General features: G+C 43.4%; 1 protein-coding gene and 2 long non-coding RNA genes across 5 annotated transcripts in view; 2 read left to right on the top strand and 1 right to left on the bottom strand.

Moving 5' to 3' along the window:
* The first annotated feature begins 17,226 nt into the window (after window positions 1-17,226).
* On the top strand, window positions 17,227-22,811 carry LOC135982158 (uncharacterized). Its single transcript, XR_010599351.1, has 2 exons — window positions 17,227-18,067; window positions 20,574-22,811. It is a non-coding gene; the product is annotated as an uncharacterized LOC135982158 (long non-coding RNA).
* A 12,588-nt stretch (window positions 22,812-35,399) lies between these two features.
* On the top strand, window positions 35,400-54,929 carry LOC101931253 (beta-defensin 1-like). 3 transcript variants are annotated; one of them, XM_024101105.3, is made up of 6 exons: window positions 49,567-49,629; window positions 50,634-50,660; window positions 51,689-51,776; window positions 53,154-53,277; window positions 54,336-54,384; window positions 54,706-54,929. In XM_024101105.3, the coding sequence occupies exons 3-6, from the start codon at window positions 51,719-51,721 to the stop codon at window positions 54,715-54,717; spliced, it is 243 nt and encodes an 80-aa protein (XP_023956873.1). In that variant the 5' UTR covers window positions 49,567-49,629; window positions 50,634-50,660; window positions 51,689-51,718; the 3' UTR covers window positions 54,718-54,929. The 3 variants fall into 3 exon arrangements, with proteins under 3 accessions (XP_023956872.1, XP_005308390.1, XP_023956873.1); XM_024101104.3 differs by lacking the exons at window positions 49,567-49,629; window positions 50,634-50,660 and adding an exon at window positions 35,400-35,500; XM_005308333.4 differs by lacking the exon at window positions 50,634-50,660 and having other exon boundaries at window positions 49,475-49,629.
* A 6,948-nt stretch (window positions 54,930-61,877) lies between these two features.
* Window positions 61,878-62,135, bottom strand: part of LOC101931065 (uncharacterized) — a 3,939-nt gene continuing 3,681 nt past the window's right edge. The window contains exon 4 of the long non-coding RNA XR_256929.3: window positions 61,878-62,095. This is a non-coding gene — a long non-coding RNA (uncharacterized LOC101931065). The remainder of the gene's footprint in view (window positions 62,096-62,135) is intronic.

Below are 62,135 nucleotides of genomic sequence, written 5' to 3'. Positions count from 1 at the left end.
TTCTGCCATATATTTCATGTTATAGCAGTCTCGGATGATGACACAGCACATGTTGTTTGATTTACGAACACTGTCACTGCAGATTTGACAAAATGCAAAGAAGGTAGCAATGTGAGATTTCTAAAAAATAGCTACGGCATTCGTTCCAAGGTTTAAGAATCTGAAGTGCCGTCCAAAATCTGAGAGGGATGAGGTGTGGAACATGCTATCAGAAGTCTTAAAAGAGCAACACGCAGATGCGAATCTATAGAACCTGAACCACCAAAAAATAAAATCAAAACCTTCTGCTGGCGGCATCTGACTCAGAAGATGAAAATGAACATGCATCGGTCCGATCTGCTTTGATTCATTTGAGCAGAACCCGTCATCAGCATGGATGCATATCCTCTGGAATGGTGGTTAAAGCATGACGGGACATATGAATCATTAGCCCATCGGGCATGTAAATATCTTATGACGCTGGCTACAACAGCGCCAAGTGAATGCCTGTTCTCATTTTCAGGTGACATTGTAAACAAGAAGTGGACAGCACTGTCTCCTGCAAATGTAACCAAACTTGTTTGTCTGAGCGATTGGCTGAAGTAGGACTGAATGGACTTGTAAGCTCTAAAATTTTACATTGTTTTATTTTTGAATGCAGGTTTTTTTTGTATATAATTCGACATTTGTAAGTTCAACTTTCATGATAAAGAGATTGCACTACAGTACTTATATTAGGTGAATTAAAAATACTAATTCTTTTGATTTTTACAGTGCAAATATTTATAATAAAAATAAATATAAAGTGAGCATTGTACACTTTAACAGATTTATTTGGGCATAAGTTTTCGTGGGTTAAAAAACCTCACTTCTTCAGATGCATGACTCCATGTATCTGAAGAAGTGAGTTTTTTATCCACGAAAGCTTATGCCCAAATAAATCTGTTAGTCTTTAAGGTGACACCAGACTCCTCGTTGTTTTTGAATAACGTGGTGACCTCTCTGATACTGTACACTTTGTATTCTGTGTTGTAACTGAAATCAATATATTTGAAAATGTAGAAAAGATCCTAAAATATTTAAATAAATGGTATTCTATTATTAACATTGCGATTAATTGTACGATTAATCATGATTAATTTTTTAATCGCTTGACTGCCCTAATAGAAACCGAAACCCTAAATGATTCATTGTCATGTCTGCAAACACTGTCCCACCCCCAGATGACATCATTTCTAGAAACAAAGCCAAGCACATAATTCAGGTAAGAGAGAAGAGAAGTAGTTGAGCTGATTCTCTGTCAAGGAAAATTAACATTGAGGTGAAACTTTATTGAAGTTTGAGGAAGATTCACCTACCCTCCTAATGCTCTAATGTCCCATAGATATTTAACCCAGGTTATTATAGGTTAATTGAAAAGGAGAAAATTACATTGGGCCTGTGCTCCATTTTCCCTCTGTATAAGGCATCAGTGAACCTGAAGGGTTTTTTTTTTTTTGGAGTATTTTTTTCTGCATGTGATTTGCCATAGAAATATCAGGAAAGCCCAGTCTGGTCGTCCCTCTTTTGCTAGAGGTCTCTTTGGAAACCATAAAGAAATGTCTGCTAAAGTCTTCAGCCCTGAACTGAAAGAGTCTGTTTTTGGAATCTTTAACCAAGATTTTCTCCTAACTACTCTAAAACCATTTGAAGGAAATAGTTGTTAACAATAACTACCATAAACAAAGAATTTTAAACACTTCCTTGGTACCTGTGGTGTCCTAACCTTACCAGTTTTTTTTCTCTGTACCTGTGTTTGTCTATCAGGTCCCACAGTATAAGCCTAGCCATTTATCTGAAGCTATCAGAAAGGCTAGAAGCCCAGTGGAGTATATCACAGCAGAAAGTATTTGGAAGAAAGTGAAGCCATTTGTGGGAATGACTCTCGTCTATCCTGCATTGATGAACTGTGGGAACAGACCTCCTGAGCAGACCTTATTTGCATAGACACACCTACTTTGCCAAGGTGATCAATTTTGGCAGGTTTTGATTAAAATTCACTTACATCTTGGATGCAGGGGTGATGAAATCACAATGGTCCCTTCTGGCCTAGGTATCTATGAAATGTTATTGTTATTGTGTGATTGAAAGGCAGGAGAATAATATTTAATATGACCTAATGTAGGGATCACCAAAAGTGTGAACTCAATCTCTATGCATGGTGTAGCGAGCCAATGCCAAGAAAAGGAGTGTGTGTGGTGGATCGGAGTTTGTGTTTGGTTAGGAGTCTGTGTTTTGCAGTGTTTAAAGATAGAACTAACCACACCAAGTTGAAAGTCACTGTCACTTCTTAATAAAAAGTAGTAGTGCAATTCTTGGTAAACTAATCTAGGGGCTCTGCTATTACACATGTGAAAACCCTTTTTCAAAATACACAAATGTTTTCTGGCAAACTGCTGGCGCTCTGGGGTCCACAGCTCTGGGGCAGGGAGTTCTTTTTGCTGCTGTCTCCCCACCTGATAGCAGGACCTCTAGCTAAAACGTGGCCTTTTGGGGCTGCGAGGCTCTGTGCTCTGCAACAGGCATGAAAATAGTTCTGGAAGACCCGGCTGCAGTCAGGGATCGCAAGGCTAACTAGGTTCCTCGCTCTGTGATAGTTTAGTGCAGGGATTGGCAACCTTTGGAATGCAGCCCATCAGGGAAATCCACTGGTGGGCCGGGACGGTTTGTTTACCTGCAGCGTTTGCAGGTTCGGCTGATCCCAGCTCCCACTGGCCGCGGTTCGCCATCCCTCGGCCCTGCTGCTGGCCTGTGTGTAGTTTTTGTAGATTCCAAGGTCATCTCGTCTGAGCTCCTGTATAGGACAGGCCATAGAATCTACCAAAAATGATTCCCAGAACAGATCTTTTATAAAAACATCCAGTCTTGATCAGTGTTCCCTCAAATTTTTGATATTCCTGTGCGGAATGAAGTTTGTTATGTGCACCAATAGGGAGGTGATGTGTCACACATCACTTCCCTATTGGTGCACATAACAAAATTCATGTGTGGGGTTGGGGCCGAGAGGTTCGGAGTGTGGGAGGGGGCTCAGGGCTGGGGCAGAGGGTTGGGGTGTGTGTGGGAGTGAGGGCTCTGGCTGGGGGTGCAGGCTCTGGGATGGGGTTGGGGACAAGGGGTTCGGGGTGTGGGAGGAGGCTCAGGGCTGGGGCATAGGGTTGGGTGCAGGAGGTGAGGGCTCCGGCTAGGGGTGAAGGCTCTGGGGTGGGGCTGGAGATGAGGGGTTTGGGGTGCAGGCTGCCCAGGGGCTGCAGTGGGGAGAGAGGACTCCCCCCAGCCCTCTCTCACTGCAGCAGCTTGGGGCCGAGGGAGGGGCGCTTTTCCCCACCACAGCAGCTCCACACTGGGGCCAGTGGGGAGGGGTACCTCTCCACGCTGTGACAGCTCCGGGAGTCCTGGGTCGGGCTGAGGGAGGGGGGGGTCCTCTCCCCAGCCGCGGCAAGTCCAGGGCAGGTCCATACTGGGCCTGGCAGGAAGAGGCGCCTCTCCCCGGCCGCAGTAGCCCCACGCTGGAGCCGGGCTTAATAGGCACCTGCACGGGTCACACAGCTTAGAGGGAACTTAGGTCTTGTTTTAAAAAATTGTCCATGATGGAGAATCCACCACAACCCTCTGTCAGTTGTTCCAATGGTTAATTACTCTCACTGTTAAGAATTTATGCCTGTTTCCAGTCTGAATGTGTCTAGCTTTAACTTTCAGCCATTGGATCATGTTACACCTTTCTCTGTTAGATTGAAGAGCCCATTAATAAATATTTGTTCCTGATGTAGGTCCTTATGGACTGTAATCTAGTCACCCCTTAACCTCTTCTTTATTAAAATAGATTAAGCTCTTTGAATTTATCATTATAAGACAGGTTTTCTAACCCTTTAATCGTTCTTGTGGCTCTATTCTCAACCCTTTCCAATTTATCAACATCCTTCTTGAATTGTGGACACCAGAGCTGGACACAGTATTTCTGCAGCAGTCACACCAGTGCCAAACACAGAGGAAAAATATTCTCTCTGCTCCTATTTAGGATTCCCTTGGTTATGCATCCAGGGACTGTAATAGCCCTTTTGGCCACAGCGTGGCACTGAAAGCTCATGATCAATTGATGATCCCCCATTACCTCCTAATCTTTTTCAAAGTCACCGCTTCCAGGATAGAGCCACCTACTTCCCACGATAGCTCCACCGACTGTGGTGAGGGCTACCCTACCCATGTGATGGGGAAATCTCCTGTCACAAGCAAATCTGACCAGTGTGAATAAGTGAGACTAACCCTGAGCACTGCTTGTCACCTGCAGGCACCATTGGTCCCACGTGTCTGATCCAGCAGCATTTGCACTTTTACTCTCTTTGCTAAGGTTCGGAGTTGGTCATGACAAAGACTGTCAAAATCATTTTAGAGGGACCTGTTCTGCCTTTGATCTGCAGGGCCGACGAGGCGGGGGGGAGAAGCGGTACAAATTACTGGGGCCCGGCGGTCCGGAAGGGGGCCCGGGGCCCGGCTTCCCCCCCCCTCGTCTCTTTACTGGGACCCAGCTTCCCACCCCCTCTCGTCGGCCCTATTTAGCCGGTCCACCCTTGCTGGGAGGCCCGAAATTTTTTTTTCACCAGGGCCCGAACCCGCTCTCGGCGGCCCTGTTGATCTGTACACACCATTAAAAATATGGGAAAACCACAAAAGCTTTGCTGAATTGGCCAAGGACCATGCCACAGGGAGGTCTATTGGAAGAGGCCTGCAGAAGCACGCTGCAGATCAGAGCTAAATCAGCAGGTGTTCAGTGTATGTCACAATTTGTTTCAGAGAAATGCTGTGGCCTAATGCGTCTTACAGAAACGGGGATGGCTGGGGGCCTGGATCTGCATTCACGACACATTCCCCATCAGTATCCGGCCCAACCTGGGGAAGCTAATGACCAAATTCCGTGATGAATCCTGGTCACTCGTCACCTGAGGCACATATGCTAACAAGAAGACTGGGATGGCACAAGATGTTTTGCATAAAGATCATGGAATTTTGCAGAGAGAAAGCTGGAAGAACTCATACGAGATGCCTCATTTGTCATTCGATGATAAGAAGGGACAACTCGTTGGAGCAGCCAGAGGCGGCAGCAAGCTCCGGGGTTCCCGGGCTGCTGTTGCTGACGCTCTGCCAGACTGCCAGACCAGCAGGGTGCAGCAGCGCTCTGGCAAACTGTTCCTGGCACAATGAGGGACGGCGCTCTGTACAGAGCAGCTGCAGTAGGAAACTGAATTCTCTTTTTCATCTTAATTTTTATTAAAAGAAATATGTATCTATTTCATCCGCCTGGACCGTTTTAAATCACTGAGCCCCTAGGCAATTGACCCGTTTCCTCCCACCCCGGTCAGTGGGCCTTCCTGAAGTTTTCTAGGGGTCAAGTATCAGAGGGGTAGCTGTGTTAGTCTGAATCTGTAAAAAGCAACAGAGGGTCCTGTGGCACCTTTAAGATTAACAGAAGTAGTGGGAGCATAAGCTTTTGTGGGTAAGAACCTCACTTCTTGCATCTGAAGAAGTGAGGTTCTTACCCACGAAAGCTTATGCTCCCAATACTTCTGTTAGTCTTAAAGGTGCCACAGGACTCTCTGTTGCTTTTTTCTAGGGGTGGCAGCCTTATGTCTTCCTAAATGGTAGGACACTTTCCCAGTCCACTTGGCAATAACTTTGGCAGGGACCATTGGACATCAACTCAAGCATCCCTGGGGAGAACGCGCAGTGCTGATGCAAGGAGCCGGATATACATGCACAATCGATATACTAACTGTGGTGGCTATATGTTGACCTATCTTTGCTTGGCAAAAGTTTGTAGTGTAGACAAGGCGATGGTGTGACTGAATGTCTGAGCAGGATTGCTGAGAATCTGAGTTGTCCCTTGCTTCTAAAATTGACAGAAATGTGTAGGAATGTTCATTTGGGAACCTCGTGAGCTGGAGATAATCCAGAAGGAAGCTGATGCCTCTGTGTGGCAAAAACATTTAATTGCCACACAGCCATCACACTGACCTGAGTTTGCAATGCAATATGGCAGCAAAAAAGGCCACTGTAGTGTTTCGGCTCCCTACAAAGGGGCATAACATCATGGACCAGGAGATTATAGTCCCTCTCCACATGGCTCTGGTGTCTCTCCTTCTACAATACTGAGTTCAGTTCTGAAGTGTGCCTTAGCTGACAGATATGTGGAAACTGGCAGGAGGTTAGAGATGAATGAGAAATGAGCAGGGTTCAGGGAAGGGGCTGAACTGGGCTTTAAATAAGACACATGTATGCCTGGGCAAGTGAACTACCAAAGCAGAGTAGGACAATGAGGAGGGCCTACAGATATTTAGAGGATGTGAACACCAAGTAGGGAGAGGAATTATGGAGCCTGATACAAGGGGATGTGATGAGGACTGTGGATGTGAAGTGAGACTGAGCGAAGTTGTCAACTTTAGATCCCCCAACTCTGAAAAGTTTTCACAAAAAACCATTGGCCTGAAATTTCTGTTTTGTGGTCCAGTGGCAGAGGCTAGTTCCAGGGAACACTTGGGGTGGGATCAGATAAGGCTTTTGGGAGATGTGACCAATTGAAATAGCTGAAGCATTTCCCTTTGGTAAACTTGTTCTAGTCTTTCTATGGAAAATCTTGGATCTGATTCTGATCTCCTTTTCACCAGTTTTACACCACTGTAACTATGACGGTTTCAGTGGCGTTACTCCTGATTTGCACTTGTCAGTGTCACAGAGAGCCGAATCAGGCCTTACACCACCCCCAGTTGCCCAAACACTGTTAACCCCACCATGTCAATCTCCTCCTAATGCCCAGTGTTCCTAAAGTTATGTCTACACTGGAGGAAGAGGTGAAAGTTCGGCTTGCCACTCTTAAATATGTGTCCACGGTTTCAGATGGGATCCTAGTCGGGGCGGCTAGCCAATTCCACCACTAGAGCAGCCATGGCTGCACTTCTATTTTTAATACACGAGCTCACTCAGAACTTGTGCGGGTATGTCTCCCCGAGCCGGAAATGACACCTCCACCTTCAGTGTAGACACAGCCTTAGAGGCTGTGAAAGCTGATAAACTGTGTACAGCTGGGAAAGAGAGAAGTCGAGTAGGTCTGAGCATTATTGAAGTTTTGCACTGCTCCAGGCTGTGGATTTCCCCGTCGGCAGCCTGGGTAAAGCTGTTGTTAAGGAAGAGCAACCACTTGGGTGGTTGACATATATGCTGGGGCTACTCCAGCCCCCAGGGGGCCCAGAATCTCAGAAGCACCGAAGTAGCTAAAAGCCTTTTTTCCTGCCTGTTCCTGGGCTGGGCCATGTGCACTAAACCTCCAAGAGCATTAAACAACAGCTTGGATGTAAGAAGGAGAGGAACAAATATTTCTGTTCAGGCGTCAGTCTCTCCCTTCTGGAATGCTGAGTTTACCTGAAACAGCCAACATCCTCTAGAAAGTATCTTCCAGATTTTGTATAATTCAGGAAACAGCCTAGTATAGCAGATACCTCCAAGGTACATATATTGTGCTCTGTTACCCTGAGCCTGGGAGAATCCTGCACAGAGAAAATCGTAGTTAGCATTTAGCTGGGCAGGGTAAAGAAAAGTTGTTATTCCATCATGACGGGGATTTCCCATGTGCTGAGACTCAGTTAAGTCAGCTCAGTTACCTTACATGGCTGTAGTTCTGTGTATGCTCAGTGGCTGCCTCTAAGAAGAAAACAGAGTTCTTTGGATCTCTGTTCCTCAGTGAAAGAACAGACCAGAGAATTATTGGACAATTATGACTTTTATTAGCCAAAATAGAACTGAAAGCAATTAAGAGATTACAGAAAGGAACACAAAGGTGGCTTGATGCTCAAGTATTTGAAATTGATAAGAACAAATTCATCTGACAAAGTTACAGTTTCCCAAGAAGTAATAAATCAGATCGGTTCATTCAAGGTGTTATCGCACTCTTGTTACATCAGTATAGCATACAGATAATGATTTAAACTAGTCCAGTTTCTCTGGAATTTTAACAGTATTATCTGCTTTTAGGCAACTTTAACTATATAATCAAATGGTGGTAAAGATTGTTAGCTTACAAGCCAATTGAGAGTTTCTTCCTTTTCTTGTGTCAAAAGCTGTCAATTTCTCTTGAGCACAATATCTGTACGATTTCTAGGCTAAACTCTGAAACATGCAGGTTTTTTCTCAGCTCTCTTTTGTTGTTGATTAATGAAGTTTCCTGTTACAGTTATTTCTAGACTTCAGCAATCTTAACCACATACTGGGTTACTGCAATTTCTAAATAAATAAGATTCAATTTCTTTGAAAAAGACAAGTACATATCACAGATTTTAGTCATTTACATGGTTGTAATTCAGGTACATAGTTTCAGAAAAGTATTTAGCTTTAAACTAACCAAGTTTTAATTTGGGAAACAAAATACATATTTTTTTGCTACTTATCCATTGGAAATGGCGTGAATGCAAATTCTCCAGTTCAGCCTCACAGGAGTTACACCTCTACCTCGATATAACGCTGTCCTCGGGAGCCAAAAAATCTTACCACGTTATAGGTGAAACCACATTATATTGAACTTGCTTTGATCCACTGGAGTGTGCAGCCCCGCCCACCCGAAGCACTGCTTTACCGCATTATTTCCGAATTCGTGTTATATCGGGTCGCGTGATATTGAGGTAGAGGTGTACTAAGATGCTTGTCGGGGATGAGAGTTGAGCTGTTACCAGATTGGAGAGGGCGTGCTTTCAGCAGCCAAGTGACATCAGGTGCGCTGTCTTTTTCATGCAGATATTTTAGTTTTAAGAAGCAACATTTTCAGCCAAACAGCCTGTCTATACAGTTTCTGAGAGGCGGCATGGCTTGGCTTTTCTTCTTGACAAAGTTGCTCTGGGCTAATCAAAAAGTGACCGGTGCTTCTGGCAAAGATTGGAAATGTCCAGCCAGCATACAAGTTGTCCCTTCTCATCGTCCAATGACAAAATGAGTTGTTCCAACTTTGTCTCCGCAAAATTCCAGGATCATGTGCCATTCCCATTGTGTAAGACACATTAGGACACAGAGGTTTGTGCAAAACTTGCTGTGACACACACTAAACAGCAGCCCTGTACTTCTGCAGGCCTCTTCCCATAGCATCTTTTCAAATATTTCTATGTGATACACACAGCATGGTCTAAAATGCTGATAATATTCTTTTTAGTAAAATCACCTTGGCAATGAAATGTCCTCAGTCTGATGGGCTCTGTCTCAGAATGCTCAAGATAGATTTAAATTTTCTATATAGTTTCTAAAGTTATCCATTATACTGCCATATCAGGTAAGTGTTTGACCTACAGTGTCTCTATTATGATTTTCTAGCCCTGAAGTACATATATATATATATAAAACTTGATTAAAAGCTGAAGTTACTTCACAATTTAGTATGAATTTGTAGTTAGCTTAGTCAGCAACTGTTGCTTGCACAGTCTAACTCCTCTATGAACTACAGATGAAGCATCTGCTATTTGAGATGTTTTAAGGGGTTACACCTAAGTTATGACAAGGATTCTGGCCTATGCCTGCATAATTATCAATTATAAATTCCATATTTTCTGTCATCGTTACAGTTGACAAATCCTTGTATGGAGGAAATTACCATCTAGGGTGATATGTTGGCCCCATCGAAGTCAATGGGAGTTTTATCAGTGACTTCTGTGGAGCCAGGATTACACCTTTAATATCTACACCCATTAAACATCATCAATCTGGCACAAAACTGACTGAAGTGAAGGGAAAGAGTCCCATTGTCTCCAGTGGGCTTTGGAAAAGGCCCGTGGTGCACAGAGGAATTCAGAAAACAGCTCCCTGGAAAAGTGGCTTCTCATCAGACTGTGTGTGTGCAGGTTGTGTATCTTTTATACACCATTAACCAATATCTAGTGTATTTAGTTTATTTTCCGATTTTATGCACCCACCCTATACAGAAAGGTTACAAATGGTGGCAAAATAGCAAAATAACCCTAATAACTGTTCATATGTTGTTGAAGGGCAGCGTGGATGGAGCCACTCTACAGAGAACGACTCCTTCAGAGCCGTACAGGTACCTGTGTGGAAGCAAAGGGGGAGGGCCACATGGTGGAGGAGCTGACAGTGAAGCAGCTGGCAGCATGGAGAGGGGTAGTCTGGGCTGCACTGAGCAGGGGCTGTCATATAGCACGAGGACCCAGCACAGACGCCCCGTGGTGTTTTCCTGTAGTTGTTCATGAAAATAATAAGACTGGAAATCTGGGTGCTATGTGTGGTGCATTGAAAACTGGATTAAAATGACAAGCTATCACTTGAAGTTTGCATGGGGAATCCTGGTCCTGCTTGCAGGTTAGAGGGCTCGGAGGGAAGCTTGAAATCTGTGTCCTCAGCCATCAGTCTGAGCTTTCAGAGAGCCAGCCTGGACCGAGGTGAGGTGAGCTGAGACCCTCTGTTTTAGGGAGCAGCCTGCTTTCTCTCTCTGTGTTTTGGGGCTCTTGTGTGTGCACTATATCCACTGGATCACCTGTGTCCACATACTTGTTGATGCTCTCAAAAAAACCATGTTGACTCTTCCCCAACAAATCATGGTCATCTATGTGTCTGATAATTCGATTCTTTACCATAGTTTCAACTAGTTTGCCTGGTACTAAAGTTAGGCTTACCGGCCTGTAATTGCTGGGATCACCTCTGGAGCCTTTTTAAAAAATTCACGTCACATTAGGTATCCTCCAGTCATCTGGTTCAGAAGCTAATTTAAATGATAGGTTACATACCAGAGTTAGTAGCTCTGCAATTTCACATTTGAGTTCCTTCAGAACTCTTGGGTGAATACCATCTGGTCCTGGTGACTTATTACTGTTTAGTTTATCAATTTGTTCCAAAAACCTCCTCTAATGACACTTCAATCTGGGACAGTTCCTCAGATATGTCACCTAAAAAGAATGGCTCAGGTTTGGGAATCTCCCTCACATCCTCAGCCATGAAGACCGATGCAAATAATTCATTTAGCTTCTTCCCAATGGCCTTATCGTCCTTGAGTGCTCCATTAGCATCTCGACCATCCAGTGGTCCTGTCGATTGTTTAGCAGGCTTCCTGCTTTTGATGTACTTAATTTTTTTTTTGCTATTACTTTTTGAGTCTTTGGCTCGCTGTTCTTCAAATTCTTTTTTGGCCTTCCTAATTGGATTTTTACACTTGACTTGCCAGAGTTTATGCTCCTTTACACTTTCCTCAATAAGATTTAACTTCCACTTTTTAAAGAATGCCTTTTTGCCTCTTGCTGCTTCTTTTACTTTGTTGGTTAGCCACGGTGGTACTTTTTTGGTTCTCTTACTATATTTTTAAATTTGGGGTATACATTTATGTTGAGCCTCTATTATGGCGTCTTTAAAAAGTTTCAGTGCAGCTTGCAGGGATTTCACTTTTGGCGCTGTATCTTTTAATTTCTGTTGAACTAACTTCCTTATTTTTACATAGTTCCCCTTTCTGAAATTAAATGCTACCATGGTGGGCTGCTGTGGTGTTTTCCCTGCCACAGGGATGTTAAACTTAATTATATTATGGTCACTATTACCAAGCGGTCCAGCTATATTCACCTCTTGGAGCAAATCCTATGCTCCATTTAGGACTAAATCAAGGATTACCTCTCCTCTGGTGGGCTCCAGGACTAGCTGCTCCAAGAAACAGTCATTTAAGGTATCAAGAAAATTTATCTCTGCATCCCGCCCTGAGGTGACATGTACCCAGTCAATACGGGGATAGTTGAAATTCCCCATTATTATTGAGTTTTTTATTTTAATAGCCTCTCTAATCTCCCTGACCAATTCACAGTCACTATCAACATCCTGGTCAGGTGGTTGCTAATATATCCCTACTGCTATATTATTATTATTCAAGCATGGAATTACTATCCATAGAGATTCTATGGAACAGTTTGGTTCATTTAAGATTTTTATTTCATTTGACTCTACGTTTTCTTTCACATATAGTGCCAGTCTCCCGCCAGCACGACCTGTTCCGTCCTTCCGATATATTTTGTACCTTGGTATTACTGTGTCCCATTGATTATACTCATTCTACCACATTTCTGTGATGCCTATTATATCAATATCCTCATTTAATATGAGGCACTCTAGTTCAACCTTCTTATAATTTAGATTTCTAGCATTTGTATATAAGCACTTAAAAAAATTGTCACTTTTTAGCTGTCTGCCATTACATGATGTAATTGAATGGGACTCTTTTTCATTTGATTGTTTCTCAACAGATCCGACCCATATTTTATCTTCCATCCTCTCATCCTTACAAGGATATAGATAATTTCCATTAATAGATCCTCCCCTAAGGGATGTCTCTATCCCAATCACGTGCGCTTCCGTACCTATCAGCTTTCCTCTGGCCCTTAGTTTAAAAACTACTCTATGAGACCAAAACTATGATCTCTCTCTCAATGCGTGGGGCAGTGAGCCAATGCCAATGGAATAAGAGACTTTGGGGGAATGGGTGTTGTGTTTGTTGAGGAGTCTAAGACCTGGTCTACACTGGGGTGTGTGTGTGTGTGGAATCGCTTTAAGTTACACAACTTCAGCTATGTGAATAATGGAGCTGAAGTCGACATTCTTAGACCTATTCACCATGGTGTCTTCATTGCGGTGAGTTGACTGCTGCCACTTCCCTGTCGACTCTGCCTGCGCCTCTAGTAGTGGTGGAGTACAGGAGTTGATGGGAAAGCGCTCAGGGAACGATTTATCGTGTCTAGACTAGAAGCGATAAATTGACCCCCGCTGGATGGATCACTGCCCGCCGATCTGGCTGGTAGTGTAGACATACCCTAAGAGTTCTAGAGGCTATTTGACTTTTCTTTTCCAGTGTTCAAAGGCAGACTTCAATGCAGTCCATTAAAAGTCATTGTCACTTCTAATCAGTGGTAATGAAATTGTTGATAAACTAGTTTAGGGTCTCAGCTATTAAACATTAAAGATTTTCTGCAAACTGTTGGTGTTCCTAGGTCCACAGCTCTGAGACAGGGGGTCTGCAAGAGCATTGGCTTGAACTAGGGTCCTTTTTATAGCTTGGTTCCCCACCCCATGTCAGCAGCCTTGGAGCCCTGGCTAAAACTTGGACTTTTGGGGTTGCTAGGCTCTCTGCTCTGCAACAGGCATGAAAGCTGCCCTGGAAGACCTGACTGTAGCTGGGGCTCTCAGGGCTGGCCGGGCTCTTCACTCTGTGAAATTTCACTGAGACATTTGGCAAATTCAGTTTTGCAGCATGATCCCAAATTCCAAAGACCCCAAATTTCCAACTAACCAAAAATCCTGAGTGGGTTTGGCCACCTCCAGTGTGACTTAAGAGTGAAGCCATTTAATGTAACATACAGCGAAGCATAAGGTTAAAGACCATAAACAGGTGTGTTGGCTCTTTGTTATCTTAAAATAATTTTCTCTAATGCTTTGTTCCATTAGTTAAATAAACCAATGTGTTCTCAGAAGGTTGTTTGTCACTGTATAGCTCTTGTCACAAGCTACCAAAGGCAAGAGGCACAAGCCAGACTAACCTGCATGGGTGTTGTACCCAAATCCTGGACATAGCATATGTCTTCATTGCTGGCAGACATGTGTCTGCAGCCTGTTTAGACATACCTGAGTTAGCTTTATCTAGCTATCTGGAATAACAATAGCAGTGAAGACCCAGCAGCTTGAACAGAAGCAAGAGCTGTAAAAGTTCACCCAGGACCCTGCAGACATATTTGAGTTGCTAGCCTGTGTCTCCATGACACCACTACTATTGGTACCTCAGCTAGCTAGATCAAAGCTAATTCTGGTGTGTGTCCATGTGCTGTAGTGACACTTCTGATTGCAGAGTAGACATATCCTGAGAGTGGGAGACCTGTGAAATTCCAGCCCAGGACAGGTTAGTACCCAACACCTAGTGCCTAAGGGGGACATCCAAAAACCAGTGGGAGGACAGAGGTCTTGACATCCATCATAGAACCCTTTCTTGCATTTTTCTTACATTTTCTTAGGCAGAGTGTAAGCCCAACCACTTCTCCTTCTCTCCTACCTGAATCATGTGAATGAGACGAATTCTGAGAGAGCACCAGCAGGCACCACTATCTTCACCAGGCTTGATATCACATCAGCAATTTGTGTCTATACTTTTGACTATTATTGTTAAGACTGGGGGTTTGACATGGAGTCATGTCAAGTTGGCCAAGCACCACACTGCAGGGTGGCCCCAGGGAAGGGGGCAGGGAATAGCTCAGTGGTTTGAACATTGGCCTGCTAAACCCAGGGTTATGAGCTTAATCCTTGAGGTGGCCATTTAGGTATCTGGGGCAAAATCAGTACTTGGTCCTGCTAGCAAAGGTAGGGGGCTGGACTCAATGACCTTTCAGGGTCCCTTCCAGTTCTATGAGATAGGTATATCTCCATATATTATTAATAAAAATAAGTTGCTGATCAGAGTTAAACCATCTGGTGTTCATTATATGTCCCAAGATGTTTTGTGCAAACCTTGGTGGCCTAACGTGTCTTACACAATCTGGGATGGCACAAGATATTTTGTACAAAGACCATGGAATTTTCCAGAGACAGAGTTGCAAGAATTCTAACGTCCAGAATGTGGCTGGATATTTCAAATCTTCCCCAGAAGCAGAGGTGACTTTCTGATTGGCTGACAGCAGCTTTACCAAAATGTATAAAGCTAGGAGTTTTGGTCAAAGCATCACTCCCTGAAGCTAAAATATCAGGACGAGCGAGACGGTGAGCAGGACTGTCATCACCTGGCTACTGGGAGCGTGCCCTGTCTGGTAACTACTATAGTCACTTCTCTGATAATAACTCTCTTAATTCTTCCTTTAAAGTCCTGTCTAGGGAGATGGCTGTGAGATCCAGAAATAGAAGAACACAGCTGTCATAAACCCTTGAGTGAATGAACTACCTGAATGAACTTTCTAGGTATCTTGAAAAACCTCTTGGGTTTCTGTGAGGCTAAGCTGGAGAACACGCCTTCTTGCTAGTTTGAATGGAGAAGTGGCAAAACTACAATCATTATGTTTATCCCAGTGAAAAGTTGGTTATTTTAAAGCTACCTGAGTTAAAACCATCTACAGGATAATTCCAGTTATCTAAATTCCTTTTATCCGGAAATCCTAGTTATTCGAATGTTCAGTGTGTGTCCCCCTGCAGTCCTGTGGCAGTTAATCACCCATTGATGAACTAACTTTAAGGCTGTAGGAAGTACAGTTTGGGAGGATTTCCAGAGGAAGGGATGAGGACAGCGAGAAAGGGGGCTGTAAATGAGGGAGAAGGTAGGGGAGGTGAGGAAAGGTGGGGAGAGAGAAAAGAGAGACAGCAGGCAAGAAAGAGACAGATGTAGGGGTTAAGGTGACGACTGAAAGAGGAAGAGTTCAAGGAGAGAGGGACAAGGGAGACAGAGGAGGAGTTAAGGGAAAGATAATGGGACGGATGGAGAAGAATGAAAAGACACAGAAATAAGAGTGACATAGAGAAAAGGGGAAGGAAAGAAGGAGAGATGCAGGAACAGGGGATGTAGTCGCATGGGACAGGAGCCTCCTTAGTGCTGATTAAGTGCTTCAAAGAACTGTCAGCCCTCGGCTCTGCCAACACCAGTACAAATAACGAGGGGCGGGCTTGGCTCCCTCCTCCAGCTCTATGAGTGGAGGAAATATCATAAACAGAATAATCTAACCACATTTCTTCTTCTTTCTGTACTTTCTTAATTGCTTAATTGTTAATATGTAAATGTGCGATAATTCCCCACCCTGCACTTGGACAGAAAGAGGAAGAAGCTTTGAATTGGCTGGTAAGTGAAACACTGTATCCATTATTTCAGTATTTAGTGAACTTTGAATATTTAGTGAAAGTGGCCTAAGATCAAAGGTTACTGGTAAAATTCCAGAGAGATTGGAACGGTTTCAATGAGAGGTTCTCAGCCAGGGGGAAGGGCAGCATTGAGCCTTCTAGTAATTCAGTAATTACACAGTGTCACAACGCCGCTCATACCACTTTGGACCGGCTGCCCTTTCCCATCAGGATGGAGGGGCATCGGGCCAAATTTGAGTGACATTGAGGGTGGCCAGGCCAAATTTTAGTGCATGGTGTTGCGCACCCATGTGCCAGGTAACAAGGCCATTCACTTAAATATGGCCCTCCATCAGGACTACACATTTGTAGCCCCATGAGTGAGTGACGTTGTGACTTGGCACATGGGGTCACAATACCCACTAGCAGGCTTCTAGGCTGAAATTAAGAAATATCGCCCTGAAAACGTTGTGACTGTTGATGTAAGTGCTTTGAAAAGGCCACCTGATACCACAAGCACATTCACACAACTAGGTGGCAGGATCCATCTCACTACTGTAAAAGGATGGAGGGCAGGTGCAGGTAAAATAAATGCTAATATTGGGCAAGACTGAAAAGAAGTTGAGAACCGCTGGTTTAAATCATTATTTGCATGATGTGTCTGGGGTTTAATATGTAATAACTAGTTAAATTATCAGTCTTAGTACTTAAGTAATCTGTATGAGTTTCAAAAATCTAACAGAGTTCTTTGGTTGCAATAACACAGGCACTTCCATAATTCCATTGGCGAACAGGCTGATCCGAAAGGAACAAGAATTGGAATTTAAACATCCCTACTTCAATGTTGGTAGCAAAATCATCTCCCCAGGGTAGCTATAGAGTCAGGATCAAGTTTTCCTAAATAATAAGACTGTGATAAACCCCTAAATGAATTGATGTGATTTATTATTTCTTGGTAAATTGAAACATCACATGATGAATTCATTCTTAGAAATTTCATAAACATGAGCATCCAACCACCTTTCTTTAACTTTATGTAATTTCTTGATTGCTTTTAATTCTATTTTGGACAATAAAATACATAATGTGTGATAAATCTCCGGTCTGTTCTTTGGCTAAGGAAAAAGTGATTTCCATGAGAAAGCTAATGTAAGACATTGGTTAATTAAAATTATTTACAAAACATCTCATCTTAAAAGAACACATATCAAAAATGTCATTTAGATGACAGCAATGTTTATACAGGTCAGCATGTCATAATCCCTAATGTTCTCTGTCTCCTCTCTGTCTTGGTGTCTCTGCTCTCCAGTGACTCTGAGTTCCTGGCCAACCTTCAGCTATGAAAATATTTTACCTGCATTGAGATTTGACTGAATTATGACCACTCAAAACAAAATCCATGTTAGGTCCAAGGAAAATGGAGTATAGAACAGGTTGTTTGGCCAGCTTAGCCAAAGTTAGGCTAACTGTAGTTGCTGGGCCATTCCTGTCTCTCTGTGAAACATGAGGACATGCTTGCTTGGGCTTCAAAGAATGAGATAAAGGGGGGGACCGTATTCTTGTACCAAATGTACTAGGAACAGTTTGTTTGGACATATGGAGACTTGCAGTCTTCACTCCCTGTTTCTGTTCTTAACTCCCTACTTTCTAGTGCATGACGAAAAAGCTGATAAGAAGCTGCTGAGGAATCATGAACTGTTTGTACTGTCAAAGAACATAGATATGCATGAATATTAGAAGCTTTTAACTAGTAAAGGGGGGTTTGGGGGTTTTAAGTTGCTTAACTATGACGCGATGGAACTGTCTATATAATCTCACTAGTTGTTGTAATCGTGGCTGGTTCTCTCTGGAGACGGGCCGCTCTCTATTGTTGTGTGCACTCTTCAATAAAGAGCTTGTATTGGACCTTGCTGGTGTTGCCTGTCTCTCACTCTGCGGTCAGACAACGAACCTTGCCGTCTGGGTTAAAAAGTCCCCGACAGATTTGGCGACTCCGCCGGGACTCGTCTGACTCTCCGGTGCGGGATCAGACTCCGAAGCAACGCAGCGCGCATCCTCTGGCTTCGAGGAGCCTTGCCCGGTAACCTGATCCCTGCATCGGCGATAAGGCGAATTCTGTGAACCAGCTGAAGCCCGTAGAAACCCAGCAATGTCCACCTACCCGTTGAGTAGGATCCAGGTCTTCGGGGTTTGAGTCCCTGGGGAGGTCAGGTCTTTGGGGTTCGAGTCCCTGAATAAGGTAAGCGATCGCCATAAAGGGGTTAGAGTCCCCAAAGAGGGGTTAAAGTCCCCGGAGAGGGGTTAGAGTCCCCAATGAGGGGTTAAAGTCCCCGGAGAGGGGTTAGAGTCCCCAGTGAGGGGTTAGAGTCCCTACAGGCTAAATGGGACAGTTTGGCAGCAAGTGCCCGGGGGACGCCCCATTGTCTCTGGTACTTAGAAATTGGAAGGAAATCTCTGGAACAACCGGTTTGACTAAATCTAAATGAAAAACTTATGCCAAATTCAATGGCCTTCTTTTACTACTCATTTGTCCCCGACTAAAAACTGGCCAAGGTGTGGAACCTTTTCTGTTGACAGGATGGATTCCCTCAGGAATATCCTGGTTGATCTTAGACCGGGACAAATGGATTATTTATTTGTATGGTATAACTATAAACCAAAAGAAAAACTGCTTTCGGCCCCAGCTGGCTGTGAAAAAAAATATAGACAGAGGCAAACCAAAGGCAGTACAAGTTACAGTGCTGAGCTTACATTTGCAAAGCTTAACTGTCCAGTGAGATCCAACAGTCTGCCTTTGAGACCCTGGAGCTGGTGTGGTTTGGGGACGCTGAAGAAGCCCCAGGCAGCCGGCCTGGACTAGAATCTCTGAAAGAGACGCTGCAGGAGACCCCAGGGTGTAAAAGAACAGCCCTCCCAAGAGTGAGAAGTTAACTCTATAGTTGCTAGAGAGAATTAAGCAGTGAAACTTAGTAAGAATTTCTGTAAGTAATCCAGGCAAGAAGTTATTTAAGTAGAATTATTCAACTATGAATACGTTAGTCTAATTTGCTGAAGAACACTCCTGCTGTGTACAATCTGTATTTTATAAGTTTAAGATGAATTGGTATTGTTTAAAGTTGCAAAACCGAGAATACTTTTGCTAGGCACAGGAAACTAGTGTTGTTTAAGGTATTTAGCATTTAATCCTTAAAGTGACTTAATGCTACAAGATTTAAAATGTTTTAAATAAAGACCAAAGGTTGTGGCTGCAGCAGGGTAGTCAAAGCCAGAAGAATAAAAGATTTAAATTTTGTTTTTGGGTAACAAAATAGCAGATAAAGATCTGGTAAAGAGAGAGAAGGACAGTGCCCCTGGCTCTGTGTGGTTGAGCTGACACTTTGCTGTGGGTGCATGGAGATTTTGTAAGCATAAAAGAAACAGTTACACCTTGTGTAGAAATTGATGTGGCTAGTGTTGTAGAAATTGAATCGTGGAGAGGATGTGCATTTTCCCCAGAACATGTGCAGTGTATATTGTAGCAGAGGTAAAAGAAATGCAAACCTACCAATATAGGTTGTGTTGTCTTTTTCAGATCACTGTGCGTTTGAAAGCAGGAGTTAGAAGTAAAAGGCAATCAAAAGTCTGGGAAAGTTAATTGTGTCTTTTTTTTAAAAGTAAGAATCTTTAAGCTGTGGATAGCTTTGGATCTGGAAGCAAGCCAGAAAGCATCTGTATTAATGAAACCTGGGCTGCCTATAAAACAAATACAAGGAAATATGGGGTAATTCCTCTGTTTTGCCTAAAATCAACAAGAGTATGTGTATATAAAGGAAATATTTTAAGTAATTAATGTCTTTCAAATCATCACAGAAAATGGATGCCAGCTGAACAGCATTCAACGTACCATGCATTTACTGGTACAATAGGAATTATTTTTTTGTTCTATGTCCTGTCTTGTGGGGTTTGTCTAGTGGCCAGAATTGTTGTGTTTAATATTTTCATAAAACAGTCGAGTTCAAAATTAAATAAAAGGGTTAAATAAAAAAGCAGATACTTGTTTTATTCAACTTAGAATACAAAGTGTTTGAATAAATCAGAAAAAATATAATATACTAAAGTCTAATACATTTGCTTAAGTTAAAAAAAAAAAGCTTAATTGGTCAGATCTTTTAATTGAAAAAATGTTGTTAAAATTTGCATATCAACAGTCTTTGGAAGCAAAGACATGGAAGGTTAACCCACTCCCCATATTGCACATGGGATCCTTCTGGCTACCTCAGATTTCTAGCCAGAGGGCTGGAGAGGGAGGAAAGCTATTGGACACAAGAGGTTGTACCGAGTGGACTCCTCAAAGGTGGGTGTGCTTGTCCTGGTTTGTTGCTCCAAAGCTCTGTATAAAAGTTATTTTACTGGAAGGGTGTATATGGCATACATTGAATAATAAGACTAATGTACTGTATAATGGCAATGTGTATGTGTTCATTGTTGGAAAAAGGTGTATGAGTGAAAAGTGGAAGTTTCCTTTGTAGGTTAAAAGAAGCCAAAAAAAAAAAAAAGAAGAAAAAAGAACAGAACGAGTTAACTAGAAAAAAAAAATAGCTAGCAAGCTCAGTCTAAAGATAAGATGCTGGCCCATCCAAGGGCACTGCCCACAGCTAAGACTTGGCTGACAGCCAAGAAAAGGGGGGCCTGAATGTGCCCAAGCAGCTGTAAAATCTGCAAAACACTGCCAGGCATTAATGAAATGTGTTAGGTTTTTCTCACAGGTAAAGAAGTGCTACCTAAAGACCCTAGCAGCCCTGCCATTCATTGAAACCAGGAGACTGAGTCTACGTAAAGTCCATCAACGAAAAACTGCTTTGACCATGCTGGAAAGGCCCTTTCCAAGTCCTGTTAACCACCAACACTGCTGTAAAGTGCCAAGGACTGCCTACCTGGACTCATGCTTCTCACTGCAAAAAGACCCCTCCACCTCGGGAGGACTCTCCGACTGATGATCAGCCTATTCCTCCTTCTAACTCTGCTGTGCCTTCTGGACAGCAGGGAAAAGAAAAAAAAAGACAAGGTGAAGTGCTAGTAACCTCTCCCTTGTCCACTGACAGACCTACTGTGCCTTTGAATTTTTTTCTAAAAAAAAGCAAAACCCATTACAGGGTGATGTGCTAGTAACCTCTCCCCTGTATGATGCTGAACCACACTGTTTCAGAAAAAGAGAAGAAGGAACACTCGCTCCATTGAAACCACCAAAGTCCAGGAATTCCTGACTACAAAAAAAAAAAAAAACATTAAGAACTGACCCTAGTGAAGAAACAAAGAATTATACACTGGCAAGAAGAAACTTGTGGGACCCATGCTTAGGAATGTGGTTTTGATGGGATTTTGGGGTTTATTCTACAGGCTGCGCCCTGTGTTTTGAATGAGTCCTTCAGCATGTATTGCCCTCCCTAATTGGATTTTAAATGCAAAAAGGGCTGCTATTAGATTAGCACAACAGAGGGCTTGGGTTATTTCCTCTAGAAGGAAAAGAGACTTAACCGGATCCCTATAAAATAAGGCCAATAGTACAGCAGCAGTTTAAAATATTTTTAAGAACCAAAAACATAATAAGAAATTAGGGCAACTAAAGAAGGCCACAAGCCTTATTTGTGGAGCACAGCTAACCCAGGTACAGGCTAGAATTGGTGAGTTACATGTTATCTCTGTCCTTAGTTCTATGACCCAGAAGTTGCTGACAGAGATGGTATTGAATATCACTGAGGCTGGGAAGGCATTGCAGTGGGATCTAGCATGTTCAGGCTTGGCCCACTGCCCTTACAGACACATCAGGAGTACCATCTGATCTGTGGCCATAAAGAAATACTTGGAGACTTTCCTGGTGGAAGTGCGGACATTCTCAATGCTCCTTCCAAGCATATGGACCAGTTAGAGAAGTGTGGGCTCCCACATACCGAATCCTGCCGAGTCCATGGGGAGGATGCATGTGGGATTGGGTAATTCACCGAGACATCTGGAAAATTAGACTAACGCCGATGCCCTGGTGGACTTGGCAACAGCATAGAGAAAACTAAGGCAGATGGTTCTTCAGAACCACTTGGCTCTAGATATTTTACTGGCCTCTCAAAGAGAAACATGTGCATTAATTGGACAAGAATGCTGTGTGTATGTCCCAGATGTTTATAATGCCACTTGGGAAAGAGAAAACCACCTTATAGAGGTAGCAAAAGACCACGGAGGAAAGCAAATTGAATCCTAGTGGAGTAACTTGTTCAATTGGATTCCCGATATAGGTGGTTGGCTCCATAATGTATTCCGAAGCGCCATTGTAATTATATGTGGCCTGCTAGCTTTGTATGTTATGATAAAGATTGGATGTTGGATGGGCACCAAGATGTGTTCTGTCCAAAAGTAATCAACTCCCAAGCTTACCACTCATAGCGGTCTCATAGCAGTTAGTTGTCCCAGGAGTCCCTTCGAGGTACTCCAGGGACAAAGGGGGGACTGTTAGGTCCAAGGAAAATGGAGTATAGAACAGGTTGTTTGGCCAGCTTAGCCAAAGTTAGGCTAACTGTAGTTGCTGGGCCATTCCTGTCTCTCTGTGAAACATGAGGACATGCTTGCTTGGGCTTCAAAGAATGAGATAAAGGGGGGGACCGTATTCTTGTACCAAATGTACTAGGAACAGTTTGTTTGGACATATGGAGACTTGCAGTCTTCACTCCCTGTTTCTGTTCTTAACTCCCTACTTTCTAGTGCATGACGAAAAAGCTGATAAGAAGCTGCTGAGGAATCATGAACTGTTTGTACTGTCAAAGAACATAGATATGCATGAATATTAGAAGCTTTTAACTAGTAAAGGGGGGTTTGGGGGTTTTAAGTTGCTTAACTATGACGCGATGGAACTGTCTATATAATCTCACTAGTTGTTGTAATCGTGGCTGGTTCTCTCTGGAGACGGGCCGCTCTCTATTGTTGTGTGCACTCTTCAATAAAGAGCTTGTATTGGACCTTGCTGGTGTTGCCTGTCTCTCACTCTGCGGTCAGACAACGAACCTTGCCGTCTGGGTTAAAAAGTCCCCGACATCCACGTCCACTCGGTGTTTTCCTCAGATCTTGCTGATGCTTGCTGTGTAAACTACCTCACATTCTATCTGCACAGCATGTACTCTTCTTATAATGGGCAATCACAGAACTGAACATATGGATGGAATGCTGACAAATGAAGTCTGGCCAACCCCTTATATACCGATGGGTTTGGGAGATGGTGCATAGAGCTAGGAGCCAGGAGACCGTGTCTTAAATTATAACTTCTGCTGTTTCTTAGTGTTAATAATTCTGTACTTTTCACAACCTGACATTATAAATCAGGCTTCATTTCCTACTGAGAGGTTATACTGCTGGGAACAGAACCCAGATCTATAAAATGGCAGCCACTCACGTCTGTCTCTTAGCCCCACTGTGTCTCAAAACCATACTTGGCTTTTTTATGAGAAATAATATCATCTCAGGGGGTGGGACAGTGTTTGCAGACATGACAATGCATCATTTAAGGTTTTAGTTTCTATCAGTTGGTTGTAGATAGATTTGTGAAAACACAACAAAGCTTCTAAACTAACTATTCTAAAAGATTTGGCTATGCACATTTGGGCTGCCTTTTTAAAATAACAGGCCAATCAGGTAAAACCAAACATTGGCAATTAGGAGGAAACTATTCCTGAGTGAATCTTGTGAAGAAAATTTGAGCCCAGTCTCCCAGACAGGCAGTAATTCAACCCCGAAGGGACGTTTTCATGCCCTTCTCTTTCAGAAAGTTATAGTCATCCAACCCGGCACTGAGCCAGTTAACCCTACTTACCCAAATTGCATTGTTGATACCACATGGCACATCACTGTTAGAGCCAGAGAGAATCAAACCCACAGCCCATCCACAAAGGGAAATTAGTAATTCAGGCAGCCCCTTGCTTTCCGTCCCTTAAAGGCATGGGGCAGCAAAGGATGCGTGTGCTCAGAGCTATGGTTGTAAAATCTTCAGGTTGTAAAATCTCCAGCCAGAGAGTCAGTGCCCCTGTTTAATTAAATCACTCCATTTTCTTCTTAGAGACTTCCATTGAACTTGGCGAGAACTACAACCATTTAAATAGTACTAAAGCTGTAATAAACTTTTACACTGCGAGATAGTGGGGCTGACTTGGTCTGGTCTCAGTGAATGGGAAATGCCTGGCATCCTGGAATCACAGCCCTTATTTACCCTTCTCTGCAGAATGATGAAGACGACACTTTTTCTTTCTCAGGATCCTCCCAGGCCTTGGTGACTCCAGGGGGATGTCAACGCCGGGGGGGGTTCCTGCAACTTTTGGCGATGTCAAACTCCTTCTATATACTTGGACAAATGCATTCCAGTTGGCCATTGCTGTCGAAGGTAAGCTCAACATTCCTCAAGGGAGACCCTGTAGTGTGAGCAGAACTGTTCATTACTCTCTTTCCATTTAAGAGCTGATGAATCCTTCTGTCCTTAAAGCAGCTCAGCTCTTAGTCCTTTATTTCCCCACTTTTGCAAACCAGGGGAGGTAATTATAAGAATCTTGGGGATTTCAATGTTTATATTGTTCAGAAGAATTTGAATGTTTTAAGCATGAAGGTTGCTCTGTAAAGTTAATTCGGCCACCTTGCAAATCTGCAGCCCTTTCTATTCCTATTCTGTTTGTTTCCAACTGTATGTGCCATAAATTATAAAGGCTGTTCAGCTTGTCAAATTAAAGTTGCAGCAGGAACAGGTTCTAGAGAAAGAGTCGGGAGGATAAGAGACTTTCCCACCCACTAAAACACCGGAGAAGGTGATTGGGAAGAAGAGATGTGATGCTGGGAGGTCCTTGGGCTTCCACAGTGGGAGCCAGGATCTAGCATGCTACCAACTGCATTGCTGATCTGCTGGCCAATTCACTGAGCATGCCCAGAGATCCCTGCTCTCAGGAGGCAGGGCTATTAGCATTGAACTGCTACCAGAACAGAGCATTAAAGTTTCCCTGTGTTCTTTCAGAGTTAGTTATCTATCACCTAAATAATGATGTCCCATTTTAGCTTCAGCTGTGGACAAGGTGTGTTTGATAGAACAACTGTACATGGATGTGAGTCATTCTTTTCTAGAGTATAATCTTTGTAGGCAGCCAATTCACCCATTTATATACCTATAACTATCCATTTTCAAACTCTAACAGAATGTTGCTGTGTGGACAATGGATTCCCTGTGGTGGAGTTAACCAAGAAGCTGTTCACTCAACTTTCAGTGAATGGGCAATTCCTCCCATGCCATTTGATTTGAAATAAAACATTGTATTATTCTTGTTCTATAGGAAGACATCAAAGAATCTGATTCTGTTTTCTATGTACAGGCAATAGTTTGACTGATTGTCTCTGGGAATCGGGAAGATAGCCACTTGCTTCTAAAATCATCAGATCCTGCCTCAATAGAACATTGAAGTGCTGTCCAGTTCATCGAGAAAAAACCTTGTGAGCCGGAGAAATTCCAGAAGGGAGCCTTTGCATCACCCATATAAGATGTGTTACTCTTCTTTTAATAAAAGCAAGTTGGTGTGAGATCATCATGCCGAAGTGTGTGTGTATGTGTATGTGGATGGGAGGCAAGGGAGCTGCTTCTATCATTCTCCTTTAGAAATCCTTTAGGTTTACATTTTTACAATGAAAAATACAATAAAATACCCTAAACATTCCCTATCACATGTTAATAGCACACACGGGTGTTTATAAACAATGGCCCACACATCTCTGTAGGTTCCATTGAGTTCCTATGGGTAGATCTTTATTTCTTACCATTGTTACAAATCCTTTCAGTTTGTGGTATCAGAGGAGCTGGGTTCATTTCCAGCTTGACTGTACAGTGTGTAATTCTCACCACGGTGCTCCATTCACCAGCCCTAACCTCTGCTCTGAAACCTCACAGTCAAAAATGAAGAGAACAGAGGAAATCAGGCCAAGCTCCTTTTAGGCTCTGAGCCCTAATTCTCCTTCCTTTTACTGTAAATCAGGAGTAACTCTACTGAAGTCATTGTAGCTATGCTCATGTAAACTGGTGTAAGTGAGATCAAACTCAAGCACAAGATTGTTCATAAAACAATGAGAACAAAAGAAAAAGGTTTCAGTTATTTCAGCTGGTCACAAGATATCCAATTGGCCATATCTACTACTACTCCAAAGGTTCCCTGAAACTCACTTGAGCCATTGCACCATGCATCAAAAATTTGTGCCTTGGGGAAGTTTTTAACCTAAGCTGGTAGAAATAAGCTTAGGGGGTCTTTCATGCGGGTCCCCACATCTGTACCCCAGAGTTCAGAGTGGGGAGGGAACCCTGACAGTACCTCAGCTGGCTAGATCAAAGCTAGTTCCGGTGTGTGTCCGTGTGCTGCAGTCACACTTCTGATTGTAGGGTAGACATATCCTGAGAGGGGAGACTTGTGAAATTCCACCCCAAGACAGGTCAGTGCCCAAGGCCTAATGCCTCTGGTGGACACTCAGAGACCAGCCAGGGGACAGAGGAGCAAGCAGCCCTCTAATCTTGACATTCATCCTAGAACCTTTCAAACTTTTCTTACATTTTCCTAGGCAGAGTGTAAGCCCAACCACTTCTCCTTCTCTTCTACCTGAATCATATGGATGAGATGAACCCTAAGAGGTGCTTAGCACCTAGGGTGACCAGATGTCCCTATTTTATAGGGACAGTCCCGATTTTGGGGTCTTTTCCTTATATAGGCTCCTATTACCCCCCACCCCCTGTCCCGATTTTTCACACTTGCTGTCTGGTCATCCTATTAGCACCAGCAGGCACCATTGACTTCACCAGGCTTGGCACATCAACAATTTTGTGTCTGTACTTTTGACTAATATTGTTAAGACTGAGAGTCATGTTAAGTTGGCCAAGCACCATACTGCGGGGCCCCCAGGGAAGTGGTTGCAGAAGTGTATTGCTGATTAGAGTTAAACCAGCAGGTGTTCGTTATATGTCCCAAGATGTTTTAGACAAACTCTGTGGCCTAATGTGTCTTACACAATCTGGGATTGCACACGATATTTTGCACAAAGACCATGGAATTTTCCAGAGACAGAGTTGCAAGAATTCCAACGTCCAAATTGTGGTTGGACATTTCAAATCTCTCCTAGAACATGGGGTCACTTTCTGATTGGCTCACAGCAGCCTTACCAAAAAGAAACCAAGCCTTCAGAAACTGTATAAAACAGGCTGATTTTGTCAAAGTGTCACTCTCTGAAGCTAAAGTACTTGGATGAGAGAGACAGCGACCAGGACTGTCATCATCTGACTACTGAGAATGCCCCCTGTCTGGTAACTACTATGGTCACTTCTCTGATAATCACCCTGTTAATTCTTCCTTTAAATTCCTGTCTACGGAAATGGCTGGGGATCCAGAAAGAGAAGAAGGACACAGGTGTCACAATCCTTTGAGTCAGTGAACTACCTGAATGAACTTTCTAGTTATCTCAAGAGAGCACTTGAAATTCTGTGAGGCTGAGCTGGGGAACACACCTTCATGCCAGTTTGACATGATTTAATTCCAGTTATCCAACTTCCTTTTAATCCTAGTTATCTAAATGCACAGTGTGTCCCTGCTGCAATCCTGTGTTAGTTAATCACCCATTGATGTACTAACCTTAAGTTTGTGAGAACTACAATTTGGGAGGATTCCAGAATTAGAGATGAAGACAGTGAGAAGGGGTGGGGGGAAATGAGGGAGAAGGAAGCAGAGGCGAGAAAAGGTGGGGAGAGAGATAACAGATACGCACACACAAAAACAGATGAAGGGGTTAAGGTGAAGACTGAAAGGAAAAGGATTCAGGGAGAGAAAGGATGGGGGAGATACAAGAGGCGTACAGGGAAAGATAGCAGGGCAGGAGGGAGTGGAACAAAGGGAGGCCGAGAGGAGGTCGGAGGGGAGAAAAGGGGTAGGAAAGAAGGAGAATTGCAGGAAGAGGGGTTGTATCTGCATCAGACAGGAGCCTCTTCCAAGCACTGTCAGCCCTGCTCCGCAAGAGCTGGTACAAATAGGGAGCAGTGGGACTGGCTTCCTCGTCTATTGGTATGAGTGCCGGGAAATATCATAAAGATTAGTGTCTAACCCAGGGATCGGCAACCGTTCAGAAGTGGTGTGCCGAGTCTTCATTTATTCACCCTAATTTAAGGTTTCGCGTGCCAGTAATACATTTTAACGTTTTGAGACGGTCTCTTTCTATAAGTCTATAATATATAACTAAACTATTGTTGTATGTAAAGTAAATAAGGTTTTTAAAATATTTAAGAAGCTTCATTTAAAATTAAATTAAAATGCAGAGCCCCCCGGACTGTTGGCCAGAACTTGGGCAGTGTGAGTGCCACTGAAAATCAGCTCGCGTGCCGCCTTTGGCACGTGTGCCATAGGTTGCCTACCCCTGGTCTAACCACCTTTCTTCTTCTTTGTGCAATTTCTTAAAAGCTATAACAGCCGTCATGGCAAATAAAATATAGAAATGTTCAATAATTCCCCATTCTACACTTTGACAAGAAGAGGTTGATTTCTGGTAAATGAAACATTGTTTCCACTATTTGAATATTTTGTTTTCTTTGAAAGTGGCCTCAGACTGAAGGTTACTGGTACAATTTCAGAGAGACTGGAATGGTTTCAATGAGAGGAACTTAGCCAGGGGATGGGGCATGTTAAACTTTCTAGGGGGCACTGTTGCATCTTCTAGCAATTCAGTAATCATACGGTGGGGCATTGCCACTCCCTCAAATTTGGCCTGGCTGCCCTTCCCCATCATGATGGAGAGGCGTCTGGGACAAATTTGAGTGGCACTGAGGGTAGCCGAGCAAAATTAGAGTGAGTGGTGTGGCAACCCCCGTGTTCCTGGTAACAAGGCCACCCATTCAACTATGGCCATCTGTCATGACTGTACATTTGCGACCCCATCAGTGAGTGACATTGCGACCTGGCGCATGGGGTCGCAACACCAACCAGCAGTCTTTTATGCTGAAATTAAGGAATATGGCCTGGAAAACTTTGTGTCTATTGAGGCATGTGCTTTGAAAAGGCCTCTTTATACCACAAATGCATCACCGCAGCTAGGTGGCAGTATTGTTCCTATTATTGTAAAAGGGCAGAGAACAAGTGTAGGTAAAAAAAATGTATTATATGTCTGTGGTTTAAGGTGTGAGAACTAATTTAATTGCCTGTCTTAGTACTTACGTAACTTGCCTGAGTTTCTAAATTCTAACCATAGAGTTCTTTGGTTGCAGTGACACAGGCAGTCCTATAATTCCATTGGTGAACAGACTGATCAGAAATGAACAAGAATCTGCATTTAAACATTCCTACTTCAATGTTGGTAGCAAAGTCCCTTCCCCAGTGTAATAAAGAATCAGGATAAGGTTTTCCTAGGTAATAAGACTGCAATTAGACTTTAAATAAATTGATGTGATTTATTAATTTTTTGTTAAGTTGTAACACAACATGATGAATTAATTCTTAGAAATTTCATAAACATGAACATCCAACCACCTTTCTTTTGCTTTCTATAATTTCTTAATTGCTTTCATTCTACTTTGGGTAATAAAACACATGTGCAATAATTCTCGAGTCTGTACTTTGGCGTAGGAAAAGGCGATTTCCATGGGAAATCGAATGTAAGTAACTGGTTAAATAAAATTATTTACAAAACATCCATTTTTAAAAGATATCTTGCCTCACACAATTATATTTCTCTGAAATCCTTCTAGAACAGCTCTGGGGCTGTGTTGATAATAATCATTATTCTCAAGAGATTTTAGGACATATGTTAAAAATGCCATTTGGATTAAGGCAATATTTCTACAGCTCAGCATGTCACAATTCCCAGTTTCCTAGTGTCCTCTGTCTCCTCTCTATATTGGTGTCTCCTCTCTCCAGTGATACTGAGTTCCCGGCTGACCTTTAGCCATGAAGATCCTTTACCTGCTCTTTGCTGTTATCTTCTTGGTGCTCCTGGATGCCCCAGGTAAGATGTAAATGCAAATGAGGGATGATACAGAGGGATTTCTGGGAGCTTGTACTAGGGCTGTCTAATGCTTTTCATTAGAAAAATTATTCTAACTTTTTCTTATGAGTTCCAGTGGCTGGCCCTAGGAAAAACCATTGAGATTTGACTGAATTATGACCAGGCCAAAAAAAATAAAATCCACATCCCCTGTTTGTTCTCCTCAGATCTTGCTGAGGTTTGCTGCTTAAACCACTCCCCATTCTATCTGCATAGCACATACTCTTCTTATAACGGGCAATCACAGAACTGAACATCTGGATGGGATGCTGACCAAATGAAGTCAACCAATCCCTTTCAATACACCCTTGAGTTTGGCAGAAGGTGCATCTGGAGACCATGATTTAAAATGTAATGTCTGCTGCTGACTAGTGTTAATAATGTTGTGCCTTTCACAAATTCACTTATAAATTCAGCCCTCATGTCCCACTGAGAAGTTACACAGCTGGGAAGAGCCCCTCCTCTCAGAGTCTTAGCCCCACCATGTATCAAAACCTGCCACAGCGTGCTTGGCTTTGTTTCAATAAATGATATCATCTGGGGGTGGGACAGTGTTGGCAGACATGACAACGAATCATGTTGGTTTCAGTTTCTATCTGTTGGTCCTAGACAGTTTTGTGAAAACACAACAAATGTTCTAAACAAAATATTCTAAAAGATTTAGCTGTGCACATTTGAGCTGCGTTTTCAACATACCAGGCCCCTCCTGTATCACCAAAAACTGGCAGTTGGTCATGAGGAAACTATTCTCGACTGAATCTTCAGAAGAAAACCTGCGTTGAGTCTCACAGACGGGCAGGTGTTCAAACCAGAAGGGACTTTTGCAAGCCCGTCTCTTTCAAAAAGTTGTAGTCATCCAACCCAGCGCTGAGCCAGTTCAACCCTACATAGCCAAATTTCATTGATGATGCTACCTGGCATGTCACTGCTTGAGCCAGAGGGAATTAAAACCACCCTGCAGTGACAAGGGGAAGTTAGCAGTGCAGGCAGCCACTTGCTTTCTGTCCCTTAAAGGATTCTGGCAGTGAAGAATGCCTGTACTCAGAGCTATGGTTCTAAACTCTGCAGCTGAAGGGTCAGTGTCCCTGTTTAATTAAATCGCTCTATCATGTTCTCAGAAGCTGCCGTTGAAAGTGCGCTGAACAAAAACCATTGAAATAGTACTAACACTGTGATAAACTTCTGCACTGGAAGATAACTGGGCTGATTTGGCCAGATCTCAGTGAATGGGAAATGCCTGGCATCCTGGAATCCAGCCTTTATTTACCTTGCTTTGCAGAATGATGATTAAGACTCTTTTGCCTTGCAGGATTCTCCCAGGCTGGGATTATCCGAAGGAGTAAATGTCAAATTGTGGGTTACTGTTTCCCGAGGCAATGTCCCTGCAATACTAAATACCTTGGCAGGTGCTCTCCAAGTGGCGTTCGCTGTCGAAGGTAAGTTCAACATTCCAAAAGGGCAACACTCCGGCATGAACAGAAATATTTATTATGCTCCTCCCATTTAAGAGTTGATGAATCCTTATAGCTGGTCAGCTCTTAGGCCTTTATTTCCCCCCTTTTGCAAACCAGGGCAGGTAATTTTCAAAATCTGGGTGACATCAGTGATGACATTGTTTCAAATGGTTTCAAAGTAGCAGCCATGTTAGTCTGTATCCGCAAAAAGAACAGGAGTACTTTCGGCACCTTAGAGACTAACATATTTATTTCAGCATAAGCTTTCGTGAGCTACAGCCCACTTCTTCAGATGCATAGAATGGAACACACAGACAGAAGATATTTATACATACAGAGAACATGAAAAGGTGGAAGTACCCATACCAACTGTAAGAGGCCAATCAATTTAGATGAGCTGTCAGTAGCAGCAGAAGAAAAAACTTTGAAGTGATAATCGAGATGACCCACAGAAGGTGTGCGGAGAACTTAACATGGGGGAAAAAAATTCAATTAGTGTAATGGGTTATTATCACTTCACTACACATCTCTGCATGTTTTTCAGTTAGCTCTTTTGAGTAGATCTTTATTTCATACTGTTATTACATAACCTACCAGTTTGCGGTGTCAGAGGAGATGGATTCATTCACAGCTTGATTGTACGGTCTATAACCCTCACCATGGTGCTCCATTCACCTAGACCTTTCTTCTGCTCTAAATCATCATTGTCCACAATGAGAAAAAGAAAAAAATCAGGCCAAGGTGATTCTAAGCCCTGACTGCGTTACACTGACTTCTGTAAACCAGGAGTAACTCTATTGAAGTCATCATAGTTCTACTAGTGTAAACTGGAGTAAGTGAGCTGAGAATCAAGCTCATGATTGTTCATAAAAGACAGAACAATTTTTCAAAAGAAAAAGTTTTCTACCATTTCATTTAGTCACATGATCTCCCAACAGCCGTAACTGATCCCACAACAAAAGTTCCCGGAAATTAACCTCAGCTATTGGACCGTGCATCCAAAATTTCAGGTGGATTATTTTTAATCCTTTTGATGCGGAAGATCAGCATTTGAAAATCGATCACAGCCTTACTCAGAGGCTGTTGTCTCTCCATGATTATCTTCATTATATGTCACAAAACTCCAGCAGGATGCACTGTGAGACAGTAGGTTCCTACTTTAAGGCTGATGTTCAGTTAGTAGGAGCATCTTTCTGTTGTCTCTGTCATCTAGTGGCTGAGAGACAGGTGTGCCAGTGACAGACTTTAGAAATGTAGATAGAGCCCTCTCCCTTCACCAGCTGGACAGAGCTTCTAAGGGTGTGTCTACACTGGAGGTTGAAGTGTCATTTCCAGCTCAGCTAAACATACCCGCTATGACGGAGTCCCTGGGTGCAACCTGGGCTGTGGGACCGCTGAACCCTCCAAATGCACCAACCTGGGCTGTCTGTCACACTAGAATGCTGAGGTCAAGCTCTAAGCCTCTGACAGGCACTGCACATCCACAGCCATAAAATCATGACTTGTATAGAGAAAGTAGATGAGGAAGTGTTGTTTACTACTTCTCATAACACAAGAACTAGGGGTCACCAAATGAAATTAATAGGCAGCAGGTTTAAAACAAATAAAAGGATGTATTTCTTCACACAATGCACAGTCAACCTGTGGAACTCCTTGCCAGAGGATGTTGTGAAGGCCAAGACCATAACAATCATAAAAGAAGTAGAGAAATTCAAGGAGGATAGGTCCATCAATGGCTATTAGCCAGCATGGGTAGGAATGGTGTCCTTAGCCTCTGTTTGCATCTCTCCTTCTTTTAACATGTTCCTTAGCTACTAATGTACTACCTCATCCCCATGTGATATGCAGGCATCATCCTTCTTGTTTCTAGAAAAGAAATATTTATTGAACACTCCTTCCTTTTTCTGCATCATTCTAAATTATTTTTCCATCTCCAGAGAGAAATGGACCTGTACCATTGTTAGAATCTCTTTTGTTGCTGAAACACTAAAAAAAAAATAAAAAATTCTAGTCATTGTCATCTTTGGCCCTGCCGGACATGGAGTGTTCCCAGATGGCCTTAGCTTCCTTGAGCATATTTGTGCTCTTCATTATTTCTAATTGATAGTGATTACTATCTACTTCCCCATTTCCATTTGTTTTCTATTTTATTTTTTAATTTCTAATTATTGTTTTGATATCTCATACTCACAGCTATAGGGGAGACAAACACCCTAGCATCTACCCTAGAGATTTTACTTTTGTTTTCCCTGGTGGATTATCCTATGCCAAAATAAAAACAAGGGTGGACAGCTGGTGGTTTCCAGCCCCAAAGCCTGCCCCAGTGTGCTGCTCCGGCATTCTATGGGAGATACCACACCACAAAGGGCTGGGGAAGAAGTCTCCCAAAGCATGAGGGGGATACAGCTGCCATAACTAGTCTATATTGTCCCTGTGCCAGGCACTGGTTTGGGGTGGTACTAAAGATATTGCTGTGGGCTGTTACATCTAAGGTATGTCTGCACTGCAATTAGACACCAGTGCTGGCTTGTGTCAACAGACTGGGGAGTCAGGCTAAGGAGCTGTTTAATTGGGGTGTAGACTTCCAGGCTTGGGCTGCAGCCGGAGCTGTGGGACCCTCCCACATTGAAGGGACTTAGAGCCTGGGCTCCAGAAAAGCCTGAACATTTATATCACAATTAAACAGTCCCTCAGCTAGGAGTGAAAGTAACTTAAAGAACTTACCCATACCCCTAATCATGAGCAGGGCGTGGCCTCAACCGGAAGAGGTGTGGCCTCAACCAGAGGAGGCGGGGCCTTTCAAGATTTAAAGGCCCTGGGGCTCCGGCTGTGGCTGGGAGCCCCAGAGCCTTTTAATCACCCCGGAGCTACCAGTTGCAATGGTGGCTCGGAGCCCCGGGGCTCAGGGGTGAATCAAAGGGCCCAAGGCTCTGGCCGCCGCAGAGCTCCGGGCCCTTCAAGTCACTGCGGGAGCCCTGTCGCCGCTACCCCGCTACCACTTGTTCTTAGAAGGTTGTTTCCCACTGTATAGCTCTTGTGACAAGCTCCCAAAGGCAAGTGGCACTAGTGAGCCAGACCTGCATGGTAATAAGTGGTTGTTGTAGACGGGGTGTTGTACATAAACCCTGGTCACAAGGTATGTCTGCATGACATTCAGAGGTGTGTCTGCAGCCCATTTCGATGTACCGAGCTAGCTTGATAAACTATAATAATAGCAGTGAAGCCACGGCAGCTTGGACAGCAGCATGGGCTGCAAAAGTCTATCCAGGGCCCTGGATACATATCTGAGTTGCAAGCTTCGGCTTCCATAGCATCACTTCTATTGGTACTTCAAGTTGCTAAAACAAAGCTGGTTCAGGTGTGTGTACCTGTGCTGCAATCAGATCTCCTACTGCAGGGTAGACATATCCTGAGAGTGGGAGACGTGTAAATTTCCATTGTAGGACAGGATAGTGCCCGAGGCCTAATGCCTGAGGGGGATATTCAGAGACCAGTGAGAGCACAGAGGTGCAAGCAGCCCCGTACTTTTGATATCCTATCTATCATAGAATCTTTTCAATTTTTCTTACATTTTCCTAGGCAGAGCGTGAAGCCCAATCACGTCTTCTTCTCTCCTACCTGAATCATGTGAATGAGATGAACCCTGTGAGGTGCTTAGCACCAGTAGGCACAATTTGTGCCTGTAATTTAGACTATTATTGTTGAAATTGAGGGTTTGACATGAAATTGTGTCAAGTTGGCCAAGCACCACACTGCAGGGATGCCTGTGGGAAGTGGCCTGCAGAAGTAAGTTGCTGATCAGAGCTAAACCAGCAGGAGTTCGTTATATGTCCCAAGACATTTTGCACAAACCACAGCGGCCTCACGTGTCTTACAAAATCTGGGATGGCACAAGACGTTTTACACAAAGACCATGGAATTTTCCACAGACAGAGCTGCAAGAATTCCAACGTCCAAATTGTGGCTGGACAGTTCAAATCTCCCCCAGAAGCAGGAATCATTTTCTGATTGGCTGACAGCAGCTTTGCCAAGAAGAGAACAAGTCTTCAGTAACTGTATAAAACAGGCTGGTTTGGTCAAAGTGTCACTCCCTGAAGCTGAAATATCTGGACGAGAAAGACAGTGAGCAGGACTTTCATCACCTGGCCACCGAGAGCACCCCCTATCTGGTAAGTATTATAGTAACTTCTCTCATAATCACCCTTTTAATTCTTCCTGTCTAGGAAGATGGCTGTAAGATCCAGAAAGAGAAGAACATAGTTGTCATTACCCCTTGAGTGAGTGAACTACCTGAGTGAACTTTCTAGGTATTTTTAGAAACCACTTAGTGTTCTGAGAGGCTGAGCTGGAGAATATGCCTTCATACCATTTTGAATGGAGAAGTAAAAAGCAACACATGTTATGTTTACTCACAATGGAAAAGTTCCACCGCTACAGGCTGGGGACCGACTGGCTAAGCAGCAGTTCTGCAGAAAAGGATGCGGGGATTACAGTGGACAAGAAGCTGGATATGAGTCAGCAGTGTGCCCTGTTGGGCTGTATTAGTAGGATCCTTGCCAGCAGATCGAGGGAAGCAATTATTCCCCTCTATTCGGCACTGTTAAGGCCACACCTGGAGTATTGCGTCCAGTTTGGTCCCTCCACTATAGAAGGGATGTGGACAAATTGCAGAGAGTCCAGTGGAGGGCAGCGAAAATTATTAGGGGGCTGGGGCACATGACTTATGAGGAGGGGCTGAGGGAACTGGGCTTGTTTAGTCTGCAGAAGAGAAGAGTGAGGGGGGATTTGATAGCAGCCTTCAACTACCTGAAAGAGGGTTCCAAAGAGGATGGAGCTCGGCTGTTCTCAGTGGTAGCAGATGACCGAACAAAGAGCAATGGTCTCAAGTTGCAGTGGGGGAGGTCTAGGTCAGATATTAGGAAACTCTATTTCACTAGGAGGGTGGTGAAGCACTGGAATGGGTTACCTAGGGAGGTGGTGGAATATCCATCCTTAGAGGTTTTTAAGGCCTGGCTTGACAAAGCCCTGGCTGGGATGATTTAGTTTGTGTTGGTCCTGCTTTGAGCAGGGGGTTGGACTAGATCTGCTGAGGTCTCTTCCAATCCCAATATTCCATGATTCTATTATTCTATTTAAAAGCTACTTAAGTTAAAACCATCTACAGAATAATTCCAGTTATCCAAATTCCTTTTATTGGGAAATCCTACTTATCCAAATTCACAGTGTGTGTCCCCTGCAGTCCTGTGTTAGTTAATCACCCATTGATGAACTAACCTTAAGCCTCTGGGACCTACAATTTGGGAATATTTCTGGAGTTAAGGATAAGGACAAAGAGCAAGGGAGTGGAGGGGATGATGGAGAAGATAGCGGAGAAGAGAAAAGGTGGGGGAGAGAGTGAGAGAGAGAGAGATAACAGGCAAGAAAGAAACAGATAAGAAGGTTAAGGTGAAGACTGAAAGGAGAAGGGTTGAGGGAAAGAAAGGCCAGTGGAGACAGAAGAGGAGTTCAGCGAAAGAGAGCAGGCAGGAGGGCAGGGAATGAAGACAGCAGGGTGGAGGAGAGAAAAGGGGAAGGAAGGAAGGAGAGATGCAGGAAGAGGGACTGTATCCGCATAAGACAGAAGCCTTTTTTGTGCTGCTTCAGTGCTACCAAGCACTGTCAGCCCTGGCCTCTGTAAGCGCAGGTACAGATAGTGAGCGGTGGGGCCGGTTCCCTCCTCCATCTCAGAGTGCTGGAATATTGCATAAAGATGATCATCTAACCACCTTTCTTCTTCTTTCTGTAATTTCTCATTGCGTTTAAGTGCTGTGTTAAATCGTATAAAGTATGTAAATGTGCGATAATTCTCCACTCTGCACTTTGACAGAATGAGGAAGAAGCTTTGAATTGGCTGGAAAGGGAAACATTGTTTCCACTATTTGAATATTTATTTACCTTTGAATGTTTAGTAAAAGTGGCCTAAGACCGAAGGTTACTGGTAAAATTCCAGAGAAACTGGAATAGTTGCAAAATGAAAGGTTCTCAGCCTGGGGGAGGGGCATGTCACACTTTCTAGGGCATAGTGTTGAGCCTTCTAGGAATTCAGTAATTATACAGTGTCACAACGCCACTCACTCAAATTTGGCCCGGCTGCCCTTCCTCATCATGACGGATGAGCATCTGGGCCAAATTTGAGTTAAATTGATGTTAGCTGATTTAAACCATTATCTGCATGATATGTGTGAGAACTAATTGAATTGTCAGTCTTAGTACTTATGTAATCTGTCTGATTTCTTTGGTTGGTGTGGCACAGGCACTCCCATGATTCCATTGTCGAACAGACTGATCCGAAATGAATAAGTATCTGCATTTAAACATTCCTACTTCAATGCTGGTAGCAAAGTCACCTCCCCTGTATAGTGAAGAACCAGGATAAGGTTTTCCTAGGTAATAAGATTGAGATAACTCCTGAAATGAATTGATGTGATTTATTATTTTTTGGTTAATTGTAACATCACATGATGAATTAATTATTAGAAATTTCATAAACATGAGCATACAACCACCTTTATTTTGCTCTCTGTAATTTCTTAATTGTTTTCAATTCTATTTTGGGCAATAAAACACTTAAATGTGCAATAATCCTCCACTCTGTACTTTGGCTAAGGAAAAAGATTTCAAGGAGAAATGCAATGCAAGTAATCGGTGAATTAAAATTATTTACAAAACATCTATTTTTAAAAGATATCTTGCCTCATATAATTGTATTTCTCTGAAATCCTCCTAGGACATCTATGGTGCTGTGTGGATAATAATCAGAACACATATTAAAAATATTATCTTGATTGATTAAAGCAATATTTGTACAGCTCAGCATGTCACATTCCCCAGTGTCCCAGTGTCCTCTGTCACCTCTCTATCTTGGTGTCTCTTCTTTCCAGTGACGCTCAGTTCCCGGCTGACGTTCAGCCATGAAGATCCTTCACCTGCTCTTTGCTGTTTTCTTCCTGGTGCTCATGGATGCCCCAGGTAAGATGTCAATGAAAACAAGCAATGATAAAAAGGGATATTGGGGAGCCTGTACTAACATTGTCTAACACTTTCAAGTAGAAAAAAAATGTCTTACCTTTTCTTAGGAACTCTCGCACCTGCCACCAAGAAAAAACATTCAGATTTGACTGAATTATGATCAGTCAAAAAAAAAAAAATCCATGTCCCCTCAGTCTTTTCCTCAGATCTTGCTGAGGCTTCCTGCTTGAGCCACGCCCCCATTCTATCTGCACACCATGTACCCTTCTTATAGCAGGCAATCACAGAATCTGGATGTGATACTGACAAACAAAGTCTGGCCAACTCCTTTCAATATACCCTTGGGTTTGGGAGAAGATGCACAGGGCTAGGAAACAGGAGACCATGAATTGAAATATAACTTCTGTTGCTGACTTGTGTTAATAATTCTGAGCTTTTCACCATCTGACTTCTTATGAATCAGGTCTCACGTCCTACTCAGAGTTTATGTTGCTGGGCACAGAACCCAGATCTCTAAAATGGCAGCCGTTCATCTCAGTGTCTTAGCCCCACTGGGTTTCAAAACCTTCCACAACAACATGCTTGGCTTTGTTTTGAGAAATGATGTCATCTGGGTTTGGAACAGTGGTTGTAACTAGTGGTGTTCCCCAAGGATCAGTCCTCGGACCAATCCTCTTCAACTTATTCATAAATGATCTGGAGAAAGGGGTAAACAGTGAGGTGGCAAAGTTTGCAGATGATACTAAACTGCTCAAGATAGTTAAGACCAAAACAGACTGTGAAGAACTTCAAAAAGATCTCACAAAACTAAGTGATTGGGCAACAAAATGGCAAATGAAATGTAATGTGGATAAATGTAAAGTAATGCATGTTGGAAAAAATAACCCCAACTATACATAGAATATGATGGGGGCTAATTTAGCTACAACAAATCAGGAAAAAGATCTTGGAGTCATCGTGGATAGTTCTCTGAAGATGTCCATGCAGTGTGCAGAGGCGGTCAAAAAAGCAAACAGGATGTTAGGAATCATTAAAAAGTGGATAGAGAATAAGACAGAGAATATATTATTGCCCTTATATAAATCGATGGTATGCCCTCATCTCGAATACTGTGTACAGATGTGGTCTCCTCATCTCAAAAAAGATATACTGGCACTAGAAAAGGTTCAGAAAAGGGCAACTAAAATGATTAGGGGTTTGGAACGGGTCCCATATGAGGAGAGATTAAAGAGGCTAGGACTCTTCAGCTTGGAAAAGAGGAGACTAAGGGGGGATATGATAGAGGTATATAAAATCATGAGTGATGTGGAGAAAGTGGATAAGGAAAAGTTATTTACTTATTCCCATAATACAAGAACTAGGGGTCACCAACTGAAATTAATAGGCAGCAGGTTTAAAACAAATAAAAGGAAGTTCTTCTTCACGCAGCGCACAGTCAACTTGTGGAACTCCTTAGCTGAGGAGGTTGTGAAGGTTAGTACTATAACAGCATTTAAAAGAGAACTGGATACATTCATGGTGGTTAAGTCAATTAATGTCTATTAGCCAGGATGGGTAAGGAATGGTGTCCCTAGCCTCTGTTTGTCAGAGGTTGGAGATGGATGGCAGGAGAGAGATCACTTGATCATTGCCTCTTAGGTCCACTCCCTCTGGGGCACCTGGCATTGGCCACTGTCGGTAGACAGGATACTGGGCTAGATGGACCTTTGGTCTGACCCAGTACGGCTGTTCTTATGTTCTTATGTTAACCATGACAATGCATCTTGTAGGGGTTCAGTTTCTATCTGTTGGCTGTAGATAGTTTTGTGAAAACACAACAAATGCTCTAAACTAAATATTCTAAAAGATTTGGCTGTGCACATTGGGGCTGCCTTTTCAAAATAGCAGGTCAATTGGGTATAACCAAACACTGGCAATTGGTCATGAAGGAACTATTCCTGAGTGCGTCTTGTGAAGAAAATCTGAACAGAATCTCAGAGACGAGCAGGCTTTCAAACCTGGAAGGGACTCTCTCAAGCCAATCTCTTTCAAATCTTTGTAGTCATCCAACCCAACAGTGAGGCAGTTCAACCCCACTTAGCCAAATTACATTGATGATACTGCCTGGCACATCACGGTCAGAGCCTGAGGGAATCCAAACCAAACCCCAGCCACAAAGGGAAGTTAGCAATACAGGCAGCCCCTTGCTTTCCATCCCTTAAAGACATGGGGCAATGAAGGATGCCCGTGCTCAGAGCTGTGGTTCTAAAATCTGCAGCTGGAAAGTCAATGCCAATGTTTAATTAAATCACTCCATTCTCTTTTTAGAGGCTGCCATTGAACATGGCTAGAACTACAACCACTGAAATTGTACTGAAGCTGTGATAAACTTTTGCACTGGAAGATAATTGGGCAGACTTGGTCAGGTCTCAGTGAATAAGAAATGCCTGGCATCTTGGAATCACAACTGTAATTTACCCTGCATTGCAGAACGATGATTAAGGCTTTTTTTTCTTTGTCAGGTTTCTCACATGCTCTGCTGACCCCAAAAGGGTGTAGACGCCGTAGGGGTGAATGTCACTTTTGGCGGTGTCCCAGCAATACTATATACATTGACAAATGCTATATTGGCCATTGCTGTCAAAGGTAAGCTCAGTGTTCCATAAGGGAGACCCTGCAGTGTGAGCAGAACTGCTCAGTACTCTCTTTTCAGTTAGGAGCTGATGAATCCTTCCGTCCTTAAAGCAGATCAGCTCTTAGCCCTTTATTTTCCCCCTTTTGCAAACCAGGGGAGGTAATTATAAAAATCTTGGTGATGACGATGTTAACATAGTTCAGAATGAATGTGAATGTTTTAAGCATGAAGGTTCTTCTGTAAAGTTCATTTGGCCACCTTGCAGATCTGCAGCCGGTCTTATTCCTGTTCTGTTTGTTGCTGACTGTATGTGCCATAAGTTATAGAGGCTGTTCAGCTGGTCAAATTAATGCTGCAGCAGGAACAGGTCGTAGGGATCTAGGCTGGAGTGGCCATGCTACCAACTGCAGTGCTGATCTCTTGGCCAATTCACTGAGCATGCACAGAGATCCATGTTCTCACTAAGCAGCGCTGCTAGCATTGAACTGCTGGATAACAGAGTCAGACTTCAAGTAGGATTGGAGTTTCCTGTATTTTTTGCAGAGTTAATTTTCTATCCCCTAAGTAAGTCTGTCTCATTTTAGCTTCAGCTGTAGACAAGGTGTGTTCGAATAGAACAAGTGTTTACATGGGTGTGAATTGTGCTTTTCTATAGTGTGGTCTGTATAGGCAGCTAGTTCTCCCATTTAGATACATATAACTATCCACTTAGAAACTCTGTAACACAGGGTTTTCACCGATTTTTGTGAAGCCCCCGCTCCTCTCCCAAACATGCTATAAAAACTCCACCACCCACCTGTGCCACAAGTGGTTTTCTGCATCTTCAATAGATTAAAAGCTGTATTAAATTGATAGTAATACAGTTAAAGACACACACATACAGTATATACTGTAATATAAAAAAGAAAAGGATAATATAGGTACAACAATGAAAAACTGAATATTATTTTTCTTTTACTGACTCAGTGGGAAAATTGTTGCTGGTGATAACCCACTGGCTGGGTGGCCCTCTGAGGTGAGTCAGGGAGTGGAGGTGGCATTCCCTCACTGAGGCCTGCCACCTGGGGCTGAAGCCCTGTTTATTTTGGTGGAGCCCCTGAAACCTGCTCGTGGCCCTCCTAGGGGGCCCTGACCCCCTGGTTGCCAACCACGGCTGTAAAGGAGTGTTGCAGTAGGGACAATGGATTCCCTGTGCTTGGGTTAACCAAGAACCTCTTCATTCACCATTCAGTGAATGGGTAATTGCTCCCATGCCATTTGATTTGAAATGAAACATCATATTGTCCTTGTTCTGTAGGAAAACATCAAAAAATCTGATTCTCTTTTCTTTGTACAGGAGATTTTTTTGACTGATTATCTAAGCAGGATCTCAGGGAATTGGGGAGACAGCCACTTGCTTCTAAAATCATCAGATCCTGCTTTAATGGAACCCTGAAGTGCTGCTGTTCATTTGAGCCGTAAAGAACATTGTGAGCTGGAGAAATTTAAAATAGAGCCCTTACAGCACCCATATAAGATTTGTAACTCTCTTTTAAATAAAAGCAAACTGGTGTGAGCGCATTATGCTGAAGTGTGTGTGCATTGCTGTCGAAGGTAAGTCCAACATTCCAAAAGGGCAACACTCCGGCATGAACAGAAATATTTATTATGCTTCTTCCAGTTAAGAGCTGATGAATCCTTACAGCTGCTTAGCTCTTAGGCCTTTATTTTCCCCCTTTTGAAAACCAGGGCAGGTAATTTTAAAAATCTGGGTGACATCAGTGATGACATTATTCTGAATGAATTTGAATTGGTTTAAGCATGAAGGCCCCTCTGTAAAGTTAACTTGGCCACATTGCAAATCTGCAGTCTGTCCTATTCCTGAACTGCTTCTTTCTGACTGTATGTGCCATAAATTATACAGACCGCTCAGCTGGTCACATTAATGTTGCAGCAGAAACAAGTCCTAGAGAAAGAGATGGGAGGGCGAGAGACTTTCACACCCACTAAAACACCAGAGAGGCAGATTGGGGGCAAGAGATGTGAAGCTGTGAGCTCCTTGGGCCTGCAGAATGGGAGCCAAGGACCTAGGCTAGGGTCTCTTGGCCCTGCTCTCTTGGCCAATTCACTGAGCATATCCAGAGATCCGTGCTATCACCAGGCAGGGCTGCTAGCACTGAACTGCCACCAGGACAGAGAGTCACGCTTCGGGTAGAATTAGAATTTCCCTGCATTCTTTAAGAGTTAGTTATCTATCATCTAAATACTGATCTGTCATTTTAGTTTCAGCTGTAGACAGGGTGTGTTTGATAGAACAACTGTACAAGGGTGTGAGTTGTGCTTTTCTAAACTATAGCTTTTTTGTAGACGGCCAGTTTAAATACTATGTCTGTTAAAACACTATAAAAGAATGTTGCAGGAGGGACAATGGATTCCCTGTGCTGGAGTTAACCCAATCCAACTTCACACACCATTCAGTGAATGGGCAATTCGTCCCCTGACATTTGATTTGAAATCCAACATCATATTATTCTTGTTCTATGGGAAACATTAAAAAATCAGAGTCTCCATTCTTCATGCAGGTGTATATGGAGTGACTAATTGTCTAGGCAGGATCTCTGGGATTCTGGGAGACAGCCACTTGCTTCTAAAATCACTGGATCCTGCTTCAGTGGAATCCTGAAGTGCTGATCATCTGGACTTGAAAGAACCTTTTGAGCTGGAAAAATTCCAGAAGGGAGCCCTTGTATCACCATATAAAATTTGTTACTCTCCTTTTAATAAAAGCAAGCTGGTGTGAGAGCATCATGCTGAAGTGTGTGTGTATGTTGGTGGGAGGCAAGGGGCTGTTTCTATCATTCTTCTCCTTTAAAAATCCATCTCGTTTATTTTTAAAAAATTAAAAATACAATAAAATGGAAGTAAATTAAATTAAAAAGTCCCTTTGACACGTTAATACCACACCGGGATATTGATAGACCCTGATCCACACATCTCTGCATGTTTTTCAGTTAGCTCTTTTGAGAAGATCTTTCTTTCATACAGTTATTACATAACCTACCAGGTTGTAGAGTCAGAGGAGCTGGGGTCAGTCACAGCTTGATTGTACAGTGTATAACCCTCACCACGGTGCTCCATTCACCTAGACCTTTCCTCTGCTCTAAAGCGTCATTGTCCACAGTGAGAAAAAGAAAAAATCAGGCCAAGCTGACTCTAAGCCCTGACTGCGTTACACTGACTTCTGTAAACCAGGAGTAACTCTATTGAAATCATCGTAGTTATACTGGAGTAAGTAAGATCAGAATCAAGCTTGTGATTGTTCATAAAAGACAAGAACAATTTTACAAAAGAAAAAGATTTCTGCCATTTCATTTAGTCCCAAGATCTCCCAACACCCGTAACTGATCCCACAACAAAAGTTCCCGGAAATTAACCTCAGCTATTGGACCATGAATCCAACATTTCAGGCAGATTATTTTTAATTTTTTCGATGTGGAGGATCAGCATTTGAAAATCGATCACAGCCTTATTCAGAGGCTGTCGTCTCTCCATGATTATCTACATTATATGTCACAAAACTCCAGCAGGATGCACTGTGAGACAGTACGTTCCTACTTTAAGGGTGATGCTCAGTTAGTAGGAGCATCTTTCTGTTGTCTCTGTCATCTAGTGGCTGAGAGACAGGTGTGCCAGTGACAGACTTTAGAAATGTAGATAGATCATGGATTATGAGCCCTCTCCCTTCACCAGCTGCACAGAGTTTATCGGCTTCCCATCCTCTAAGGGTGTGTCTACACTGGAGGTTGAAGTGTCATTTCCAGCTCAGGTAAACATACCCGCTATGACGGAGTCCCTGGGGTGCAACCTGGGCTGTGGGACCGCTGAACCCTCCAAATGCACCAACCTGGGCTGTCTGTCACACTAGAATGCTGAGGTCAAGCTCTAAGCCTCTGACAGGCACTGCACATTCACAGCCATAAAATCATGACTGGTATACAGAAAGTAGATGAGGAAGTGTTGTTTACTACTTCTCATAACACAAGAATTAGGGGTCACCAAATGAAATTAATAGGCAGCAGGTTTAAAACAAATAAAAGGATGTATTTCTTCACACAATGCACAGTCAACCTGTGGAACTCCTTGCCAGAGGATGTTGTGAAGGCCAAGAGCATAACAGTAATAAAAGAACTAGATAAATTCAAGGAGGATAGGTTCATCAGTGGCTATTATTCAGGATGTGCAGGAATGGTGTCCCTCGCCTCTGTTTGCATCTCTCCTTCTTTTAACATGTTCCTTAGCTACTAATGTACTACCTCATCCCCATGTGATATGCAGGCATCATCCTTGTTTTTTCTAGAAAAGAAATATGTATTGAACACTTCTGCCTTTTTCTGCATCATTTAAAATGATTTTTCCATCTCCAGGGAGAAATGGACCTGTACCATTGTTAGAATCTCTTTTGTTGCTGAAACACTAAAAAAAAAAAAAAAAAAATTATTGTCATTGTCATCTTTGGCCCTGCCGGACATGGAGTGTTCCCAGATGGCCTTAGCTTCCTTGAGTATATTTGTGCTCTTCATTATTTCTAATTGATAGTGATTACTATCTACTTCCCCATTTCCATTTGTTTTCTATTTTATTTTTTAATTTCTAATTGTTGTTTTGATATCTCATACTCACAGCTATAGGGGAGACAAACACCCTAGCGTCTACCCTAGAGATTTTACTTTTGTTTTCCTGGGTGGATTATCCTATGCCAAAATGAAAACACAGTGTAGACAGCTGGTGGTTTCCAGCCCCAAAGCCTGCCCCAATGTGCTGCTCCGGCATTCTATGGGAGATACCACACCACAAGGGGCTGGGGAAGAAGTCTCCCAAAGCATGAGGGGGATACAGCTGCCACAACTAGTCTATATTGTCCCTGTGCCAGGCAATGGTTTGGGGTGGTACTCAAGATATTGCTGTGGGCTGTTACATCTAAAGTATGTCTACACTGCAATTAGAGACCAGTTGCTGGCTTGTGTCAACAGACTCGGGCTCCCGGAAGTCAGGCTAAGGAGCTGTTTAATTGGGGTGTAGACTTCCAGGCTTGGGCTACAGCCAGAGCTGTGGGACCCTCCCAGCTGGAGGGGGCCTAGAGCCTGGGCTCCAGAAAAGCCTGAACATCTACACTGCAATTAAACAGTCCCTCAGCCTGATCTTGAGTCAGCTGGCACAGGCCTACCACAGGCAGCAACGGTTAAGCTGTTGTTAAGGAAGAGCAGCCACTTCGGTGGTTCTAATATATTCTGGGGCTACTACGGACCCCAGAATCTGAGACATACTGAAGTAGTTAAAAGCCTCTTTTCCTGCCTGTTCCTGGGCTGAGTTATATGTGCTGAGCCTCCAAGAGCATTAAACAACAGATTGGATGTAAGAAGGAGAAGAGCAAATATTTCTATTCATGTGGCTGTCTCTCCCTTGTGGAATGCTGAGCTTACCTGAAACAGCCACCATCCGCTAGAAAGCAACTTCCAGATTTAATAGAACTCAGGAGACAGCCTAAAACTGTATAATAGCAAGAGACCCTAAACCCCTTTATCAACATTTTCACTGCTACTAATTAGTAAGAAGTGACAAAGGCTTGTAATTGAGTGTAGTTGGCTCCTTCATAGAATCATAGAATCATAGAATATCAGAGTTGGAAGGGACCTCAAGAGGTCATCTAGTCCAACCCCCTGCTCAAAGCAGGACCTTCACTGGAAGAGAACGGTCAAATAGCCCCTAAAAGTCTTAGACAGACTCCTCACCAAATATAAACATTTCTCCCCTTAATTTTATTCTTCAGTTGGTGTTGGCTCACTACCCCATACACAGTGAGTGAGTTCACAGTTTTGGTGATCCCTCCATTAGGGCATATTAAATCCAATTCTCCTGCCCTTCAGTCACACAATAAAAATAACATTTCACAGATTCATAGATTCCCAGACCAGAAGGGACCATTGTGATTTCATAACCCCAGCATCTAAGTGTAAATGAATTTTAATCAAAACCAACCAAAATGTATCACTGTGGCAAATCAGGTGTGTCCATGCAAATAAGATCTGCTCAGGAGGTTTGTTCCTACAAAAACAACAAGGAGTCTGGTGGCACCTTAAAGACTAACAGATTTATTTGGGCATAAACTTTCGTGAGTAAAAACCTCCTATGCATCCGAAGAAGTGAGGTTTTTACTCACGAAAGCTTATGCCCAAATAAATCTGTTAGTCTTTAAGGTGCCACCAGACTCCTTGTTGTTTTTGTAGATACAGACTAACACGGCTACCCCCTGATATTTGTTCCTACAGTTCATCTATACTGGATAGGAGAGAGCTCATTCCAACCCATGACTTCACTTTCTTCCAAATACTTCCTGTTGTCATATGCTGTACTGGGCTTCTAGCCTTTCTGATATCTTTAGGTAAATAGCCAAGTGTATGCTGTGGGACCAGATAGACAGGCTCATGCACGAAGAAGAAAACTGGTAAGGTTAGGACATCACAAGTGCCAAGGAAGTGTTTAAAACTCTTAGTTGTTAACAATAACAAGAATAAACAATTTCCTTCTAATGGTTTTTGAGTAGTTAGGAGAAAATTGTGGTTGAAGATTCCACAGACTGACCCTTTCATTCCAGGGCAGAGGAACCTGACAGACTTTTCTCTGTGCTCTCCAAAGAGACCTCCAGCAAAAGAGTGATGATCAGACTTGACTTTCCTGATATTTCTGAGTTAAATCACAAGCAGAAAAAAAACCACTCTCAAAAACGAAGACCTTCAGGTTCACTGATGCCTTATAAAGAGGCAAAATGGGGCACAGGCCCAATGTAATTTTCTCCATTCCAATTAACCTGCAGTGACCTGGATTAAATATTGACAAGGCATTAAGAGGGTAGGTGAATCTTCCTCAAACTTCAGTAAAGGTTCACTCCAGCGTCCAGTCGGTTCTGAAAGGAGGCCAAGATGAGGTTTGTTGGCAGAGGAAGGTGAAGAGGAGGCGTTTCTTATTGTTTGTGCAGAGGGTGACTGTTATTTATCTGGAGCTGTTCGTCCATCCTGAACTGTGACATCCTCATTCTTCATCCCCTCCCAAACCCAGGGGTGGTCATCAGTGCTACAGCCAGGCACAGGCTTGGGTTCCAGTCAGCAGCTGGAGGGAAAACAGCACCTGTGTGGAAAGAAGAGGACTGAGCTTGTGTCCCCACTGGGCACGGAATCGTCCAGTGTCCCATCATGTCTCCGTGGAGAAAGAGGGGACTGCTGCCTCCCTCCACCCACCACAGACAACTGCAGTAGGGTGTAATGACTGAGGGATTAGATGGACAGGTCACCCCTGCTCCAAACCCCTTCCAAAGAGACATATAAACCTGGACAAGGCACTCAGGAGAGAATCCCATCTAACATTACATGTGGTGAAGCATAAGGTTAGATGAGTTTAAACATGTGTGTTGGCTCTTTGTTGTCTTAAGATCGTTTTCTGTAATTCTTTCTTACACTGGCTAAATAAATCCACTTGTTCTCAGATGGTTGTTTGTCACTGTATAGCTCTTGTGACAACCTCCCAAAGGCAAGTGGCACTAGTGAGCCAGACCTGCATGGTAATAAGTGGTTGGTATAGACGGGGTGTTGTACATAAACCCTGGTTACAGGGTATGTCTGCACTACAGTCAGAGGTGTGTCTGCAGCCCATTTAGATGCACTGAGCTAGCTTTATCTACCTAGCTGGATAAACTATAACAATAGCAGTGAAGCCACGGCAGCTTGGACAGCAGCATGGGCTGCAAAAGTCTTTCCAGTGCCCTGGATACATATTTGAGTTACAAGCTTCAGCTTCTGTGTCATCACTGCTATTGTTACCTCAGGTAGCTAGACCAAGTGTGTGTACGTGTGCTGCAATCAGATCTCCTACTGCAGGGTAGACATATCCTGAGAGTGGGAGACTTGTAAATTTCCATTGTAGGACAGGATAGTGCCCAAGGCCCAATGCCTGAGGGGGACATTCAGAGACCAGTGAGAGCACAGAGGTGCAAGCAGCCCCGTACTTTTGATATCCTATCCATCATAGAATCTTTTCAATTTTTCTTACATTTTCCTAGGCAGAGTGTGAAGCCCAATCACGTCTTCTTCTCTCCTACCTGAATCATGTGAATGAGATGAACCCTGTGAGGTGCTTAGCACCAGTAGGCACAATTTGTATCTGTACTTTAGACTTTTATTGTTGAAACTGAGGGTTTGACATGAAATTGTGTCAAGTTGGCCAAGCACCACACTGCAGGGAGGCCTGTGGGAAGTGGCCTGCAGAAGTAAGTTGCTGATCAGAGCTAAACCAGCAGGAGTCCGTTATATGTCCCAAGACATTTTGCACAAACCACAGCGGCCTAACGTGTCTTACAAAATCTGGGATGGCACAAGAAGTTTTGCACAAAGACCATGGAATTTTCCACAGACAGAGCTGCAAGAATTCCAACGTCCAAATTGTGGCTGGACAGTTCAAATCTCCCCCAGAAGCAGGAGTTATTTTCTGATTGGCTGACAGCGGCTTTGCCAAGAAAACAAGCCTTCAGTAACTGTATAAAACAGGCTGGTTTGGTCAAAGTGTCACTCCCTGAAGCTGAAATATCTGGATGAGAAAGACAGTGAGCAGGACTTTCATCACCTGGCCACCGAGAGCACCCCCTATCTGGTAAGTATTATAGTAACTTCTCTCATAATCACCCTTTTAATTCTTCCTTTAAAGTCCTGTCTAGGAAGATGGCTGTGAGATCCAGAAAGAGAAGAAGAACATAGTTGTCATAACCCCTTGAGTGAGTGAACTACCTCAGTGAATTTTCTAGGTATTTTGAGAAACCAGTTAGTGTTCTGAGAGGCTGATCTGGAGAACATGCCTTCATGCCACTTTGAATGGAGAAGTAAAAAGCTACAAGTGTTACATTTACTCACAATGAAAAGTTGGTTATTTAAAAGCTACCTCAGTTAAAACCATCTACAGAATAATTCCAGTTATCCAAATTCCTTTTATTGGGAAATCCTAGTTATCCAAATTCACAGTGTGTCCCCCTGCAGCCCTGTGTTAATTCATCACCCATTGATGAACTAACCTTAAGCCTCTGGGATCTACAATTTGGGAATATTTCTGGAGTTAAGGATAAGGACAAAAAGCAAGGGAGTGGAGGGGATGATGGAGAAGATAGCGGAGAAGAGAAAAGGTGGGGGAGAGAGCGAGAGAGAGAGAGATAACAGGCAAGAAAGAAACAGATAAGAAGGTTAAGGTGAAGACTGAAAGGAGAAGGGTTGAGGGAAAGAAAGGCCAGTGGAGACAGAAGAGGAGTTCAGCGAAAGAGAGCAGGCAGGAGGGCAGGGAATGAAGACAGCAGGGTGGAGGAGAGAAAAGGGGAAGGAAGGAAGGAGAGATGCAGGAAGAGGGACTGTATCTGCATAAGACAGAAGCCTTTTTTGTGCTGCTTCAGTGCTACCAAGCACTGTCAGCCCTGACCTCTGTAAGCGCAGGTACAGATAGTGAGCGGTGGGGCCGGTTCCCTCCTCCATCTCAGAGTGCTGGAATATTGCATAAAGATGATCATCTAACCACCTTTCTTCTTCTTTCTGTAATTTCTTATTGCCTTTAAGTGCTGTGTTAATCATATAAAGTAAGTAATTGTGCAATAATTCTCCACTCTACACTGACAGAAAGAGGAAGAAGCTTTGAATTGGCTGGTAAGGGAAACATTGTTTCCACTATTTGAATATTTAGATACCTTTGAATGTTTAGTAAAAGTGGCCTAAGACCGAAGGTTACTGGTAAAATTCCAGAGAAATTGGAATAGTTGCAAAATGAGAGGTTCTCAGAGGGGGAGGGGCATGTCACATTTTCTAGGTGGGAGCGTTGAGCCTTCTAGGAATTCAGTAATTATACAGTGTCACAACGCCACTCACTCATATTTGGCCCACCTGCCCTTCCCCATCATGATGGAGGAACATCTGGGCCAAATTTGAGTTAAATTGATGTTAGCTGATTTAAACCATTATCTGCATGATATGTTTAGGGCTTAATGTGTGAGAACTAATTGAATTGTCAGTCTTAGTACTTATGTAATCTGTCTGATTTCTTTGGTTGGAGTGGCACAGGCACTCCCATGATTCCATTGTCAAACAGACTGATCTGAAATGAATAAGAACCTGCATTTAAGCATTCCTACTTCAATGCTGGTAGCAAAGTCACCTCCCCAGTATAGTAAAGAACTAGGATAAAGTTTTCCTAGGTAATAAGATTGAGATAACACCTGAAATGAATTGATGTGATTTATTATTTTTTTGGTAAATTGTAACATCACATGATGAATTAATTAATAGAAATTTCATAAACATGAGCATCCAACCACCTTTATTTTGCTCTTATAATTTCTTAATTGTTTTCAATTCTATTTTGGGCAATAAAACATGTAAATGTGCAAAATTCTCCACTCTGTACTTTGGCTAAGGAAAAAAGAGATTTCAATGAGCAATGCAATGCAAGTAATTGGTAAATTAAAATTATTTACAAAACATCTATTTTTAAAAGATACCTTGCTTCATAGAATTATATTTCTTTGAAATCCTCCTAGGACATCTATTGTGCTGTGTAGATAATAATCAGAACACACATTAAAATATTATTTGGATTAAAGCAATATTTGTATAGCTCAGCATGTCACATTCCCCAGTGTCCTCTGTCACCTCTCTATCTTGGTGTCTCTTCTTTCCAGTGACGCTCAGTTCCCGGCCGACCTTCAGCCATGAAGTTCCTTTACCTGCTCTCTGCTATTGTCTTCTTGGTGCTCATGGATGCCCCAGGTAAGATGTCAATGAAAACAAGCAATGATAGAAACGGATATTGTGGAGCCTGTACTAATGTTGCCTACCACTTCCAAGTAGAAAAAAAATGTCCTCCTTTTCTTAGGAGCTCTCGCACCTGCCACCAAGAAAAAACATTCAGATTTGACTGAATTATGACCAGTCAAAAAAAAAAAATCCACGTCCTCTCAGTGTTTTCCTCAGATCTTGCTGAGGCTTCCTGCTTGAGCTACCCACCCCCATTCTATCTGCACACCATGTACCCTTCTTATAACGGGCAATCACAGAATCTAGATGTGATACTGACACAAAGTCTGGCCAACTCCTTTCAATATACCCTTGGGTTTGGGAGAAGATGCACAGGGCTAGGAAACAGGAGACCATGAATTGAAATGTAACTTCTGCTGCTGACTTGTGTTAAAAATTCAGTGATTTTCACCACCTGACTTCTTATGAATCAGGTCTCATGTCCTACTCAGAGGTTATGCTGTTGGGCACAGAACCCAGATCTCCAAAATGGCAGCCGTTCATCTCAGTGTCTTAGCCCGACTGGGTCTCAAAACCTTCCACAACAACATGCTTGGCTTTGTTTTGAGAAATGATGTCATCTGGGTTTGGGACAGTGGTTGCAGCCATGACAATGCATCATGTAGGAATGCAGTTTCTATCCATTGGCTGTAGATAGTTTTGTGAAAACACAACAAATGCTCTAAACTAAATATTCTAAAAGATTTGGCGGTGCACATTGGGGCTGCCTTTTCAAAATAGCAGGTCAATTGGGTATAACCAAACACTGGCAATTGGTCATGAAAGAACAATTCCTGAGTGCATCTTGTGAAGAAAATCTGAGCAGAATCGCAGAGACGGGCAGACGTTCAAACCTGGAAGGGACTCTCTCAAGTCAATCTCTTTCAAATCTTTGTAGTCATCCAACCCAACAGTGAGGCAGTTCAACCCCACTTAGCCAAATTTCATTGATGATACTGCCTGGCACATCACTGTCAGAGCCTGAGGGAATCCAAACCAAACCCCAGCCACAAAGGGAAGTTAGCAATACAGGCAGCCCCTTGCTTTCCATCCCTTAAAGGCATGGGGCAATGAAGGATGCCCGTGCTCAGAGCTGTGGTTCTAAAATGGGCAGCTGGAAAGTCAATGCCAATGTTTAATTAAATCACTCCATTCTCTTTTTAGAGGCTGCCATTGAACATTGAACAACCACTGAAATTGTACTGAAGCTGTGATAAACTTTTGCACTGGAAGATAATTGGGCAGACTTGGTCAGGTCTCAGTGAACGAGAAATGCCGGTCATCTTGGAATCACAACTGTAATTTACCCTGCATTGCGGAACGATGATTAAGGCTCTTTTTCTTTGTCAGGTTTCTCCCATGCTCTGGTGACCCGAAAAGGGTGTAGACGCCGTGGGGGTGAATGTCACTTTTGGCGGTGTCCCACCAATGCTAGATACCTTGACAAATGCTATATTGGCCATTGCTGTCAAAGGTAAGCTCAGCGTTCCATAAGGGAGACCCTGCAGTGTGAGCAGAACTGCTCAGTACTCTCTTTTCAGTTAGGAGCTGATGAATCCTTCCGTCCTTAAAGCAGATCAGCTCTTAGCCCTTTATTTTCCCCTTTTTGCAAACCAGGGGAGGTAATTTTAAACATCTTGGTGATGACGATGTTAACATTGTTCAGAATGAATGTGAATGTTTTAAGCATGAAGGTTCTTCTGTAAAGTTCATTTGGCCACCTTGCAGATCTGCAGCCGGTCTTATTCCTGTTCTGTTTGTTGCTGACTGTATGTGCCGTAAGTTATAGAGGCTGTTCAGCTGGTCAAATTAACGCTGCAGCACCAACAGGTCATAGAGAAACAATTGGGAGGGTGGGAGTCTTTCCAGCCTACTAAAATACCAGATTGAGGGCAAGAGATGTGATACTGGCAGCAACTTGGGCCTGCAGAGTGGGAGCCAGGGACCTAGGCTGGAGTGGCCATGCTACCAACTGCAGTGCTGATCTCTTGGCCAATTCACTGAGCATGCCCAGAGATCCATGTTCTCACTAAGCAGCGCTGCTAGCATTGAACTGCTGCATAACAGAGTCAGACTTCAAGTAGGATTGGAGTTTCCTGTATTTTTTGCAGAGTTAATTTTCTATCCCCTAAGTAAGTCTGTCTCATTTTAGCTTCAGCTGTAGACAAGGTGTGTTCGATAGAACAAGTGTTTACATGGGTGTGAATTGTGCTTTTCTATAGTGTGGTCTGTATAGGCAGCTAGTTCTTCCATTTGGATACATATAACTATCCACTTAGAAACTCTGTAACACAGGGTTTTCACCGATTTTTGTGAAGCCCCGCTCCTCTCCCAAACATGCTATAAAAACTCCGCCACCAACCTGTGCCACAAGTGCTTTTCTGCATCTTCAATAGATTAAAAGCTGTATTAAATTGATAGTTATACAGTTAAAGACACACACATACAGTATATACTGTAACATAAAAAAGAAAAGGATAATATAGGTACAACAATAGAAAACTGAATATTATTTTTCTTTTACTGACTCAGTGGGAAATTTCTTGCTGGTGATAACCCGCAGGCTCGGAGGCCCTCTGAGGTGAGTCAGGGAGTGGAGGTGGTTTTCTTTCCCCAAGGCCTGCCACCTGGGGCTGAAGTCCTGTTTATTTTGGTGGACCCCCTGAAACCTGCTTGTGGCTCCCGTAGGGGGCCCTGACCCCTTGGTTGAGAACCACGGCTGTAACAGAGCATTGCAGTAGGGACTGTGGATTCCCTGTGCTTGTGTTAACCAAGAACCTCTTCATTCACCATTCAGTGAATGGGTAATTGCTCCCATGCCATTTGATTTGAAATGAAACATCATATTGTCCTTTTTCTGTAGGAAAACATCAAAAAATCTGATTCTCTTTTCTCTGTACAGGAGATTTTCTGACTGATTGTCTAAGCAGGATCTCAGGGAATCGGGCAGACAGCCACTTGCTTCTAAAATCATCAGACCCTGCTTCAATGGAACCCTGAAGTGCTGCTGTTCATTTGGGCTGTAAAGAACCTTGTCAGCTGGAAAAATTTAGAAGGGAGCCCTTTTAGCACCCATATAAGATTTGTTACTCTCCTTTTAATAAAAGCAAGCTGGTGTGAGAGCATCATGCTGAAGTGTGTGTGTGTGCGTTGGTGGGAGGCAAGGGGGCTATTTCTATCATTCTTGTCTTTTTGAAATCCATCTTATTTATCTTTCTAAAATTAAATGTAACCCCCAAGGAGATTACCTAGATTCCTGGAGTTCTGTCTGCTGGCAGCTCAGGAAGGGGGAGCCAAGGCAAACTCAGAGTCTGCCCGGCAACCAATAGGGAGTGATATGCCACTCCCATGGAGTTCAGGAAAGGGGCGAAGCCATTTTGGAGTCAGTCTGGAGCCAGCCAGGGCAAGGGCAGGACTAGCTGTCTCGGGAGCTAGTGCATCCCAGGCTTGCATGCAGGGTTTCCCTTGAGAACAGGCCTCTAGGGACCTGACAGCAGATCCCTCAGCTGGGTTTTTCCTTCCCCGCTGATGATTCCCAATTTGTAGCGTTTGCTGGGAAATTTCCCCAGCCAGGCTGAGTTCACCCTCCAGCTCCCTAGGTGAGACTAGTCACCACATGGTCAGCTCTGCTCTGGCTGCTAGTCCAGGGAAGCTGCCTGCTGAGTGTGTGACTGGAGGCTGGGCTAGGAGGCTACAGTTTGGATGTTACTGTAATTGTATAACCTACACCTTGAGCCCTGCACCCCTTTGTGGGGAGGGGAAATCCTGGGACCGACCCAGCTTGATTCCTGCCTGAGGAGGATCCCTGCCAGCAGACAGTAGCCCCTCTGCAGTGGTTGAGGAGTCCAGCGTCATCTTCAAACCTGGGGATCATTCATGGAGTTTGCGAGTGCACCATCTTTTAGTTAGTTAGTCAGGGAATTTGTTTGGGGGACCCCCTACTCTCTGAACATGTCCTCAAGCCAGGGAGTGAGGGTTTGAGGATTTTATAACCTGCTGCATATTCCACCTGAGGGGGGATTTACCACCTCCTCCCACTTCTGAGTCCCTTGGGCTGTACTGAACCCAGTCAGCCACACTGCTAAACCACTGCAGAGAAGAACTTTGTGGTCATAGGTCATCAAGGGCCCCAGCAAAGTACATGTACCAACGGGACACTAATTTTACATTTGCTACATCAAGTCACGGGTATTGTCAGTAAGGGCACTGGTGACCCTAAAAATAGTGTTTCACCCTGTTATGTTGTATTTGTCTCCTGTTAAAAATATATTCAACACAATAATTATATTAATGTGTTTGTGTTATTTCTTGGAAGTCTCCAACTATCTGGCAAGTAAGTGGGGATTACTCTGTAGTTAGAATTTTCCACCCAAGCTGCCCCGGTGACCCTGCCAGGAAGGAGCGAGGGGGGTGGAGGCACTGCCAAATAATTTAATAGAAAAAAAAAGAAAGAAGATACACCCTGCTGAGTGGGTGGTGGGATCCAAAAGAACCCAGACCTGTCCATCAAAACCTGTAAGCGGATTGGCATTAAAGGAGGTAACCAGGTGGAGAGGGGCACTACATAAACATAAAATAAAATGAAATATCCTAAAACTCCCCAATCATATGTTAATACCACTCCAGGGTATTTATAAACCATGATTCACATATCTCGGTAGATTTCAATGTGCTTTTATGGGTAGATTTTTATTTCTTGCAGTTGTTGCAAAGATTATCTGTTTCTGGTATCACAGGAACTGGGTTCAGTCCCATCTTGACTGTATGATGTGTGGGTAACCCACTCCTGGTGCTCCATTGTACCTAGACCTTCCTTTTGCTCTGAACCCTCATTGTCCACAAGCAGGAGAACAGAGGAAATCAGGCCAAAGTTTAGAAGTGTAGATAGATGATGGATTATGAGTCCATGACCTCTCCCTTTCCCAGCTGTAACACAGTTTATCAGCTTTCATATCCTTGAAGGGTGTATCTACACTGGGAGGTGCAGGTGGCATTTCCAGCTCGGGGAGACATACTCTCACAAGCTCTGATTGAGCTCGTGCACCAAAAATAGAAGTGTAGCCATGGCAGTGCAAGTGGCAGAACAAGCTAGCAACCTGAGTATGATCCCGTCTGAAACCCTATATGCCTCCTTCTGGTGGCTAGCTGAAATTACAGCTCTACCTCCAGTGTAGACGTAGCTTTAGGGACACTTGGCATTAGGAGGAGGTGGGGGTGGGGTTAAGATGGTTGGGCACCTGGGGGTGGTTGAGGCTGTTCGGGTGCAGGCAGAAGTTGGTAGCTGGAGAAGTGGGGGTGAGGGTTTGTCCATTCAGTGAAGACTCTGGAGGGTGCTTTGAGGCTGTGGGCATGTCAAGTGGAACTGATAGAATTGACTTCTTCCATAGGTTACATGTTGGGTGTCTCATGCTGGCTTGAGGGCTTTGGAGCAACATCTATGAATTCGACCCTGTGCCAAACACAATGGGTACATTATCTGATAAGTTTTCCTCTGTGAGCTTGTTCTGTGGGCCTGTCCCAAGGGTGGATGTGGTCAATGACTGATTGTTGTTATGCAGCGCTGGGTTACTTTTTGCTCACATTTTATTTTCAACTATTATTGGTGTCGTCATGCTGAAGAGGCCTCAACCTGGATCAGAGCCCCATCGTGCTGGGCACTGTACATGTACCTAGGAAAAGATGGTCTCTGCTCCCAACGGCTTACAATCAAAATAGACGAGATAGATGAAGTATTATTAAGCCTATTTGACACTGGAAGAGCTGCAGCCCAGAGAGACAAAAAGCCCAGATTTCTCCTTTGGCCCTTTACAAATCTGGCCCAGAGTGACTTGCCCAAAGTCACACCCGGAGTCTGTGGTTGAGCTAGGATCTGAGCCCTGACTTTCTCATTCTCCTCTAGTGACTGATCCATAAACCATCCTTCCTGGGTAGGCGTTTTAACAAAGGGAAGGAGAGTGATCCTGGGAATTACTATCCCAGAAGTCACTTTTACCCTGGTAGATCAAAGGGTAAAAGAAAAGAGTTTCTATGGAGGGGATACTGGAACCATGGACAGGAGCAGGACGTGGGTTTGGAGAGAACAGGACTTGTCAGACATCTGACGGCTTTGTGTGATGGAGTTACCAAATGAGTGGCTGAGCAGCACGTCATTGATGTAACGTGTTTGGATTCCAGCAAATCACTTACTGCAACATCTCGTGAATTCTCACCCTGAAAGGCTAAATCCTGCTCATCTCACTCACGTGATCCCAGGGGCACACTTGGAACAGGCCCACATCGGACAGGCTTTTGGGAGATCAGGCAATTGATTGAAATAGCTGAGATTTCCATTTTGTAAAATTATTCTAGTCTTCTATGGGAAATCATGGGTCTGATTCTGATCTCCCATGTGCCAGTTTTACACCTGTGTAACAAGGATGGCTTCAGTGGTGTCCCTCCTGATTTACAGCAGTCACTGCTGAGACTGAGTGATGAAGAATTCAGAACAATGTACCAAATGTGGTGCTAATGGTTAATTACCCACACTGTTAAAAATTTACACCATGTTTCCAGTCTGAGTTTATTTACTGTCAAGTTCAAGACATTGGAACTTGTCAAACATGTGTCTGCTAGAATGAAGAGCACATTATGATTTTTTTCTTACCCATAAAGGAACTTTAAAACTGCAATTAACTGACCCCTTAACCTTCTTCTTAAGCTAACTAGATTGAGCTCCTTAAGTCTATCACTTTAAGGCACATTTTCCAATTCTTTAATCATTCTTGTGGGTCTTCACTGCACATTCTCCAGTTTATCAACATCATTCCTGAATTGTGGACAACAGAACTAAACAAAGTATTCCGGTATCAATCTCACCAGTGTGCTATACAGAACAATTTCACTTCCCTGCTCCAACACCCTACTCATCTGTCCATATATCTCAGGATCACATGATTACTTTCCACCATAGCATCACACTGGGAGCTCATTTACCATAGCTTCTCTATTGTGATCCCAAATCCTTTTTAGAGTCACTGCTTTCCAGGATACAGTCCCCCATTCTGTAGGTATGGACTGCATTACTTCTTGCTACATGTATAACCTCGCATTTGTCTGTATTAAAATGCATTTTTATTGGGCTCAGCTTACCAAGCAAACCAGATCACTCAGGATCTGTCCTCAACATTATTTACCACTGGACCAAATTGTGTGTCATCCATCAATTTTATCCCACAGTTAAATATATTTCTCTAGTAGATGTTTTTAACATCTTCCTTAGTTACTAGTGCATTGCCTCTTTTGTCATGTGATATGCATACACCAACCTTCTTCTTTCCAGACATAGAAAAGAAAGATGTATTGAACACTTCTGGCTTTTTCTGCATCATTATGAATTTGTTTTTTACTCTTCTGGGAGTAATGGCCCTATACCATTTTTAGACTCTCTTTTCTTCCTGGAGTAATTAAAAAAAACCCCACCTTTGTTATCTTGGCCTTGCCAGCCATGGAGTTTTCTCCGATGGCCTTAGTTTCTTTTACCATATTTCTGCTCTTCATTACTTCTAAACTGTATTGACTACAATCTATTTCCCCAGTTTCCTATATATATATATATATATATATATATATATATATATATATATATATATATATATATATATATAGTGGCAGAGCACCAGCTTTGCCTCAGGGTGTGTGTGTGGGGGTCCTGCACTTCTAGGCGCTTAGGGGTTGCCTCAGAGGTTTGCTGTGACCCTCAATGTAGCCTCTCTCCCCTCCTAGAGGCAAGGATTAGTTTACTGAGCCACCTTCATCATCGGCCAGTCAACGGGTTTGGTGTAAGAACCCTTTTTAGTCCCCGTCTTCCTTCTCAGGGAGTGTTTGTGTAGAGGTTGGGGGAACCCAGGCCCACCCTCTTCTCTGGGTTCCAGCCCAGGGACCCTAATTGGCAGTGGCAACAGGTAGTTTTCCTATGCTACTGGAGCTATAGCCCTTCCCCGGGCTACTTCCCCAAACAGCCCCTCCTAGGTACCTAACCATGCCTGTTCTCCTGACCCTTTTACTGCGCACCATCTTTCTCCCAGTCTTCCCACAACACACCATCTTGCTCCTACCAGCCAGCCTTGCTGAAGGGGCTTCCTTTTAAACTAGTCCCAGCCGGTTCTAAATGGGCTTCAGGTGATCTGATTAGCCTGTTTCCCTTGATTGCTTCTAATCAGTTCTTAATTGGCTCCAGGTGTCTTATGGAGTCTGCCTGACTTAATTGCTTGTAGCACCTTCCTGACTGCTCTGGGGTAGCCCCTGCCCTGGTCACTCAGAAAACAGAAAACTATTCATCCAGCGTCCAGCGTGTTTTCCTTCAATCAGACTCCTGCACCCCACTGGTCTGGGTCTGTCATAATATATATATAATTTTTAATTGTTCCCTTGATTTCTCATACACACAGCTATAGGGGAGACAAACACCCTCCATTCTATCCTAGAGACCTTTCTTTTATTTTTCGTGGTGATTTTTTTCTATGCTAAAATGAAAACAGGGTTGTTTCCAGCCCCAAACCCTGAATGTGCTGCTCTGGCAGGGTATGGGAGATATCACACCACAAGGGGCGGGGGAAGAATTCTCCCAAAGCATGAGAGGGAATACAACTGAGATAATTGGTCTCCATTGTCTCTGTGGCAGGCACTGGTTTGGGTGATAGTAGGGACCTTGCTGTGGGCTGTTATGTCTAAGGGAATGTCTACACTGCAATTAGACACCGGTGGCTGGCCCATGCCAGCTGACTCAGGCTCCCGGGGGTGCAAGCTAAGGGGCTGTTTAACTGCGATGTAGACTTCCAGACTTGGGCTGCAGCCCGAGCTGTGGGACACTCCCACCTTGAAGCATCCTAGAGCCTGGGTTCCAGTCGAAGCCTGAACTTCTACACCGCAATTCCTCAGCCTGAGACTGAGTCCGCTGGCACAGACCCACGCCGGGGTCTTATTGCTGTGTCGACACATCCCTGCCTATGTTTCTAGCTCAGTGGTTTGTGCATTGGCCTGCTAAATCCAGGGTTGTGAGTTCAATCCTTAAGGGGGCCATTTGGGGCAAAATCAGTACTTGGTCCTGCTGGTGAAGGCTAGACTCCCTGACCTTTCAAGGTCCCTTCCAGCTGTAGGAGATAGGATCTCTCCATTAATTTATTTTTAAAGTCTTTCACTGGCACACCTGGCTCTCAACCACTAGATGACAGTAGCAGCAGAAAAATGCTCCTTCCTATTGAGCATCAGCCTTGAAGTAGTCTCACCAAGGAGCCTGCTAGATTTTTTGTGACATATAATGGAGACAATCATGGAAAGACAAAAGCTTCTGCCTAAGGCTGTGATCAATTTACAAATGTAGATCCACCACATTGAACGGGTTAAAAAAAAAAAGATCTTCCTGAAATGTTTGTTGCATGGTCCAATGGCTAAGATTAGTTTCAGGGAACTTTTGGAGTGGGATCAGATATGGCCGTTAGGATATCTTGTGAGTGACCAATTGAAATAGCTGGAAACTTTTTCTTTTGTAAATTGTACTTGTCTTTTTATGAACGATCATGTACTCGAGTCTGAACTCAATGACACCACTTTACACCGGCATAGCTACAATGACTTCGGTGGAGTTCTTCCTGATTTACAGCAGTGTAACAGGGAACAGAATCAGGGCTCAGACCATAAAGCAGTTTAGCCTGATTTCCTCTGTTCTCCTCATTGTGGAAAATGGGGATTCAGAGCAGAGGGAAGGTCTAGGTGCAATGGAGTGCCGTGGTGAGGGTTACCCACACACTGTACAGTCAATCTGGGACTGAACCCAGCTCCTCTGCACCACAAACTAAAAGGATTTGTAACAATTGTAAGAAATAAAGATCTACCCATAGAAGTTAATTGAAACCTACAGAAATGGGTGGACCGTGGATTATAAATACCCATGTATGGTATTAACATGCAATAGGGACTTTTTAAGGGTATTTTATTATATGTTTAATTTAAAAAGATAAATGAGATGGATTTCTAAAGGAGAAGAATTATAGAAACAGCCCCTTTGCCTCCCACCAACACACACACACTTCAGCATGATGATCTCACACCAGTTTGCTTTTATTGAAAGGAGAGTAACAAAACTTATATGGGAGATTCAAGGGTTCCCTTCTGGAATTTCTCCACCTCAAAAGGTTCCTTATAGCCCAAATGAACAGCATTTCAGGGTTCCATTGAAGCAGGATCTGATGATTTTAGAAGCAAGTGGCTGTGTGCCAGATTCCAAGAGATCCTGCCTCGACAATCAGTCATACCATCTATACAAGTACAAAGAAAAGAGACTCAGATTTCTTGTTG

This window comes from Chrysemys picta, chromosome 3 (genome assembly GCF_011386835.1).
Source record: "Chrysemys picta bellii isolate R12L10 chromosome 3, ASM1138683v2, whole genome shotgun sequence".
In the NCBI taxonomy this organism is placed as follows: Eukaryota; Metazoa; Chordata; order Testudines; family Emydidae; genus Chrysemys; species Chrysemys picta.
This window is presented reverse-complemented; position numbering and strand designations above follow the sequence as displayed.

Excerpts from the sequence above, each read along its gene's own strand:
- LOC101931253 (XM_024101104.3), top strand. The coding sequence starts at position 51,719 with ATGAAGTTCCTTTACCTGCTCTCTGCTATTGTCTTCTTGGTGCTCATG. Across the intron at positions 51,777-53,153 it reads GGTGCTCATGGATGCCCCAG|GTTTCTCCCATGCTCTGGTG; the intron begins GTAAGATGTCAA and ends TTTCTTTGTCAG. Across the intron at positions 53,278-54,335 it reads ATTGGCCATTGCTGTCAAAG|TGGGAAATTTCTTGCTGGTG; the intron begins GTAAGCTCAGCG and ends TTACTGACTCAG.